General features: G+C 43.1%; 2 protein-coding genes across 4 annotated transcripts in view; one reads left to right on the top strand and one right to left on the bottom strand.

Moving 5' to 3' along the window:
- Window positions 1-6,196, top strand: part of TRRAP (transformation/transcription domain associated protein) — a 147,276-nt gene extending 141,080 nt beyond the window's left edge. For all 3 annotated transcript variants that reach the window (XM_021706379.1, XM_021706378.1, XM_008072896.2), the window contains 3 exons: window positions 765-968; window positions 1,053-1,247; window positions 5,056-6,196. In XM_021706379.1, coding sequence (XP_021562054.1) covers window positions 765-968; window positions 1,053-1,247; window positions 5,056-5,340 — 684 coding nt within the window. In that variant the 3' untranslated portion in view covers window positions 5,341-6,196. The remainder of the gene's footprint in view (window positions 1-764; window positions 969-1,052; window positions 1,248-5,055) is intronic.
- A 14,300-nt stretch (window positions 6,197-20,496) lies between these two features.
- SMURF1 (SMAD specific E3 ubiquitin protein ligase 1) lies at window positions 20,497-49,782 on the bottom strand. Its single transcript, XM_008072893.2, has 19 exons — window positions 49,665-49,782; window positions 44,307-44,345; window positions 42,781-42,889; window positions 41,631-41,764; window positions 41,417-41,482; window positions 39,972-40,047; window positions 38,010-38,251; window positions 37,455-37,539; window positions 37,025-37,102; window positions 35,983-36,129; window positions 34,782-34,980; window positions 33,160-33,263; window positions 29,537-29,651; window positions 27,812-27,990; window positions 26,544-26,681; window positions 25,955-26,075; window positions 25,025-25,226; window positions 22,727-22,811; window positions 20,497-20,847 (listed from the first exon to the last, which is right to left on the bottom strand). The coding sequence occupies exons 1-19, from the start codon at window positions 49,780-49,782 to the stop codon at window positions 20,748-20,750; spliced, it is 2,337 nt and encodes a 778-aa protein (XP_008071084.2). The 3' UTR covers window positions 20,497-20,747.
- Window positions 49,783-72,089: the final 22,307 nt, after the last annotated feature.

Raw genomic sequence — 72,089 nt, 5'->3', positions numbered from 1 at the left:
TGGGCTGGAGAGCAGTGGCACACTCATAGCCACCCCAGAGTCAACCTGCTGGGCTCTGGCGATCCTTCCACCTCAGTCTTCCAAGTAGCTGAAACTGTAGGCATGCACTACCTTGCCCAGCTAATTTTTGATTTATTGTAGAGACAAGGTCTCGCCAAGTTGCCTGGGCTGGTCTTGAACCCGCAGGATCAAGCAATTCACTCACCTCGTCCCTCCAAGGTGCTGGAATTACAGGCTGAGCCACCAAGCCCAGCCGTGGCGTGATATTTTAAATAGTCTCTTAAGTGTTCTAGGTCAGAACTCAGTGTAAAGTATTGTGTAGTATCTGCTCTGTTATTAGACTAGCTCCTTCAGTTTATGAAACTTTCACCTTTAATAGTCCTTGATTTAAAGTAGTGGTGTTGGTACTCAGCTGTTTTGTTCTTTTTGTTAATTAGCCTAATATATTCTGTAGTTAGCACAGGTGGAAGTAGTGTTCAGATGTTTACCTACATTCTTTTAGACAGATTTACACATCATGTATGTAAAGGCTTTTACTTAGACCAGGACCTTTGGTGCTTTGGAGCATATGACATCAAGCCCTGGAGGGAAATTAAACAGTTTTATGCATCCTTGTGTTCAGGCTAATAGCATGGCATATATATTTGTCAACAAAATCAACCCTACTCGTGCTAAGTAAATAAGTCATTCCAGTTCAGAAGTTTTTCTTTTGCAGAAGAAAGCTAAGTGAATGAGAGAGAGAGTCATGGGGTGATGTGTTTCAGGTCCTTCGAGACATTCTCAAGGAAGTTCAGAGTAACATGGTGCCACGCAGCATGCTGAAAGAGTGGGCTCTGCACACGTTCCCCAACGCCACAGACTACTGGACGTTCCGGAAGATGTTCACCATCCAGCTGGCACTGATTGGCTTTGCAGAATTTGTCTTGCATCTAAATAGACTTAACCCTGAGATGCTACAGATCGCTCAGGTAACTTGGTGTGAACAGCCAGATTCTCCTTTAGACCTCACCATTCTGCTGATGATTCCTGAAATGTTTCTTTCTTAAATTCAGGACACTGGCAAACTGAATGTTGCCTACTTTCGATTTGACATCAATGATGCGACTGGAGACCTGGATGCCAACCGTCCTGTTCCTTTTCGCCTCACACCCAACATTTCTGAATTTCTGACCACCATTGGCGTCTCTGGCCCATTGACCGCCTCCATGATTGCAGTTGCCCGGTGCTTTGCGCAGCCAAACTTTAAGGTGGGTCTTGCAGCATCGCTCGAAAAGCGCAGGCCAGGGTTACTTGGAAGCATGTCACGGCCTTTTGGGAGCTGCTGATCCTCTAACAAGGGGATGGAAGGTTGAGTTAGAAGAGCTGGTTGTTGCTGTGCAATTAGCTGGGTGAGGGGTTTGAAAATGCTTCCTTTCCAGGAATCTTTAAGGTATCGAGGAACACAGTTTACAAAAAGGAGTTTCGAGTGGATCGTTCCCTCACCGTTACTGCTGTGTGTCGCTGCGTCTAGCAGCTTCTGTTTTCCGTTTTGCACATCTTCCTGGTATAAAAGGCGCAAGATGCTCTGGGACAATACCCACCTTACCAGGGCCATAGCAAGGCCTAAGCAAGGTGAGGCGTGCGGACGGCGCCAGCACAGTGAGTGCCCAGTGGTGTGAGATGCAGCAAGATGCCCGTGGCACCCGGGTGTGCATGAGGCCGTGCGAGGATGCCTGAGGCTCTGCCCACAGTGATGGGACGGCAGCTAGATCTGCCGCTTCTGGCACCTGCCCCATGCCTGGCACTGCACTGACTGCTAAGTGGATTCTCATTGAATTCTCCCAACACTTGTACAGATGGGGACACTAAGGCCAGGGAAGGCAAGTGACATCAAAGATTATGGAGCTGGGGCAGGAGCGCAGACTGGGGTTCACATTCAGCTCTTTCTGACTCCAGCCTGGCTTCTCACCCCCAGAATTCTCTCTTCACTGATGGGGGCTGAGCATAGTCTTGCTTCATTTTTCTTGTAACTTATGAGAACAGTTGCACCTTTCTCTTCTTTTTCCCCCCTTAGGCAGTTTGCAGCTAGAGAAGGCTTTAGAAGCCAGTTGCTTTCCACAAACATTAACCCAGAACAGTTTTTAAATGGTTGCATGAACCCTTAGCCGTGAACAAGGACTGCACGTGATGTACATGTCTTGCTCTTCTGTATCTGATAGCACAGTCCATCAGCATGGAGCTGTTGTAGGTTATAGGGAATATCGTGTGTGCACACGACTAAAAATAACGGGCTTTTCTATTTGTTCTTGACTTATGGAGTCTGTGTTCTAATGCCACCAGTAGCCGTTTATTCTTAGCACCTTTGGCTTAAGGCTTGAAATAGGGAATTGTCATTTAGATGGAAATGTTACACTTCTGGAAACACCTGCGGGGAATCCTTGGAAGGGCATTTCACTTGAAACTCTAAAAAGACGGAAGACTGTAATTTAAAGGCCTGTGACAACTTGGAGTGACACCGTGCCACAGGCTGTAGTGGTGTTGATGACAAGAAATTGGCTCTTCTCCAAGCTCTGGGCCGAGATTTCTTAACAGACTAAATCTAGTGAATACCTTTAAGTCAGGCTAAAATGTAGACCAGTCTGTGTGGGGATCACTTCTAAGAACACGTTCTGGTTTCACCAAGTAAAGAGGAATAAAAACCACATTGCTCTGAAGTGACCTTTAAACAGTTCTGGTGCCTAAACTGACACCCTTCCATGTCTTTTGAATGTGACGACGGACTGTATTAGACGTCTCATCCCATGCTGAGTTGCACTGTGCTGGCCTCTCCTGCCCTTCCTGATGATCTGGTGGCAACAATCGCCCTTGGCTCCCAGCGCCTCCTCCAGTCCCTGTGCCCAACACTCACACTCATAACGGTTCACCTCCACCTCTGCCATCCCGACGTCAAGCGCCCCCCCAGCACCCACCCCCGTCCCTCTAAGACACAGTTCCAGAGGCCCCTTGACCCCACAGGAGCTACCACTGCTGGCCCTCCCTCATGCCCTTCTGTCCACCCTTTCTCCAGCTCAGATTCCACAGGCAGGATCATGCCCGCTTTGTATTGGCCTGTCACGAGGCCAGCATTTGGCAAAATCCAACTCCCCAGGGACTGTTCCCGGCTCCTGGGACAGGGGCACAAGTATGGAGGAACAGCCAGTACTGGCCGATGGCACTGGAAGCTCATGACCATTAACCTTCAGTGGCTCATTTGTGACCTGGTGACCCCGCCACAGGTAGCCTTCAAGTCTGGAAAGCGTATTGTTTTAGCATCGTTTGTGATGTGTCACCAGAGCACCCATGTCACAGACGTGTCTGTGTTTCCAGACTTGGCAGCGCCCCATGTCTCTGTCCTACGCCCTAACTGGCCAAGAGCAGGATTGGGCGCCCCTCGCCAGTCCTCCAGTCTTCATCCCTCCCTGGGGACCCAGAAGACGTCTCCTCCCTGCCCTCTCTGCCTCTGCCTGCTCATGCCCCCCGCTCGGGCCCAGCGCTGCAGCCGCCAGCCCCTCTCTGGACCCTTGAGGCACAAACCACTGTCTCCACCGTTGGCCTCCGGTGGCGCGGCCGTGGCTGCCCTCAGAGCCAGCCCTGACCTGCCGAGCACATCTCTGCTGCTCCGCGCTTCCTCACTGGGTGCTCGGCCCTGTGTTCGGAGCTGCCCCAGCCCTGTGGGCCCTCTTTCTGTCCTGCAGCGGGGCCCGTCCCAGCTTCGCCATCGTCGCCCTCTTGTTCTCTTCCCAGTTGCCCATCTCCACCGCCCGTTTGGAGTCTTCTGTCACGCATGCGTTTGGTTTTGCAGATTTAAACCTTGCGCTCTGACCTCGCCTCTCCTGAGCGGATTGTGGGTCCCCCGCTGCCTTGTGGTCGGGTCAGGTGCATCAGTCACGCCCGCCAGTGGCCTCCGTGTTACCCTTGACCTCCTCTCTCCCTCACACCTCCACCCTCTCCTGGGACGGCAGACCTGCCCCGCGTTCGCTGCCTCATGAGCTCGCGGGTCCAGTCTTGTCACTCTCGTGGGGATGAAGCTCCGCCCAGGCCTGTGGCCTCTGCTCTGTTCTCTGTCCCAAGGGCGGCATCATCCTTTGAGATAAAGGCCCTGTCTTGTCACGCTCTGTTCCACACCCTCCCTGACTTCCATGGCTTCCAGCTACTTGGAGTCAAAACCAGAGCCCTGACGACAGCTGCTGATGGTGCAGTGACCAACAGGAGCTGCCCAGACACTGGGCTTTGCATTCAAGTCCTTTAACCGCCATGTTGTTAGGGGAGAGGCTCTGTTACTGTGCCCTGCTTACAAATGGGGAAACCAAGGCACAGAGATTCAGAAACCTTACCAAGGGGGGACCCAGGTGGGAAGTGGTGGTGCTGAGACATGAACCCGAGTCTGCCATGACTTCATGGGAGGCCTGGGCGGCACCACATCCTCTTGTGTGACTGAGCCTGTGCCTGTTACCCAGGCCTTTGCATGGCTGTTCCCTCTCCTACAGTGCTCATGGTTGGCATCCTCACTTACTTCCAGCTCCTGCCCGAGTGTGACCTCACCTGTGACCTTGTCACCAGGCTCCTCAGAAAACTAGCCTCTAAGCCATCCTCCCCAGCTTTTGCATTCCCCGCAGTGGCCAGCACCCCTGACATGAAGCATGCTTGTTTGCTGTGAGGACTAGGTGGTTATCTCCATTTGGTTTGCTCTTGGCTGTGCTGCCTGGAACACTGCCTGACACTGGACAGGCCTTGAAGGCATTGAGTGGACAGATCAGGCTCCGGGAGTGGTGGGTCCCATGCAGATCCATGCTGCCCTGGTCATTGAAGACCAGATGAAAGTGGTGTCTTCACACCAGGGCCTCCTGGCCGCTGCTCCTAAGGAGAGCAAGCAGTTTGTCCCCAGGTGCTTCCCCGGCACGTCTGCAGGGTGCTCCGCTGGCTTTGGCGCTGAGGCGAGGATGACCCAAGACAGCCTCTGGCCTCACTGCCCCATCAGAATGCTGCCTTCCGACTGCTCTTGTGAAACACGGGTCAGCTCATTGTCTCCCTCCACAGGTGGATGGCATTCTGAAAACTGTGCTGCGTGACGAGATCATCGCTTGGCATAAAAAGACGCAGGAGGACACTTCCTCTCCGCTTTCAGCTGCTGGGCAGCCTGAGAACATGGACAGCCAGCAGCTGGTCTCTCTGGTTCAGAAGGCTGTCACTGCCATCATGACACGCCTGCACAACCTCGCCCAGTTCGAAGGCGGGGAGAGCAAGGTGAACACCCTGGTGGCTGCGGCGAATAGCCTGGACAACCTGTGCCGCATGGACCCTGCCTGGCACCCCTGGCTGTGACCCAGCCGTTCCTGCCTTCTGGAACGTGAAGGGCACCTTAAGCTCCAAGCCCTTGGCTTTAGTGACTCCCCTCTGCCTTGTTAACTTTATTTACAGAGTCCTGCTGCCGTCCTGGGTTATGGTGACCTTCCGCGGTTTGTGTGAAGGAGGGGGACTTTAGGTGTAGACGGAGCTGGACTGTTAGGACGTGGCAAGGTGGTTGGAAGTGGCAAAGCTTTTAAAATACTCTTTTAAGAAATCAGGATTCTCTGGTCTGGGATTCCTCTGTGAATTCTTTTTTATGGTGTTCCCCCTCCGTGAATGTACAGACTGAACCATGGGACATGGCTTCTGCCACCCATTTTAACGCCTCTGAAGACCCCGCACGGTGGCCTCATGCTTTTGTACGGAACTTTGTTGTACGTGTACAGAAAACCCACTTCATGAGATAAACAGGATGTGAACAAATTGTGCTGGCTTTTCTCTGAGCATAAACTTCGATGCCGTGTGCAAGTGGCTTGGAATCCTGTTGGTGCCTGGCGTGGAGGACAAGGCGGTGTTACCCTGCAGGAGGTGCCCTCCTCACCCATTTCGGGTTTGGACTCGACTGGGTGAAAACAGAACTCTGAGCGTCTGCAGGTGAATCTTGCGCTTTTTATTGCCAGCTCTTTGGATATCTTCTAGACATTTGCCATCACTGTACCTGATAAAAAAAAAATCACTTGTTTCTTCCTAATTTAAAAAGAAAAATAGCAATGAGAGTTTGTTTACTTTTGCCTTTCTGTTATGCTCACATTTTTATAAATCAGAACATCGAGAATGTTCTATCTAAATTTGTACAGTGTGTTTTTTGTAGAATAAATATTTTATAAAAGGGTTTGTTGTCTCTTATTTGTGTTAAAATGCTTGCTTCTGGGAAGCGTTTCCTCCTCCTCGACGTCCCTCAGCCCCGTGGGGACCAGAGGCCCTGGGGACAGTGTGGGCGGTTCCTCACTGTGGCTTCCTGGTGCTGGCATGTGCAGCCCAGGCGACACAGCAGGCCCGAGGTCACGGGGAGATCATGACCTGGGGGTCAGAAGCGAACTTTGTTATGGTGACAAGGAACGCCGGTCCCGGCCTCAGCAGCGTGTTTCGTGCCAGACTCTGTCCCCTCTGCTGTGTGTACGTATTTCAGGGCTGCCTCCATGTAACCCACATGTGTGGAATGTGCCTGTAGGCCGAGCTTGTAGCTCCCTGGATGTGCCAGGCCCCACCTCCTCGTCCCTTCACCCAGTCTGTCCATGGGCCAGACCTGCCACTCCAGGAGGCAGCATGAACAAGCAGAAGAGCCCCTGTCCTCACACGGGTGGGGGAGCAGCCCCCAAACATGCGCTACAGCGTCAGAAACAGCAGGGTGGGGGCAGGCACGCCTCTTGGGCTCTAAACTTGTAGTTTCTGAGTTGGACGAGCTTGCCCGTCGGGAAGCACTCAGTTTCTTCAGGGAAGGTGGCTGTGTCCATGGCTCATGGGGACCGGGCAGCACGGCCCCCTCTCTGGCCATGTCCTGTGGCCCAGAACCCTCCTTGGTCCCTTGACCCTCCCTCTTCCTGGTGTCCCCTGTCGTCTGGGCTGGCACGTGTGACAACTGCAACTGGGTTTATTGCAGTCTCGCTGCTCAGTCATGTCTTGGGCTGACACAGTGTCCCTTGAAGCTGTACCTGCATTGCCAGGTGGTGGCTGGATGCAAGCCCGTCTGCAGTGAGCGGTACCGACAGCTACCGAAGTCCCTTATGTGGGTCTGCAGCCCCGGGAGACGGGGGCCCGCAACCCAGGAGGGGCAGCTCCCCACTTCACAGAGGATTTGCAGCTCAGGGTGAGAAGCTTGTCCAAGGCCTGGAGCCAGCTGTGGAGAAACGGATCGAACCCACCCAGCCTGGCTCCATGCCCCACACCGCGGGTCACAGGGTAAGTAAGGTACCGGGGCCAGGCTGTGCACGTGTGACTGGACCCTGTCATTGGCTCTTTGCAGCTTTTTGTAACTTACCTTCCAAGTCCTTGGAGGGAGCTGTCTTTGTAAGAAAACGTCTTGGATTCTGGAATGGCAGGAGCCATGCAACCAAACGACCAGCTGTTCAGCTCCGCGTGAATCCGGCAGCTAATGGGTGACATGTGGCGTCATGCCTGAGCGGGGAAGGTGTGTGTGACAGGCATGAGCGCTGCAGTTTGGGGTAGAGGACATTTGTTTCTTACCCTGGCAATTTGGAATCGAGTTGGTACCACTGATGAGAAAGAGGCTGAAGTCCCTGCCAGGCTGGCGCACACGCTGCCCTTGGTCGTTGGGAAAACCAGCCGTTGGGGCAGGACGCAGTCTCTCCAGTGAAGACCCGGCACCTTCCGAGTTCCACGTGTGAGCAGAAAGATCAAGGACCTGAAGTCGGGACCCTGAGCCGGCACCTCAGTGACCACAAGCCTCAGGTCCTCACCCCAGTGTGATGCTGCAGCCCCGGACGCCCGGGAGTGAGGACAGTCCAGGACAGGCTCCTTCATGAGGCCACACACGACATGTGCCCCGATTCTCCAAACCTCTTTCAAGGTAAGAACTATGATCATAGACATTTTTTTTTTTTGGTGGTAAAATGTATGTATAACATAGAATTTGCCATTTTAATCCATTTTAAGTGTACAGGGGCATGAAGCATATTCACGTTGGTGTGCAAACATCACGACCCACCATCTCCAGAACTTTTTCTTCTTCCCAAACGAAAACTCTGTTCCCATTAAACAGCTCCCCGTGCCCCTCCCCCAGGCCTGGCACCCACAACTCTATCTGTCACTGTGAATTTGGTACTCTAGGGCGGTAGTCCCCAATCTTTTTGGCATCGGGGACCAGTTTTGTGGAAGACAAGTCTTCCACGATGGGAGGAAGGAGTGAGAGGGGATTATCAGGCATTAGATCCTCACGCGGAGTGTGCAACCTAGATCTGTCGCATGCACAGTGCACAGTGGGGCTTGGGCTCCTATGAGAATCTGATGCCACCGCTGATCTGACAGAAGGCAGAGCTCTGCTTGCCTGCCACTCACCTGCTGTGTGGCCCAGTTCCTGACAGGCTACATACCAGTACTGGTCCACGGTCCACGGGTTGGAGACCTCTGTTCTAGGGACCTTGTATAAGCGCGATCATGCAGGATTTGTCCTTTTGTGACTGGCTTATTTCACTGAGCATTATGTCCTCAAAGTTCATCCAGGTTATAGCATGTGTCAGAATTTCCTTCTTAAGGCTGAATAATATTTCATTATATGTATAGACCACATTCTGTTCATTCATCTGTTGGTGGACACTTGGGTTGCTTCTTTTGTCCACTGTGAATAATGCTGCTGTGAACGCAGATGTTCAGATATTTGTTCAAGTTCCTGCTTCCAGTTCTTCTGGTTATCCCTAGAATAGAATTGCTGGATCATATAGTAATTCTATTTTTAACTTTTTGAGGAACTGCTATACTGTTTTCAACAGCGACTACACCGATTTATGTTCCCACTGGCACCATAGGAAGTTTTTGATTTCTTCACATTCTTGCCAACATTTGCTACTTACTGTCCTTTGTTTTTCATGACAGCCATCCTGATGGGTATGAGGTGGTATCTCATCATGGTATTCATTTGCATTTCCTTGATTTGTAACATGAGCAGCTTCTCGTATCCTTATTAGTTAGCTGTATATACTGTCTATTCTAGCCCTTTGCCAATTTTTCTTTTTCTTTTCTTTTTGAGTTGGAGTCTTACTCTGTCACCCAGGCCTAAGTTCAGTGGCACGCTCACAGCTTCCGCAGTCTCAACTTGCTGGGCTCAGGCGATCCTTCCACCTCAGCCTTCCAGTAACTGGAACTACAGGCATGTGCCACAATGCCCAGCTAATTTTTTGGTTTATTGTAGAGACATGGTCTTGCCAGATTGCCCAGGCTGGTCTCGAACCTGTGAGCCCAGGCAATCCTCTCACCTCAGCCTTCCGGAGTGCTGGAATTACAGGCTTGAGCCACCATGCAAGGCTGCCCATTTTTCAACTGGGTTGTTCTTGTTGAGTTCTAGCTCTTTATAAAGTCTGGATATTCATAAATATTCTTATGATTTATGAACAATTTCTCATATTGTGTCGGTTGCCCTTTCACTCTGATAGTGTCCTTTGATACACAAAGTTTTAAATGGTGATGTAGTCTGGTTTATCTGTTTTGGCTTTTGTTGCCTGTGTTTTTAATGTAAAATCAAAAAAATCACTGCCAAATTCAGTGTCATGAAGCTTTTTTCTCTTCTAAGAGTTTTTAGTTGTAGCACTTATGTTTAGGCCTTTGATCCATTTTGAGTTAATTGATGTATATAAGCTAAGGGCCCAATTTAATTCTTCTGCATGTGGACATCCAGTTTTCCTGACACCTTTTGTTGAAGACTGCCCTGTTAAGAGGGCCTTGGCGTGCCTGACCATCTACAGTAAGTGGGAGTTTATTTTTGGGCCCTCTCTTCTGTTGGTCTGAATGTCGGTCTTTATGCCAGTAACAGTGTTTTGCTTACTGTAGCTTTTAGTAAGTTTTGAAATCAGGAAGTATGAGTCCTCCAAGCTTCTACTTTTTTTTTTTTTAGTTGGAGTCTCACTCTGTCACCCAAGCTGGAGGGCAGTAGCACGCTCATGGCCATCGCATGGGCGGGGCTTAGGCGAGCCTTCCGCCTCAGCCTTCCAAGTGGTCACACGCATGTGCCACCAAGCACAGCTGAGTTTTTGATTTATTGTAGAGACGAAGTCTCGCCATGTTGCTTAGTCTGGTTTCGAACTCCTGAGCTCAGGCAATCCTCTTGCCTCCGCCTCCCAAGGTGCTAGGATGACAGGCGTGAGCCAGCGCGTTTGTCTTACTCTTCTTTTTCAAGATTGTTTTGGCTATTTGGGGCTCCCTTGAAATTCCATGTGAATTTGAGGATGTATTTTTTGTTTCTGCAACAGTGTTGGGATTCTGATAGTGACTGTACTGAGTGTGTAGATTTTAGGTAGAGATGACATCTTAACAATATTAAGTCTTCCATAAGAATGGGATATCTTTCTATTTATCTGTGTCTTAATTTATTCAAGCAATGATTTATAATTTTCAGTGTGCAAGTCTTTTGCTTTGTTCGTTTATTCCTAAGTATTTTTTTCTTTCTAATGCTTCTGTAAATGAAATTTGCTTAATTTCACTAATAAGTAGATCATTCACTGTTAGTGTACAGAAACACAACTGATTTTTGTGTATTGATTTTGTATCTTACAACTTTGCTGAATTTGTTTCTATTTAGAATTTTCTATGTAAAGTCATCTACAGATCATTTTACTTCTTCCTTTCCAGTTTGGATGCCTTTTTTCCCACCCCTGCCTAATTGTTCTGGCTAAAACCTCCACTGCTATGTTGAGTAGAAGTGGCGAAAATGAACATGTCTTATTCCTTATCTTAGAGGAAACCCTATCAGTCTTTCACCATTGAGTCTATGGGTCTTATATGATGGACTTTATTATGGTGAGATAATTTCCTTCTATCCCTAGTTTGTTTTTATCTGAATGGGTGATACATTTAGTCAAATGCCTTTTCTGCTTTCTTGTGGGGGTTTTTCCCTTCATTGTCTTAATGTGGTGTATTACATTCATTTTCATTTATTGAACCATCCTTGTGCAGCCCAGGAATAAAATTCCAATTTGTCATGGTATATAATCCTTATAATATGCTGTTTACTTTGGTTTGCTAGTGTTTTGTGGAAAATCTTTGCATCTTTCTCACTCTCATACATACACACACACACACACACACACCCATCCCCATATATATACTGTCACCCAGGCTGGAGTATAGTGGCACAATTAGGGCTCACTGCAGCCTCAACTTTCTGGGCTCAGGCAATCCTTCCACCTCAGCCTTCCAAGTAGCTGGGATTACAGGCACATCCCACCACGCCTAGCTAATCTGTAAATTTTTTTGTAGGGATTAAGTCTCACCAAGTTGCCCAGGCTGGTCTCAAACTCCTGGGCTCAAGCAATCCTCCTGCCTTGACCTCCCAAAGTACTGGGATTACAGGTGTGAGCCACCATGCCGGGTTGCACCAATATGTATAAGGGATATTAATCTGCAGTTTTCTTTTGGCACCTTTGTCAGTCTGGTATCATGGCAATGTCCAAGGTCAGGTTACAAAGCCAGAGCTTGACACAGGTACTAGCTCTGTTTTCAACAATGTTCTGACCTCTTTGGGCTACCCAAGGAGCTGGATTTTATGTCACCTGACTCAGAGGTTAAACAGGAAAAGTGGCATTGTTCCAATCTCAGGCTGGCAAAAGCCATGGAAGGCAGTGGCAGGCACCAGAACACGTAAAAGCTGCAGGGGTATTGCAGACCGGAGGATATCTGGGACAAGAGATTATGGGCAGAAGATATGATGGGACATCTGAACTTTAAGAAGAAACTGGGGGAAGATCCTTGGAGAAATAAGGACTTTTGAAATCAGCCATGTGAAGGAAACACACACACACACACACACACACACGCACACGCACACACACGCACACACACAGGCCCACAGCAGGACACATGCCCAGGAAAGATGACCTTAGGCTGTCACCTTGAGCTGATACCAAGTATCAGAACACACCCTGTTAATTAGTGAAGGTTGTCCTCATTATTCTTCGGAGACGGAAAGGGATGACTGTTTTTTCAAATGCCCAGTTCTCAACAAAAGATCACAAGAAAGAAGTACAAAGAAACAGGAAAACATGACCCATGCAAAGGAGCAAAATGTATTTTTAGAGACGATCCCTGAAGCGACAAGGGCATCAGACTTAGTAGATGTTAAAACAACTGTCTCAAAGATGTTCAGAGAGTTACAGGGCACACACAGACAAAAAGCTAAAGGAAATCAGGATAATGATGAACAAAATGAGAATGCCAACAACAATGTAAAAACTATTTAAAGAAAAACAAATTCTGGAGCTGGAAAAATACAGTAACTGAATGGAAGCATTCAATACAGCGATTCAACAGTGGACTCGAAACAGGCAAAAGAAGGAACCAGAGAACTTGAAGACAGGTCATCTGAAATCAAAGAATTGATGGAGAAAGAAGAAGGGTGGGCAACCCCCTCGGGTCCCCTCCCGCTGTGGGAGCTTTTCTGTCCTCTCAATAAATCCTGCTTTCTTAAAAAAAAAAGAAAAGAAAAGAAAAGTGAAGATAGCCCAAGGGACTTATGGGATACCACCAAACGGCTCTATTTAGGCATTATAGATGTTCTAGAAGAATAAGAGAGACAGAAAGGGGGCTTATTTGAAGAAATGATGGACAGAAACTTCCCAAACTGAAAGAAGGAAATGGACATACAAATGTAAGAAATTCAATGAATTCCAACTAGGATAAACCCAAGGAAATCCATAGCAAACACTAACAAAACTGAAGGGTGAAATAGACAGTTCAGTGGAGACTTCAAAAATGGTTAGAACTAGACAGATGATCAATAAGGAAATACAAGACACGAACAACAACACAGAACTAGAGCTGACAGACATACACAGAACACTCCACCCAACAACAGCAGAACATGAATTTTTCTCAAGTCTACATGGAACATTCTGCAGAAAAGACTGTCTCCAGAATAGGGCACAAAACAAGTCTCGGTAAGACTGGAGTTGTACCAAGTATTTTATCTGACCACAACGAAATGAAGCTAGAAATCAGTAACTGATTTCTAGAGGGAAACAGAGAGATTCCCAAATAATGTGGAAATGAAGCAAGATGCTCCTAACCAACCAACGAATCCGAAGAAATTGGAAAATATCTTTTTTTTTTTTTTTTTTGAGTTGGAGTCTCACTCTGTCGCCCAGACTGGAGTGCAGCGGCCTCCGCAGCCTCGACCTGCTGGGCTCCGGCGATCCTTCTGCCTTAGCCTTCCAAGTAGCTGGAATTACAGGCTTGCGCTACCACACCCGGCTGGAAAATATCTTGAGACAAATGAAAATGAAAACACAGCATATCAAAACTACAGATGCAGCAAAAGCAGAGCCAAGGAGGACATTTTAGCAGTGCTAGAGGATTATTCACCATGACCAAAGGAATTTATAGCCACAAATGTTGATATTAAAAAGGTCTCAAATCAACAACCTACTTTATGCCTTAACGAACTTGAAAAAAAACAACAAACTAAATCCAAAGCTAGCAGAAGTAAGACAATAAGTATCACAGCAGAGAAAACAGAAACAAAAGAAAATCAATGAAAACAAGAGTTGGTTCTTTGAAAAGATTAACAATATTGATAAAACTTCAGCTGGATGATTAAGAAAAAAAGAGTCAACTAAAATCAGAAGAGAAAGAGGGGACATTATTAACAGTTTTACAGAAACAGGCTTGTAAGAATGCTATGAACAACTGTACGCCACCAGATTGAGTCACCTGGATGAAATGGACAGACTCCTAGAAACATGCAACCTACCAAGACTGAATCATGAAGAAACAGAAAATTCAAATAGATCTACAACTAGTAATGAGATTGGATGAAAAATAAAAAAATCTCCCAACCAAACAAAGCTTAGGACCAGATGACTTCACTGGTAAATTCTATGAAACAACGAAAGAATTAATAGCAATCTTTCTCAAACGCTTCTAAATAGTTGAAGAGGAAGACGTGCTCCCTAACTCATTCTATGAGGCCAGCATTACTCTGATACCAAAGCCAAAGACACTACAAACTGTAGACCAATATCCCTTATGAATATAGATGCAAAAATCTTCATCTCAACTGATGCAGAAAAGGCATTTGACTGTAAGTGTTTCCCCTAAGAATTCACACTTTCTGACTTCAAAATTTACTGGGAACAAGGCAAAGACGCTCGCTTTCACCACTGCTGTTCAACATTTGTGGTGGAAAGCTTAAGTCAGAATATGATTTAAAAAGAAAGAAAGAAACTGCATCGAAATTGGAATGGACTGGTAAAGCTATTTCTGTTCACTGATGACATGATCCTACAGATAGAAAGTTGCAGAGTCTATAAGAAAGCTTCTGGAGCTAGAAAATAAAGTTAGCAAAGTTGCATGGTACAAGATCAACACACAAATGCAGTTGTGTTTCTGTACAGCAGCAATGAATGATCCAGTAAAGAACTTAAGCACTTATATTTATAATAGCATCTAGAAGAAATACCTGGGAATAAACCTAACCAAGGATGTGAAAGATGGCTATTTGTATGCTGAACAACAAAACACTGTGTAAAGAAATTAAACATAACCTAAGTGGAAAAACAACCCACGTTCATGGGTTGGAAGACTTAACTTTGTTAAGATGTCAGTAATGATCTAGAGTCAATGCCATTCCTATCAAAATTCCAACAGGCTTTTTCACAGAAATGGAAAAGCCAGTCCTCAAATTCATGTGGAATTGCATGGGGCCCCCAAAAGCCAATACAAACTTGAAAAAGAGGGAAATTGAGGAATCCACACTTCCTGACTTCAAAATTTACCTTAAATCTACAGTAATTAAAATAGTATGGTACTGGCATAAGGACACACATATGGACCGATGTAATAGAGTGGAGGAGCCAGAAATAAACCCTTGCACATATGGTCAATTATCTTCAACAAGGGTGTGATGATCATTCAGCGGGGAAAGAAGTCTTTCCAACATATTGTGCAGGAAAAACTAGGTATCTACATGCAAAACAATGATGCTGAACCTTTACCTTACATCATACATAAAAATTAACTACAAATGGATCAAAGACCTAAACTTAAGAGCTGCCTGTAAGACTCTTAGAAGTGGTCGGGAGTGGTGTCTCATGCCTGCATGCCAGAACTTTGGGAGGCCAAGGCAGCAGGATCACTTGAAACCAGGAGTTCAAAACCAGCCTGGTTGACACAGTGAGACCCTGTCTCTAATAAGAAAAAAGTACAAAAATTTAAAAAAAAAAACCCTTAGAATAAAACATTGAGGCAAATCTTCACAACACTGGACTTAGCAATGATTTCTTGGCTATGACATGAAAATCACAGGCAGACAAAATAAAAAATACATAAGTTAGCTAAAAGCATTTATTCTTAGCATCAAAGGACACTATGGGAAAAGTCAACCTATGGAATGGGAAAAAAATATTTGCAAATCACCTAACACTGGATCAATATCCAGAATATATTTTAAAAACTCCTACAACTCAACAAAAAACACCCCAAATCGAAAAAAAAAAAAAGGGCAAAGAACTTGAATAGACATTTCTCCAAAGAAGATACACAAGGGCCCAATAAACACATGAAAAGATACCCAATGGTGTTAGAGAATTGCAAATCAAAACTACAATGAGATGCCACTTCGCATCTGCTAGAATGGCTAGTATTAAAAAAAAAAGAAAAGAAGTGATGATGAGATGTGGAGAAATTGGAACCCTTGTGCACTGCTGGTAGGCATGTAAAATGGTGTTCTTCAAAAATTTAAACTACCTTATGACCCAGCAATTTCATCTAGGTAGATAGCCAAAAGAACTGACAGAAGGGACCCAAACAGATATTTGTGGACTTGTATAGCAGCTTTGTTCACAGTAGCCATAAGGTGAAACCAATGAAAGTATATTAGTCATCATTCTCCAGAGAAAGAACCAATAGGATGTGTGTGCACGTGTGTGTGTATACACAGAATTTTTTTTTTTTGAGTCAGAGTCCTACCCTGCCACACAGGATGGAGTGCAGTGGCACACTCATGGCCACTGCAGCCTCAATCTGCTGGGCTCGGGTAATCCTTCCACCTTAGTCTTCCAAATAGCTGGAACTACAGGCATGTGCCACCATGCCTGGCTCATTTTTGATTTGTTGTAGAGATGAGGTCTCGCCAAGTTGCCCTGGCGGGTCTCGAACCCGTGGGCTCAGGCAATCCCCTCACTTTGACCAACCAAAGTGCTAGGATTATAGGCATGAGCCACAGCGCCTGGCCTCAGAGAAATATCTATTGCAAGGAACTGGCCGATGCAGTTGTAGGGCTGCCATGTCCAGATTGCAGGGCAGGCTGAAGACCCAGGGAAGACTTGATGCTCAAAGCAAGCTAGAGGCAGAATTTCTCCTTCCTGAGGAGAATCTGCTTCATTCAGTCTACTGATTGAAAACTTAATCGTGTCAACATCTAGGCTGGCTTTTGACCAAACACTTGGTACCATGGCCAGGTCAAGTTGACACCAAGTGTCCACCAACAGGTGGATGGATAAACCAAATGTGGTTTGTTCCTACCATGGAATAGTATTCAGGAATGAAATTCTGATGTATGCCCCAATGTGGATGGACCTCGAAAACATGATGCTAAGTGAAACAAGCCAGACATAGGACAAATACTGTACGACTCCACTTGTATGAGGTTAGAATAGATGACTTCATAGAGACTTTAAGTAGAATGGAGGCTATCAAAGGCTTTGGGGCAATGGGGAACTGTGGGTTCATGGGTACAGAATTTGTTGGCTATGATGAAAAGGCTTTGGTGATGGTTACATAGCACTGAATGTATTTACTGAACTGTATGCTTACCAGTGGTTAAATTCACAATATTGCATTTACAGTTATCGTTTGGTATCCATTCCAGATGGTTCTAGGACCTCCCATGGATACCAAAATCCAGAGGCGATCAAGTCCCTTAAATAAAATGGACTAGTATTTGCAACCTATGTACCCTCCCATATGCTTTAAGTCACCTCTATTTTACATGTAATACCTAATACAATGTAATGCGATGTAAATAGTTGTTACAGTATTGTTTAGGGAATAATGAGAAGGGAAAAATACATGTTTGGTACAGATGCAGCCTTTTTTTCCCCCCCCTAATATTTTTCATCCTTGGCTAGTTGAATCCGTGAACGTGGAACCCATAGATAGGGAGGGCCAACTGTATTTTTACTATAATAAAAAACGTAAAAGGAAAAAAAAGCCTCAAGCCAACAAATATGACCAGAATGAAAAGTCAACAACTTCTAAACTTTCTTTAATCCCACAAATTTTTGCTTGACAGAGCACTTTCAACTGACTACCATATTTTCATTAGTTTCTCTTACAGTAATTCTACCCTAACTTTGTCCTTTTGCCTCAGAAGGCTCTCGCCAGCATTTCTGACCATTGACTTCCTTTCCTGCGGGTTTACAGAGACACTGGAATCTCGCTTCCACACTAAAATAACAGACGCCCAAAAATGTAAAGTCGTGGGTTTATTGCATATGTAACAAAATGAACCTGACCTCCGGGGTCCAGCCTGCTGTACAATCACGGTTTGTTTTGTGTTTCCAGCTGGTTCCATAACCACATTAAATAGAACTAGTATTTCTTTAAATACTTTTGATTTTGACATAAAACAGAACATTAGTGTACAACTTTCACAAAATAAATCAGCAATAAAAACAGTGGGAAGAATAACAAGGATAGCAGCAATACTTAAAAACAAGACATTACAAAATAAATTAAAAAATACATTATAAAGTGGTTGAGAAACAAAAACGAACAAATTTAAAAATCCACACCAGGTTTCGGGAAGGCTGCCTTGCTCGCGCCTGGCTGCAGGCGGGGGCGGCGTTTCGCAGAAGGCCTCTCCGGACACCTTGGGCTGGCGACCACCTAGCCCGAACCTGGCCCGTACGGGGGACAGGCGTAGGGCTCACATCGATCTAGTGGCAGACTCTCCCTTCAGAACTCCGCTGAGCTCTGCTGACCGCCACCCCAGCCTCCGCTCTTCCTACGGAAAGCACTGGCAGCGTGGTGTCCGCTGCATCCCTGAGTGTCGGCTGACGACCGCTGGTGAGGGCAAGCCTGAAAGGTCAGCCCCTGAAGCGTCTAGGCGAGGGGGCGAGGGGCAGGGGTGGCTTGTCTGGGACCCCCGTGAGGGGCGACAGGTGAGAGCACGTGAACGGGCTTCACGCGGACCCAAAGTGGAGCAGTCGGGAGCTTTTGCCACTCGCTTGCCACATGGTGTTCTTTGGGGTGGGTCAAAAGGACCGAACCACTGTGGACAGCGGAGGTTCTAGAAGTGCGATGCCACCGACAGAGAGGCCTGCTTGGAGGGCGAATCGGAGCTCTGGAAAGGTCTGCGACACTCACACAGCTGGCGACGGTGCCCAAGAAGGGGCAGCAAACCCACGCGCAAGTGCAAGTAGAGAAGCAGAGACAGAGGCCTGGGGAGATCGGGAACGCGTGGGGCCGCTGGGGCAGCCCGTGGAGGACCCGGGACGAAATCTCCTGGGTCTTGGCCGAAGCGACACCCAACACACGAGAGGCAGGGCAGCACCGACTGGCATGAGCCGGTGGGTGCAGCTTCTAAGGCTCACCCCTCACTCCTCCCAACAGCAAGAAGGTAGTTTTAAAGGCGTCAAAAGCAACATTCCTGCTTGAAAGTCACTAAACCATGAGACCCTGGTTTCCTTCCTAATTACTGCAGATTTTGGAGACCACCACCCAGAAAATCAGGCGGTGCTTCCGACCTCCTTCTGGAGGTCGCATCAGTTCCTGATGGATGTCTTTTCCGCCTCCCCTGGTTTAGGCTCCTGTCAGAGCAGACTCCCTGGGGAAGGCCTGTAGTTTCCACTTCCTCACCTTCAAGAGGAAGCAGCAAGGGAAGACTGGAAGTTACCGGGGAACCGGTTTCTATAACACCCTCAGAAAGCATCACGGTGATGAGGCATGGGAGAAGCCCAGGGGGGCGAGGCAGAGCTTTTGCAAGAGAAGAAGCCCACAGTCTGGCCTGGACCTTTTGAATGGGTTAAACTTTCTACCTACAGCAAGTCCCACCTAGCGTCCTGTACCCTAGACCCTCAGCAGCCCAGAAGTGTGGCTGTCTGGCAGCTCGTGGGAGCAGCGGACACCACACCAGGCAGACCTCTTGCTTGGCGAGCCTACAACCTAAAATGTCCGCGTGCTCCCCACGTCAGACCGCACACTGCTTCCGGAGAAGCAGAGGAGCCACAGCAGGATGCAGGAGGGTGCATTTTCCTCCAAATCCACCTTGGTCTGAAGAGGATAAGAACAGAGAAACAGGCGTCCGGAGGGTCCTTCTAGGCCATCTCAGACGCACAGCTGGGTCCCAGCGCTTCGCTTAGAGACTCTGACAGCAGTGAAATGTCTTGCGGATGGATTACCCTGTTCTTGCCCTCACCCTCGAACAAAAACAACAAAGAAACCATACGGGAAAACTTGTTGCTGCTGCTGTTTTTTGCCCATGTTTAGCTATCTGAAACCAAGCCACTTTGTTCAAATAAAATAGTCTGAACTTTTGTGCAAATAGGAAACGGGACTGGAAACTTCGAGTCGAGGCTGGCTCTGGCCTTGCTCATCACACGAAGGCCTGTGAGCACGTGAGCTGAGTAGCGATCCGCAGTGTGGCCAGCTGCCACGGGGACGGAGGCCCGTGGGGCTGTGTGGAGCCGCCCCCGGCAGGCGCAGGTTTGCATCCACGCCTTCGAGGTTATCCGTCCCCCCCGCTTGTAAGCTAGTTCACACAGAGCCAGCAGCTATGATAACAGAATTTTGTTTTGTTAGTTTAGCTCTTAGCAATTACTGCATCATAGTTTGTTAATATTTTAAGTGACACAGTCAGTGCTCTTCTGCAGACAATGGTGACAAAGAAGTCACAGCTTTGGGACTGACTGGTTGGCTCTGGGGCCGGTTTCGGTCTGCTCTTTTATAAGCTCCATTATGTGGGGTTTTCACTGAAAAAATTTCAGACTGGACAGATAATGCAGCAAAAGGGACCCTTAAAAGGAACGATCATATTTCTTGTGCAAAACAAATTTTTCAGCCAGGATACCCTGAAAAGAAATACCCTGGGCCTCCAGCGAAAGCTGCTCCAATTCCTTCTCCTTTCAAAGGGGAAACACATTTTGACTCCAGCTTCCTGCTGTGGCAGAATTCCAATAAGCATATATTATAGTTATTTTTCAGTTAGAAATTAATCTGCTACCCAGAACAGGCTGCTAGGATGTGAAATGAGGAATTTGAGCTCTGGTAAGATATCCAACAGCTGCTGAACCTGGAAAGACTGTTTTGAGGTGGACTAGCTGGGAGAGCTACCAGTTCCCGACTCCCAGGAAGCCAAGCTCAGTCCCCTAACTGTGGGCGGTGCTCCCGTAAAGAGCACAGGGCCACGAGCCTTCTCACCATGTGGGCTGCAACCACAGCAGAACATCCCGTGTGACTGACGCCAAGGGCTAAACCTGGCTGCAATTTATTGGATGGGTGATGGAAGGGGGTGAGAATACCATAATAAAGGAGGGATATATGGGTGGGAGCCACCAACGAAAGTCCCCCGTCCGCCTCCCCCCACGGAAAGGAGAGAGGCAGCCCTTCTCCCTCAGGTGATCTGTGGTTCCAGGGCTCAGCCGCTTTGCAGGAGGCGCCCAGAAGCGATATGCTTTTGGTCTGGTGGTCATGAGCTAGACTGTTGCCTTTGGTTGCCCTTTTCACTCCACAGCAAACCCGCAGGTCTCCTCCACCGCCGTCAGCAGCTTCTCGTAGAGCTTCTCATAGGACTCATAAGGTGGAATGTCGATCCGGTTAAAGCTAGAAAGGGACAGAGGGACAAAAGGGCCAGAGTCACTGCTGGGGGCGGTCCAGCCCCAGGACTGATTCAAGGTCAAGGACAGGCAGCTAGCAGTGAGGGGATAAAGAAAGGGGGAGGCGTCAAAGCATCTTATCTCCTGGTTGGGGGACGGGGTGGGTAGCACCAAGTTCTCCGCTTCTCCCTACCGGCTTTCAGCTTCTAAATGCAGAGTTTTTCAGTCAACACACAGCAAAATAAAACTTAAGACCTTTGAAATATCACCACGTTACTATTTACTGCTTATATTAGGACAAAGCTCTAAACTTGTTTTTTGTTTGTCTTTGGGAGAAATTCTTTCCCTGTACCAGGATCGTCCCCTTGGCAGCCCCCGTAACCCAGACAGGCCATCAGTCAAGCCACCACTGACGATGTCCTACATGTCTGTCTGTTCCTCTGGGACTTGATCTGAAACCAAAATGGGGCTGTCTGGAAAAGTCCCTGCAAAAACAAACCAGATCTCAAAACCAATAAAATGTCAAATCCCTGAAAGATGAAATGAATATTAAACTTCTGACTCAATATTTCCATGGGGAAATTCATTTCCAGTATTTGTGCAAAGAAAAAGACATCCTTTAAGAAGCTATTACCTTATAACACATCAAAAGCTACAAAATTGGGGCCCAGAGGACATAGAGTGGCCTCCTGAGTTACCAGGGGCCAAGCAATTAAGGGTGGCTTTTGTCAAGAAAGAGCCCGTTCCAGGCTTTTCTCTGCAGCTTTAGCATCAGAGAGTATTCTTCATGTCTGTCTTACTCCAAGCACCAAGGCGTATGCCAACAAGGCACATTCTCATAAGGCATGCCACAGCCACGCTTGGGCAAGGCCTTGGCACCCACCACAGTCCTGGAACAGCCATACCAGCCTGTGTCACAGATGTGGAAAACCAGTTACACTATGAAGTAACTTGTTGCAAATTCCATCACGGCCAGCATTTGAACCCGCATCCTTGGGTTCTAAGTCAGGAAACTTTCATCCCCTCATTTTGTATCTTGGCAGCATCTGGAGCTGGTTCTCCAGAAAGAGATGGGCTGCCCTTCTCAATGGAAGGTTCAGAGACAAAGTGTGTGCAAGTGATTAGACTTGAAAACCATAAAGGAAGTTAAAATTGAGGGAAAAACATTTTTCAGTAGACAAGATGCTATATCTATCGTATGCAAAGTTCCAGCCAGGTGTGGTGGCTCAGCACTTTGGGAGGCTGAGGTGAAAGAACTGCTTGAGCCCAGGAGTTCGAGACCAGCTTGGGCAACATAGGGAGACTCGGTCTCTGCAACAAATAAAAAAATTAGTTTAGCATGGTGGTGTGCACCTGTAGTCCCAGCTACTCGGGAAGCTGAGTCCAGGAGGTCGAGGGTGTAGTGCCACTGCACTCCAGCCTGGGCGACAGAATGAGACCCCAACTCAGAAAAAATAAAAAATATCATAAGCAAAGTTCTGAGAGGGAAAAATGGGGACCTAGAAATGTCAGCTAAAGTGAAGACCAATAAAGCCACACTAAAAACATAGTTCTTCCTACTGATGGGTATACGTGCACAACATATGCATCCAGACCCAGCTAAGATGAAGACTTGAACCTGCTGGAGCAACAGATTGTTGCCAAAACACCAACATTAATTAATTGCATGGCTCACAACAAAATTAGTGTCATAAGAGACACTGATAACACTCTTACGTGGGTTGGTGCAAAATACTTGTCCCATTTGCCAGTCATTGCCTGAGACTTTGCACAGAGGAAATGCAAAGTCCTACAAACGAGAAAACAGCCTTAAAAAGTAACGTGAACAAGCGCATCGTCCAGAGACACGCTCCCAGGATGCAGTGACCCCACACAGCAGGTCTTACCAGGTATGGGCCTTTGGAAGGTTGTCCGTGTTCGCATCTATCAGGTGGATGGTGAACAGCCGGGGCCCTGCCGCGCCTGTAGAGCCTTACAGGACAACATTCTAGTTAATGCACTTCAGAGCCAAAGCCGTGGCACTTCCCAGCCACGCAGCCCCCAGGAGCCGGGGCCCCTTCTGACCACTTCCTCGGCCCTGACGCCCCAGCCGGCTGTCTTGCCAGCGGGCCATGGAGTTCACCTGCCCCGTTCTAGGGTATGTCTAGAGTGGTCATCAAGTGACAGAATGCAGATCCTTCAGAACATCACAGGGGGCAGAGCAAAGACTGCCGAGAACTCCCCTAAGTGCACTGCAGCCCCGGGCCTGTCCCAGTGGGGGGATCTGAGGGTCACACCTATCTGTGCCTAAACCATGGAACAGAGGACCAGCCAACCAATACGGTGGGGGAGGCAGCAGGCTTTACTGGGCCCTCTCACGCTCGGGTCTTTCCAGAGTCAGCCCCTGATGGGCGCCAAGCTGTCCAGTAGCTGCCATTGGTGCTGCAAAGACATGGGCCAGCCTAGGGATGTCCTGCCTGCTGACCAATGAGGCTATGGCGGCCACTGGCCTTTGTCTTGCTGATATTCTCTTCTACGTGGTTAAGGATATTCCTTTCAGCCTGGGCCGAGGCCAGCAGTGGGCCTGGAGGCCGAGAGAGATCATGGCAGAGACACCATCTTTCTGGAGGGCAGAGGGTCTGTATGGCCACTGGGAGGTGAGTGCAGCTCCTGGGGCTGCAGGGGTGTGGAGCAGTAGGTAGGAAGGAAGCTGGTTCCTCCCTGGCAGGCCAACCCTTCAAGCCCCATCTCCCAGGGAGTCAGGACAGACTGTGCCAGGCATGCCCCGGGTGTTCGGTGCCCAGCCTGTGACCCTCTGGCTAGATTCCTTAGAATGAAAGAATCAGCCTCCAGTCTTGCCCAGCGGCCTTCAGACCCCTTCCGACAGCACCAGTCCCTCTCTGTGCCGTGGCTGTGTTCACACCCATCAGGCACAGGGTGAACAGCCAGGGCCCTGCCACACCTGTAGAACTCACAGAACCCTGTCACATCTGACCCCCACCCGGACTGACTGCCTGCTAGATAGTATGAGGGCACTTATTATGGAGGATATTGCTAAGATCCTGACAACAACATGATGGTTTCTAACCAAGAGTGTCCAGTGAGTGGGCCTGCCACGGGGAAGATGACAGATGTCTCAGGAAAAGCCAGACTCAGAGCCACAGAACCTGGACTCCTGCCCCTGCTGACCGCTCCCCACTCACTGTCTTTTTCCTTGGGGGCAAGTACATCCCATGACCCCACAGCACCTCCGTTTCTTCATTCGTGTCACGGGGATCTCTCTGGGCAGCTAGGAGAATTGAGCGAGAAAGGAAACTACCAAGCTCCAACAAGCACTAGAGGAGCTGTAGTTATGAGGCTGCTCAGGCAGAGGGAGGCTCCCATATTGAGGGGGGCTCAGCTTAGAACCCGTTTTTATTTATGCTGAGCCCCTGCAGCAGTTCTATAGGCAGAATCACTGTGGAAAAGACACAAATACCCTCATGACCACAGCCGAGGGGCAAGGATTAACCTCCTTTTACTCAACAAGGATCTCCAAAGTCAGAGAGAATATTCTGTATCTGCAATATAGCTGCATGTCTATTTAAAGTTCAATTCGCTAGATTCCAATGCAGTTACGCCCCGCACATTACTCCTTCCAGCTGTCAGCAACATCCCCTCCAAGCCCTAAGTGTAAGGGGCCGCATCAAGCCGCCTCTGCCTACAGGCTGCCTGGCATCTTTCCCATGGAATCCTATCCCACGTACAGTGACACTAGCGGCTTAAAGAGGGTAAGCATGGGCTCTTCTTCCTTTCAGTGTGGCTTGTGGCTAAACAGGGGTTCATCTGGAGCCACCAGGACAGGGCAGGGCGGCTCCCCGCGACTCTCCACCTGGGGTCCTGGGCAGGCCGGCCTGGCAGCGGTGGAAAGTGAGGGGCCTGGCCCGACTCCCTCAAGGCCCGCTGGCCAAACCTTCTGGGCTCTTGGGAGCAGTGAGGGGGGGACCCACACGCCTGGAGTGGCTCAGCAGGTCACGGACGGCACCTGCTGGGCAAGCCCCTCCGCACTCCCGAGCGCTTGTTAGTAGAGAACATCCATCACGTCATTTCTAGTCGATGGCTCAGAACAGCAGCCCGACCACCCTCTAGTTCCGCCCGCCACGGTCCGACCCAGAACACGCCGGCGCAGACGTGCAGCCAAATAGCCCTGCCTCCACGTCAGTCACCTTGCAAAGCCTTGAAACCTTGGAGCGGGACGCGAGTGGACCCGGTCACGAACTGCAGGAGCCTGGCCCGCCTTTCTTCATCGAAGGTCTCCACTGCTTGCCAGAACCACCTGACGATGTTGCTGTCGGCCACGCAGTGCTTCAGCCGCGTGTTCGACTTCCAGTCATTCAAGTCTATTTTGTCCAGGCCACCTATTATCAACTGAGAAGGTGTTTGAAGGCGAGTTACTTCCAGAAGGTATGAGCCCATGTCAGGACATGCCTCCTAGGTTCCCAAAACTTGGAGCCCAAGCGAAGAAGCAGCTGTGTACCAAGAATTATGTGGGTCTGAGGTAGATGGAGTATTTTCCCAGCTTGTTTAAGAAGTTGACCCTAGAACTACAGCTCCTCCCAAGGGAGCTGCTCTTGGCATCTCACTGAAGCAGAAAGCCTAGAAAAACAATCTGGAGGCCTTCAGCTATTTTGCACCCAACAGAGATGGATGGGGGTGAATGAATCACTATGTTCAAGCACATGAAGTATTAGAGAAGACAATACCACTCTGTTCTTGGTCTAATGATAGAACATAAAGCCATATGACATTGTGGGAGAACCTGGCTATATACAAGAAAACGTCCCCAGTCAGAGATGATGGCTACGCAATCTCCCACTCTGCTAGACGTCCTGAAGATAGGAGAAGCCACAAACACCGTGAAGAAATTCCTGAGATTTATGCAGATTTACTGCCACCAAGTGGACACCTTGCCTCTTACAAACTGGCACTCAACTCCCCTTCTCACTTTAGTCCTGTCTTCTGGGAACCCCGACAAGCTCCTGGGCTTACCAGAAAAGAGTGCAAGCCTTACTCTACAGTAAGGATTTAACACAGGCAAATGCCACCACATGAGACCCCTGAATGCCCTGAGTTGATGCCGCACGCCAAGCACATACCTCTAGTTCCTTCTGGTCAAAAGGCTTCAGCAGGTGTTGAGGGATGAGTTCATTGAACCCTTTCTGAAGAGCTAAGAACTGTGCTTCGATTCCTCTCATAAACCTCCAGTTTACATACAACCTGGAAGAAAAACTCATGAGTTGAAAGCAAAACCAAACGGATTTTCTTCCATGAGCAAGTTCTGATATCACAACCCAACAAACCTTGAACACAATGCGGGCACGCCCACTGAGCACAATGCCTAGCCCTTTCCAGCCCTCATCACTAAGACAGGCAAAAACCACCCCAGCAGTTAGTAATGAGCCTTGGTATCATGCTAAAAATGAATCAGCACGTGCACTTATGCGTTTTGATTATTTACTCAAAACAGGAGTAAAAACAGCAGGATTTAGGCTGACCTGTTACAGCAACTGCTTAATTTAAAAGTACATTTGAGGCCGGGTGCTGTGGCTCACATCTGCAATGCCAGTGCTTTGAGATCTGGTCATGAGTGCTATCATGGCCAGGTAGGCCTTACACAACAAAGGAGCTACAACCCAGTACCCAGCTATTCCCACAGGCAAACACCGAGGCAACCCTGGACAGTACCGGACATATTCTTTTTTGTTCTCCTCTGTGACGGGCACATTTCTGCCATTGGGCTTCAGTTCGTGCTGAAGAATTCGCCCAAAGGCATTGTGTTCCACGCAGAAGGTGTGGTCCAGTACGGGGGTGATGTCGTTCTCCCTGTCAAAGCAGGACAGAAGGTAATGTCACTTACACCTCTAATCCCATGTGGCATCAGACAGAACATGAGGTGGGGCAGTCGGGTAGAAACAGACAGTGCTTACTGATGGCCAGACCCAGCGCTATGAGGAGGGTGGACAGTCAAGGGCGGACACAGATCTGTGCATGGGTCAGAGCACATCTGGAAGGAACCAGGAGACCACAGCTCTGGTGCTAGGTGTCCCTGACTCCTGGCTCTCTCATTCATAGAAGGAAGGTGATGGTCACTCTACTGTTCTGTGATTTTATGAGATATGCAACTTAATTTATTTGTAAGCTGAGTCTGGGAGTAGAGGAGGGACTCTGGAACAGTTTGTGGCTGAAGAGAAACCATTCTAGAGGAAGCCACACCAAGAAAATATGGTCTCCCCTTTTCAGATGCTCTCGTTCAAAACAAAAGCACGTGAAAAGTTGAAACTGACTCTTTAATCCGCCATCTTTCTTGTAACACAGGCAGAGTGAAAAGTTGTCTACATGATGAAGGCCCTGACTCCCCAGAGTCCCCACTGCAAGCTGGTACATGTGACACCTGGGACACACCGGGAGGCCCCAGCGCCTGCTCCCCATGTCCGCCTTCCCCCTTTCCAGAGACGGAGCTTCCAGCCCTGTGACGTCGGCTCCTTCAAAGGCCCCACGACACCGACGGTTCATCTGGTCACATGCCCATGCTCTTAAGAGCATTCAGGACAATTCTAAGGCAAAGGGAACGTTAATTTTGTTTCGATACTTTCTTGGCCTGTCTATAGAACACCTGGAGACACTTTGGAGTGACACACATACCCTATACTTGGCCTGGGGATTGGTCTGTCAATTTTCAAGGAAGATCTTAATAAGTCAAGGAAACAACAAAAAAAACTCGTCCATGAAGAACAACTGGCCAAACACCATGAGAAAGATAAGGCAATTAAGTATTTTGTGTTAAATCTGCTTTCTGGTTTCTGGTTATGATACAAGGTTTCTTTATTTCTCTTCTCTAAGCTCGCACCAATCCCCAAAGTACATACATGCATGTACACGCACACAACACACACAGTGGTGCGTCCATGACTGCATGTGTATCTGCAGACGACTGAGCAGGAGTCTATACTTACAGGATCCACACCAAGCTCTTATGCAGCTCCGGGTCCACCGACTCCAGATCTGAGAGCTGGATGGGCTTCCCCAGCAGCTGCTTGTAGAAGGGCACCGTGAAGCCCCCATTGATATAGTGTCCGTGGAACACAGCCAGCCCCATGATCCGCCCAACAAAGTGGAAGTAAGACAAGTGGTCCTGTAGGGGCACCAGAGAACATGGATCTGTCAGAGAGAGGTCCACCAGTGTGGGCATCTCGTGCTTTCTCTAAGCTTCTTTCAAAAACTGTCCCAGAGGCAACCAAACACTGACTCGGTTACTCACAGGCTAGCTCATGGCCAGATGAAAAATGGCTGCCTGGGCAGCTGAAATGTAGAACACATCTTTTATTTAGATCAGCTGGACAACATGCTGTATGCCTGTAGGTCCAACACCTTCTCTCAGAAACTGCCATGTAACTCGCAGGGCCCAGTGCAAAATGAAAACGCAGAGGCCCCTTTTCCGAAGTGAACGAGCATTTCAGTCTGACGACAGCAGAGACCAAGCCAAGCACGAGGCCTTCGCGGTGTGGGCATCAGGCCCCATGGAGGCTGCACGCCCAGGAAGCTGGTCTCGCTTTTCCTTCCCATTGAGCGCAAAGAGAAGGGCGATTCCCCTTCCTCTTCTGCTGCTCCACCCCCATGCCACAAGAAAGAAAAAGAAGAAATCCCAAGAAGGGGAAAAAAAGGAACACAGGAAAATACGTATGAATATGCCAAGTAAAAGAACATTCTAGAACCAGGGCCATTCTGGTTTTTAACTCATAAATCTGTTTCTACTTTGAATTCTGAATGCTCGTCACCTCAGAAAATTAGCCAAAACTTCACTTTCTTTTTTTTTTTGAGTTGGAGTCTCACTCTGTCACCCAGACTGGAGTGCAGTGGCCGCTCCCAGCCACCGCAGCCTCGACCTGCTGGGCTCCGGCGATCCTTCCGCCTCAGCCTTCCAAGTAGCCGGAATTACAGGCATGTACCACCACGCCCGGCTGATTTTTTGATTTATTGTAGAGATGAGGTCTCACTGCCCAGGCGGGTCTCGAACCCGCGGGCTCAGGCCATCCACTCACCTCGGCCTCCCAAAGGCGCGGGATTGCAGGCTGAGCCACCGAGCCCGGCTTAAAACTTCACTTGCTTGTTGGCAAAATGTTCTTTCACATGTGAACTCAAGTGGCGCTGCCCTCGGGCCCGCCTCAGTGGCTTGCGCATGGCACGGCACTGCAGGGGACGTGATTCCACAGGAAGGCCCCCTCTGGCCTGCCATCTGCCCTTGGGCTGGGTGCACAAACGCTGCATTTATTCCTCATCTCTGACAAAAGCGTGCCAAAAGGCATCAGCATTCATGGTTTACAAAAACAAGTATGGAAATATTCCACTTCTGGAAGGAGGCTGGACTGTGTAACCACTTCTCAGAATGACACCCGTAACAAGCACGGCCTCAAATGGCAACAGTGCTGTGAGTGTTATGGGCAGCTCAATTTCACCCTCATTCTCCTTCAGCACAACATACCCAACGATCCCAATCTCGAAAAATACAGGCTTGAAATCATTCGTTTTCATTTAGTTCTCACTCTACCTTTCAGTCTTTTACTTACTACTGTTTTTGATTACGTCTACAATGAATAGACCACGAATTGACACTGAACCTGAAAATTCATCTTAAAAATTCTCCAACTAAATTTCCTACCTCTTTATTCATTAATACTTACAGGGTTGATTGAAGAATCTGGATTGATTTGCAACATGTAAATATTGTCTGTGGAATACTGGAAGAGTCCGTAATACGGATTCAACATTTCATGGCACAACAAATAAAGCCACTCCCTAGGAATAACAAAAAAACTGTTTTATCTGTGCTAAAATTTCTGGCTTTAGATCTTTATGAAAAGATTGACTGACTCTGTCCCAAAAGGCCAAAACAGTGTCAAGTAAGAGGAGCAACGGGTCAGGGTGCCGGCTCTGAGTGGATGCAATGGTCCAGGCTGGGCGAAGCAGCCTAAAGAAATCACAGTATCCCAAGGAGCCCCCGAAGCAACCCAGAGTCCTCAATTACTGTTCCTCACCACCACATGACCAAAACTTCAACAACAAATCTGCAGCTGAGAAAGAAGCATAGTTGACTAGAGTTATTAGTATCACTGGAAAAGTGCGATAATCTCAGAAGTTTGTCCACTTTCTTGTACCTCAGCTAAGGTTTTCTCTGCTACTTTGCAAAAATCAAGATCTTAGCTGGTGATATTAATGATGTGGTATTAACTGACAAAAGCACAATAAAAAGCAATCTGATCCCGTTAACTTTAACTTCAGGATCCTGGGTCACTTTTGTTTATTTTTATTTTATTTTGTTTTTTTTAAATGTTTCAAATAAGAAGAAAACATTTCAACGCTCAAAGTCCAGGGAGACAGAGAAAGACTGTTTAAGAATGACTTTTGCCCTTCACAATTTTCTGTTGAATTATTTTTTTTACCATAAACACTTACCATTTATGTAACTTTAAAAACTAGTTTAAAACTGTAAAGTATGAGTTATATAATTTTCTGAATTCCTTTAATGTTCGAATCATCTTATCATTAAAAAACTACAAAATTAAAAAGTTCAAACAAAAAACACACTTTAAATAGAAACAGTATGATTCAGTTGCTACTGTCAGGTTGTGATAAGCCCAGGTACAGGGAGACCCTTACCCTTACATGAATATCTGTGGCAGTTCTAAAAATAGCCTTTTTTCTTTCTACTCAAAACTCCTTTCAAATGGATAAATCTCATTAAGAGAGCAGCTGTAAATTTTAAATTTCTTACTCATTCAAACAGAAAAGATACAGAAGTGAGACAGAATAGGAAAAGATAAGTATAAATGCAAAGAATCTGTCCAAGAAAATTGTGAGACGACACAAAAACAACCAGACCAAAACAGTTATGTATTGCACTCAAAAGAACAGAAAGGAACTGCCAGAGAGATGAGACTCCAAACCTTATAGGGCCTCTCCACTACAAAGACAAAATTGCTCAACTTTGATTCATCCCAAATTTTGGAGTTTGGATTTGGGAAGAACTTTTTTGGAAAAAGCCAAGGACCTGCAATTGTCTAGACAGGAAGTGATTAAGATACAAGCAAACATTCTGCCCAAGCTGTGGACAAGGAAAAGATACAATTGGGTCTGCTCTGGACATGGTAAGGGAAGAGCCAACTTACACAGGCAGGAGAGAGAGGCTACAGCAATGACTCTGGACCAAACATGGGGAAATCAGTGTAGCTTGAGTCTCCTGGACCAGATAATGAACACATACATGCACACATGTATATCACTGAAATCTCTACAGTTCTCCAAGACAGGTGTGATCTCATTTAGATACGAGGAAGACCCTGAGGGGTGAGATAAACCATGCAAAACCAAACTGGAACCAGCCAAGAGGGATTCAAGGCTCTTTCCACAACAGCATTATGTCTACCTAGGGCGCTCCACGGAGACTGGCCTCCACATGGAAGACTGGATAACTACGGAAAACGCATAAGGGCTGTAACTCTTACCAAACCAGGAAATTCGATAGCTGAGTAACAGGCATTTCGGAAAGATCAAAGTAAGGAAATGGGAGAGAGGAAATTATCAAAAAGTTAAATTCATTCATTCAGTGCAGATGTATAGGACGCATACTGTCTATGTGTTAGGTGTTGTTCTAGGAACTGGGGATTCAAGTTGTGAACAAGACAAAGTTCCCACACGTGTGTTGAGTCTTTTAGGAGATGGAGACAAGAAAGGGAAACCTCCCACCACACAACTTGTCAGGTGGTGACAAGAACTCAAGGGAGTAAGCCAAAGCAGAGGACGCCACAGGATCCCCAAGACAGTGGACCTGACCTAGGAAGGCAGAGACATCTCATGACAGCCACTGTGCAGAAGAGCCAAAGAATCGTCATCACACCGGAGAGAGGACTCCAAGAAGAACATGGAGGTACGTCAAGAGATGTCATGTGTCCCTGGGGGGACTGAAGTTTAAAGGGGCAATATAATAAAGCTTAGTTTTTGTTTGTTTTTTTTTTAAAGGAAGAAATTCTTGGAAAAATTAAAATTTGTTCAAAAAATAAATCAACTCTAGGATACTATTTAACCCCTTAGTGAACAATCTTCACGTTCATCATAATATAAACAGTGTACTGATGTTCAATGCTTACAATAATAGTAGAAAAGCACAGGAGACTGACTTAATTTTGGTTATAGAACAGAATGTAAATCTTCAGCCTTGACAATATAAAAGTAACATTGCAGATGGAAGAATTTAAGAGGTAGAAGGAAGAAGGGATGCTGAAGGGAAAGTTACAGTACTGATATCCTTTTCTTAGGAAGATGAGGTCGAGGTAATAATCTCTAGTTGACAAATCAAAAAATAAAGGTGAAAGCACATGACAAAAGCTAAAAATAATAGAACTGAAAGACTGGTATTACTAAACTGGAATGAAAGAGCATCAGCTGGATTCTCTTGTATCTCTCTTGTGTTTACAACCATAAATCAGTAAATCAGAAGATAATCATTTGAATCGAGTGATATAAAGACATCTGTTAGGAGAAACAGCTACAAGAGTTAAGAAGCAGTTGTTTGGAAGATGAAATGAGGCAGGATAGGAAATTGCAGTTTTTCATTATTCTACTCTGTTTTTTATATCATTTGCTTGAATCGCTTTGACCGAAATTTCACATTTTTATTTATTTACTTTTTGAGTTGGGGGTCTCCTTCTGTGGCTCAGGCTGGAGGGCAGTGGCATGATCACAGCTCATCACAGCCTTGAACTCCTGGGCTCAAGCAATCCTCCTCAGCCTCCCCAAGTGCTAGGATTACAGGCATGAGCCACCAAGCCCAGGCTACATTTTAATTTCATAAAATTCCTTTGATACAAAGTAAATTTACGTGTCGCCCTATGCCCCGCCCCGTTCCCCTGCCCTTTTCCTGCAGAAAATCCCTAACAAGAAGACCAAGCCCACCTCCTGTACTAATTTCATAAGTCCCACATGTTTCCACTTCAGATGTGCCACGTGAAGAAAGGGGTAAGTGAAGGTTTAATTCTCGCTTTACAAGAAGTCAACTAGTGGGACGATCATGTACCTTCCGATAGGTTATGGTGAGAGGCAAGCCTGAGCACACTCTCAGGAATTCTTCCTCTCAGAAAGCTGGCTAAAGCCAGACTAGGGCCCTGACTGCTCCAAGGAGATACCAGCACGGCCCAGTGTGCTCAGTGACAGACACGAAAGACGAGCAGGGCGAACGACTTCTCTCAGAAAAGTCTATAAGCTATGCTGAAATCCACCCCGCAGAGCCAGGAATAAGCAAGCATCTCACCTCGCCACGCCACCGTAATCCAAACCTTCTTCCCCTCGGAATTTCACCATGAGTCGTTTTTTCAAGTCTTTCGGTCGCATCTTCATTATCTGGCGGTAAGACTCCTGCACATCAAAATTCTATTTTCAGAGAGAAGAACGTATCTTTTTCTTAAAGTTGCAGGAAGATTAAAGGCTATTGATAATGGAGCCTGATTAAAAATAAGCATTTGTTCAAATGCAAGATTTATCTGATTGCTATTCAGAGGTTTATGTGGCATCTAGTACAGGGCTGCTACATCTGGTACATTCCATCTTTTCTCTCAGGTTTCTTCCTCCGAGACAACACAACAAACACAATGCCAAGTAACACTAACCTTAAAGGAAACACAAATCTCTGTTTTCAATTTGAACACTAAGCTTCAGAACAAATGTCCTCACTAGAGTTAGTTTTCTCTTCATAAATGAATTCCAATGCATTCCATAAGCAATTAATGTATTTCAATCAAAATAAAGACAGCATTAGAGAGTCTAAGTGTTAAAGAATTCTGAGTCTGCTTTTATATATAAAGTGAAAAGTCACACAATTTCTTCCGAGTCACAAAGCAAAAAAGATTTTTAAGACACCAAGTAGCTTACCCAAAGCACAGAAAACATGTGGTCAGCCTATTTCTTCAGATTCAGCATTTTAAGTAAAAGTAGCTAAAGTTTTGTAGGCATTTTCAGTGACAAGGCACTTAAGAGCTTTTCACGCTTTAAATATTCAAGTCAAACTTGAGCATCCTGAGAAATGATCTGGCAGCAGAACATCAGCACTCCAGTTCTCTTCTATCCTTGGCACCATAAAGCCTGCTCAGTGGGCAAAGCTGGGTCCCACAAAGCAGCCACTGGCCCACACTCGGGCCCAGCCCTCACTGTGAGGAGAGTACTGAGTTCCCTGCATCTTGCCACTGGGGGTCCCCAGCCGCCAGTGACCTGTGGGAAACTATGCTCACGTCTTGTCCCATCTCATCTGATCGTTCCTACCATTGTCTCCTCCACAAAGGAGGGCAGGATATGGCTAGACACAATGATTTTCCTTACGATCATCTTTCTTGAGAAAAGGGCATGGTCTTGGCTTAGGGACCTCCCTAAGGGACAGGACACTTGTGAGGGGCCACCTGCTTCTCCCCTATTTCCACAGGAGAAGCCAGCACCACCGAGCCACTCTGAAGAGTGCCATCAGATGACATCCCATGCCAGGAGACAGAGGAGGGTGACTGGCTGGTTCTGAGGAAACTGTGCAGACTGCAAGAACACAGAGCCTGCATAATGCACTGTTATTTAGTGCTGGTTTCTGTACATACCTCCAGGTTCACCTCAGAAATGATCTCGTTCTTAAACTTTCACCCCAGGAGGAACTACACTTCCCTCCCTCTGCATGGTCCTGATGACCCCTGCGTTTCACTCAGTAGTCAAATCAATACCTGAACTGCCAAACAGAAAGAAAGTTCACTGGGATGCAGAAGTCACCACAGAGCGGTTCACTGAAAGCGGTCCCTTTGACACAAACGAGCTGGTGATTCCTCTGGCTGAACTGCCTCATTGGTTTCTTAACAGGGCTGAGCAGTCTATGCCTGACTGTCAGGGCACTGAACTCTATACCTCGAATATTTCTTCTCTGGATACTTCAATGCGGCAATGACCAGCTTGGGGCTGCTGAAGTGACAGTTCATGTCTGAGGACTTTTAGTTTCTGGACCAAATCTCTTTCGTATCTCTGGGCAGGAAGCTCCTCGTCCTCCACAGAGCCTTCGGTGGGCAGTGGCAGCGGCTGGCTGGGCTCCTTGAGTTGGCACTGGTGACTTGAGAAGAAGAGAGGCAGAAAGTCACTCTAAAGCCCAGGCCAAGGAAACTCCACGCATGCCTGCACACAGCGGGACTGAGGAGAGAGTCATGCACACAGCTTCAGGGAGAATGAGTTTCCCCGATGACATAACCAAGTACCTGGCTGTGTAAAAACTGCTGATAGCTGCCATGAACCTAGATGTAGCTCCAGGGAACAATACCGGAGATACTTCAATTCCAGGCCACCATTTATCTCATACATTATTAATATAAATAAAAACGGAAATTGCTGTCATTTATCATGCACCTATTATGTACCTGTGAGACTGACCAACATGACATTAGATGCACCTCGGCAGTTAAAATGAAACAGAGTTGAGGGGAAAATGCAGACAGGAGAAAGCAGTGGAGGGGGCAGGATGCACAAGGCAGGCAGCTCGAGGGAGATCTGCTGATAACTGGTCTTCAGTTTATTGCCAAGATTTCTAAGCCCGCTCATTATGAGCAAAGTGAAATACAAGGACTAGGAATAGTAGGGTGAGCTATGCAGGATGTTTTGCTCAGAGAACACAACAAACCTGGAACACCGAATATGGGATCCGAGATAATTCCCACGGCCAAGTTATCTAGGAATGGGCACAGGGGAAGGCTTGGCCCTCTGGAGTGCACGTCGCAGGCTCTAAGAAGAAATCTCACTTCTCTGTCTCTCAACCTAATGGCCACGCGTGTCTCTAGAGTGCTGTGTGCAGAACCTTCCTTAAGAAGCTGCCTAACACCCTCACCTCAGTGAACTTTATTGAGGATGTAAGTAAGAAAAGGGTGGCAGCAACATGTGGCCTCAGTACTCTTTACAGCTAATTTAAGAGTTTAAAATATGCAATTATTTACCAACAATTTATCATTATATTGCTTATGCTTATTCAACAAATAATGCAGTAGATGAATTAAGAAAAATATCAGTTTAAAAAACATTAAATTCCAAATGAAAGAGGTCAACAAAAGTTTTTTTCAAGTCTTACTTCATGATGTGGTGTAACCTTGGGTCTGTAAACTGGGTTGTTCGGTTATTATGATCTACAAAATATATTCTCCCAGAAACTGTACTTCTGACTTCCCAACCTGGTGGCAGTGGTCCAAGTTCATCGCAGTTCACACTGTTAAGGTCTCTACCAAAACGGAAAATATAGAGAAGTTTGTCCAACTGAGTAGGAGGAATAAGACCAAAACTTCAGCGGCAGGAGCCACAGAGGTTCCTTATCAAGGTGTCTGTGTCCCATTCTGGCAAGACAGACAGTCATGGTGCTACTTACGCCAAACCCCCACTCAGTCCAGACCTCTTTGCTGCAAATAGCAGCAACATCCGACAGATAATAACAGAATTTCAGAGCTTATGACCATAATAAGGAACAAGGTCTACCTAGGGAATATCATTTCCTACACGAAAGACGGCCCAAATAATAGGAAGTATCTGAGTGCTGTCGGAAAACTATCTGAATACACAAGTTAAATTAAATGCTCAAGGTCTTCATTGAAAAACTCCCAGACAGCACCCAGTTTTTCAAGGTCGAGGGGGCTATATTAACATGCACTTGAAAACTCACAATTCTAAACAGTTGCACCAGGACAAGGCATTCTCATTTTCAAGCTGGCTTTTTTGCTAAGCAAGTATTTTCAATTCTAAGCTCTTGATTAATTCTTTCAGTACAATCCACAGTCAAGTGGGAGCACAGCATTACTGACCAAGATGTCTTTCTAATTAACACAAAAGCCTGTCATTTCTCACAGTGGGTACTAAAGAGACACTTCATTCATTTGCAGGTAAGATTTTCATTCTAATTATAGAGACTGAATCATAAATTCAACATAGTCTTGGAAAATCAAAGATAGGAAGCTTATTCTCAGATGAAACAAATTACAAATAAAAAGGAAATGAGCATTACTAAAAATCTTATTAGGTAGTAATGCTATTCTAAAAGAAAAAAGAGAAAAAAGCAAAGCAAAGCAAAAAAGAAACTTAACTCTGTTACGGGGTGGGTGGGGTGGGGTAGGGGTCTCTCTGACCTGGGCTCAGATGTATGGCCTTGTAGAAGGAATTCGTATAGAAAAGCTTCATCTCCCCCAGGAATGGTCCCCAAGGGACTGAGGCAATAGGGACAGTAAAGTAGAAGAGAGAAAGGGTAATAGAGTCTTTATATTTCCTTTTTAACTTTTTATTATGGAAAATTTTAAGCATATAAAAACTAAAGAGAGACGATAACGAATTGCTACATGACCAGCTTCAACAATTACCAACTCATGGTCAACCCTGCTTCAAGTAGACCCCTATTCACTTCCCCCACCCCAATTTATCGAAAACAAATCCCAGACATCATATCATTCTGTTCATCACTATTTTTAGTTCAAAATGAGAACAACACATCTTGAAGGGTCTGTGGCTTTTCAAGTCAACTGCTGGAAAAACATCTTCGATGGTGCATTTTAGAAAACGTACCTTGGTATCCTGGGGTCGTGCCACGTGCTAACTCCAGTCTGTGTGTGCAAAAAGTAAACTTGCCCCTGGACTGTTGTTCTTTGTTCTGCAGAAGAAATTAGGGATAAAATTAGATCAATTCAATTCTGAGGGGAGTTTTCAAACATCCTCCATGCTCTCACTTCAGGTACTGACCGCCACATCTAGATAACACTACCCCGTGCATGCATTCTTCTCTCTCAGGTCGCCCTTTCTTCTCACTTGTACCCCCATGCTGTCCTTTCCAGAGCACTACAGAGATCCTCATCCGGCCTACAGGTCACCTTCATTCTCTTTGGTATTAATTTGCCTAAAATTTCCACATGATTTCTAAACTAGGACATGAGCAACTGCTGAAAATTCATGCTAAGCGAGATTTATCACCACCTCTTCCAGGTGTCTATACCACCACAAGCTTCTAATGGCACAGCAGTGCAAACATCAGCATTTATGGCATGTACAACCTACTAAGGGTTAAAAACAACAACCCCCTGAAACAGTGCAGATAACTGGCCACGGAAGGGTGAACGCTCTCACCGTAGCCTTCGGGCAGTTCTGGCGACTGGTGGCCATGCGGTCGGTTCTGAGGCGTCTGCAGTGAACCTCGCACATCAGGATTTCGAAGCCGCTGCACCTGAAGTCTTTGACCTTGACTTGGAGACTCCACAAACCTGCAGTTCCCTCCACCAGCAGCAGCACCGGTACCGTCTGTATAAGGGGCTGGTTCCTCCATGAAGCAGCTGAGTGGCCTACCGGGCCCTGAGTCTTCACACACCGTTCTGAAAGCGACAGGAGTAAGCAGGCATGGCTACAAGAGTCACAGCAAAAGTGCCTAGACTCCCTGGGGGCACCGTCACACGACCTTCATTTTGCTTTCCTTGAAAAACTTAGTGTTCCAAGGGGCTTCGTTTTGTATCCCATTTAAACAAAAAGACATACAGACTCTATTCTAAGAGGAACAGGCGGCCAGCATGATATCAAGGCCACCTGTACAATTTCACTCTAGAGTAGAAAGAACGACTGAAAAAACCAACCTCGCACTCTCAGGAACTTGTGAAATGAGATTTCACCTTTCTTGATTTCCAAACATGCATTTTCCTTGTGACTTTATGATGGAACTCCCGGTTACATAAAATACCACAATGCCTTTAAGTACTTTCCAAACATCAATCTTTACCCCCTGAACAATTCTGAAGACATTTACCTTAATAGGTTATTTTCTCTTTAAGCAAATATTTTTTTTAAAAAAAACCTCTCAGGTTGAAAAATTTCAAATATATACAAACAATTGAGACTAGCACAGTGAACCCCGGTACCCACCAACCAGCTACAATGACTATCCCGTGGCTACTCTTCCAATTCCTTCTACCACTAGGTTATTTCGAAACCAATCCCAACATTTTATCAAATTATCCTTCAATATTTCAGCATATACCTCTAATAGACAAGGACTTTTTCCATTATTACAACTAAAAAAAGTCCATTAATTTTTAAAAAATCAAATACCAATTGGTGTTCAAATTTTTTCTAATTGTCTCATCATAAGCCAGGATCCAAAGTCCTCACATTGCATTTAGTAGCTATGTCTCTTTTAATATTATTTTATAGGTTCTCCTTCCCTCCTTTTATATATTTCGTTTTCCTGTAATGTATTTGTTGAAGACACTGGGTTGTCTGTCCTATCGAGGACCCCACTCTGGACGTTCCTCACTGCATTCCCTTGGAGTCATGTGACACATTCCTCCTCCCCTGTATTTCCAAGAGGTCTGTGAATGTTGGATCATCTCTCTTTTGTTGGCCAGGTCCATTAATTGATGGGGCACTGCAAAACTGTGACAGTCACCAATGAATGAGAGTTTGATTTTCTTGGTTATTTTTATGTTTTAGGTATTTTTCTCCCTAATTGTCATTATGAACTCGTGGATTTTTAATATATTTGATGTATTTGAATTCACCGCAGTTATAATTCTGTCACCCAGGCTGTGTGCTGGTGTGCAGTAGCATGATCATGGCTCACTATAGCCGCAGATTCCTGGGTTCAAGCAATCCTCCTGCCTCAGCCTCCCAAGTAGCTGGGACTATAGTCATGTGCCACCACACTAATTCTTCTCTTCCTCTTTTGCAGTGACAGGTCTTGATATAATTCCCAAGCTGGTCTCGAACACCTAGCCTCAAGCAATCTTCCTGCCTAGGCATCCCAAAATGATGGGATTACAGGTGTGAGCTACCACACCCAACCAATTGCAGTTATAATTCTTACTGATGCTCAGACTGTCCCATCTTTGGACAGTGAGAGCTTCTTTAAGTTGGACTCTGAGTCTTCTGGGCACAACCCCAGCAGTTTTTACACCTTCCTTCATAAACAAACCAGACCACAGTTTTATCCCAAATGCATCTCCAGCTCTCAGCACAGTGACTTAAGATGGGAAGGACACTTTCATATAGGTCAAGAGGCTAAGGCAGAAGAGAACTGGCACACATTGCCATGGTTATACATACCCTTCATTTTCTAGCAGACCTCTGCAGTCCACCACCGAGCCGCCGGTGCCTATTCTGTCTCGTGTCTGTAAACTGACTAAAGCAGAAAAGAACAGCTTGTGTTAAATCCAGTGGTGTTTTATATAATTGTAAAACAGTGAGTCCCTGCAAATTTAGAATTTATGGACAATATCGTAAAAAATGAGGCATATGTATACACATACACACATATATTCTTTATGTTTTCAAATATGAAGCATTTTTCTCTAGTAGCTGCATACCACCACCTACCACTTGGAATATTCCTTGGTAACATGAAGCAGAAAAGGGTGCTATGTTTCTCATGATCTTCATAATAATAATAAGGCAATATTAAGTTACACTGTTTTTTTGGAAGACTTTTTTGGGGGGGGGGCATGGGGTCTCACTATAGTTCCAGGCTTCAAGCTCCTGGGCTCATGGGATCCTCCCACCTCAGCCTCCCAAGTAGCTGGGACTACAGGCATGTGCCACCGTGCCCAGCTTTTATTTTTTAAGATTTTGGCTTATGTTTAATAAGGACATAGAGTGTCCTTTCAGTATCTGTAAAATCTAAATGTTTATTCTTTATCTCTAAAATAAACACAAGACATTTATAAAGTTGTTTTCAGCTATTTGTTTTTTTCCCCTGGCACATCCCTCCACAAAGAAAGGAAGAGATCACGAGCAGGAAAGCATTAGATGAGAACATTTTCATTATGATGGTTTTCAGGATGTGAACCCACTGTTCATTTATCTTAGGTCAAGTCTATAGAAAACAAAACCTAAAAGATTTGGAGTCATGCCATTACTCCAGTGTGCTGCAGAGCTACTGTTTTCTTTGATTCCTTGCAATGTATACAAGTCAACATTCAAGCTATCCTAAAATACAAATACAAATGGGTAGATAAATGGATAAGCTATTTAACAGTTAACTCATTTCCAATGGATTGCCTCTAGTCAACACTTTGTAACATGAGCACATTTAATTTTTCATTCTAAATAATAATAGTCCTCTGACTCTAGAAATCATATTACATGGAATTCTTCATGAATCATCTTTGCTTTTCATATATGTGATGGGTCTTCCAGAAGAAACTATTTCCCAACTCTTGCATATGTGGCCACCATTCTTATCACCTACCCTTGAATAATACAAAGACAAATTAATTGTACATTAATGTGATGATTAAAATGACATTTAAAATTATAACTCTAAATCTTCCTGTACCTGAGTCAACTTTTAACTCAACTTTAAATGACAAGATGAAGGGAATTAGATAAAACAATAAAAACTATACAAAACAAAAGTTTCTGGTACTGACGAGGTGGCCCCCATGTGCAGTTTGTCCTTTGACGGATGTCAGCATTGTCAGTACCTATGTGTGTTTCCTCAGCGATGAAGTATCTATAAAAGTATCTCTTTATACAAATGAAAAAGTTCTTACCCACTATTTGGCCACGAACTGCATCAGTATCTGAGGGATTTAGTTTGCATAGATCCAAACGCTGGTCTGCAAACAAACAATTGAAAACTTAACCCAAGGAATGTTAGTTAACTAGGGAGGAAGTTAGGCGTTCTGTATACAGAAAAAATAAAAAATGACGCCTCCTGAGCCTTCTTCAGTTGGAGTACGAGGCAGAAAAGTGTTTGGTTCTTACATCCAGTATCTTTTAATCTGCTGATGGCATTGGAGAGCAGCCGCACACAGCCCAGGAAGCCAGCTCCCTGTTTCTTGTGAATTTTCTTATGGTTCCACACGCTGATGGTTATAGAATCTGTTTTCCCTACATATCTGGAAAGAACATGCAAACTCACTTTTAGTTGTATTCTGAATTAGGATATCTCATTGAGATTTTATATGATTGACTTAAGAAGTCTTATTAAAATAATGCTGGCTCTATATTCCACGTGTAACAGGCATTCAATAAATACACATCTACTAATTTCAATGGGCTGGGAAAAAGATCTACTTTGTTCCTTCTGCAAGGAGCAAATGTAGATAATCACATGATAATAATAATCTTACAACAGAGATTTACTCTATTTTAATAGTTCCATAGGATAGTGACATGATTCATAAATTCCTACCAATTAGGCTTAATATAGAATACTAGTTTGCAATAAGGGAATACTTATAACCCATAGATCCATTCAAAGTACACAAAAGGACACTAATTAAGACACTGATACCCCACTTACTCTTGGTGCAAGTGAACCATAGAGAAAGGAACGTTCATGACAAGAACTTTCCAAGCCACTCATAGAGCCTCAGTATAATTGAAACTGAGTCTTAGAATGTAACTACTAAAAATCCTTCCCAAATGCAGTTTCATTAACAACTTAAGTTAACAATAAGACAATAATCTTCCAGTATTACTTTGATGAAAACTTCTTAGCAGACATGAAAACTTGGTGCATATAAAATAGCGGTCTTCAAGGTGCAATCCATTTTTTCGAATAAATATAAGAAATTGTCTCACAGCTAATATACATTTAATCATGTCGAACTCTCTTACAGAAAAAATACTAGGTTTAGGGTTGTATAAAAAATCAGAAGCATGTAGGGGCCAGGAGATTGAAGAGTTTGAGGTTCACAGAACTAAACCATAAAAATCTATGAAAATGCCAAATGTAAGGACATTCAAGTACATGAATTCTAAACTGAGGCAACGTGTATTAATTTGGCCAGCCACTTTTCTCATCGATAAAAAGTTAGCAATCCTTTTTCTCCTCTTAAATGCTTCTCTTGAAAGCTGGACACCTACTTTCCTGCCACTGCCCAAATAGTTTACAGAATGTTCAACTCACAGATCATAGTGCTGGTTCCACTTTGGGTCCAATGTGTTTTTCACAGTGTCAGTTGAGTGGCACTGCCCGGACCCATCCACGACAATCTTTGCAAAGGGGTCAGGGAGTCCTATGGGAGAGAGAACAGTTACACCTAGATGAGACTTGACATTTATCAATATGAAAACGCACAGTCTCAGGCTAAAGGGAGCTTCATCTAATTTGGTATAGAAGATTACCCTTGTACAATTTATTCCCTAATTTTGAGGATAATTTTGATTGGCAAAATAAGTTGTTTCTATTTAAGCTTTCTAAGAGAGACAACCCAGTGTGCTTCCACTCTCATATTTTTAGAGGATAGAAAATAAAACTACAAAAATGGACTTAAAATTCAAATTTCCATTTCTGATGATCATTAAAGTCGGGTTAATTGAAGGAAAGGGTGTCTGAAATTAATTGTACTTAAACTTTCTAAAAAATAACAATGCCCAGAAGTCATGTTTACTGATTTTTGCCTATCTTATCTATGGAAGTTTTAATTTGGTAAGTCCCTAGATGCTAGAGGATGAATCAGACAGGTGGTGAGGCACAAAGGTTCTCAAGATAGCGCTGGATGTGAGCCACCACCCTGAAGCTTCATCACTACTTAGAGAAAGCCTTTGAGCCTGTTTCTTCACCTTGAAAGTGTAAATGATACCACTCAAGAACTGAGCAACATTCTTGTGAGGATCAGAAAGTGTGTGAAAAGTTTAATGCTTCGGGCACCTATTTCATAGTAGGTGAATCTCTTAAGTTTAAGGAGTGATTCTTTTCTTTATAAAAGGATTCTGTGTTTATTTCTGCAATTCTTTTAATTATTGAGCTTTTAAAATGTGATTTAATTTATAAAATTTGATTGACAATTTTACTCAAACTCAGCTATTTGACAGAAGAAAATCCCATTTGTATTTGAGCTGAGAACACTTCATCCAGCAGGAAGTAATATCCTAATGGGTGGGGAGGCAGAGAAATAAGGTGTGGCTGCAACAGGGAATGAGAGAAACAAGTTTTCTGTTATGATTTAAAAATTCTGTGCCTTTGAGCTAAGGAGCCCCTTTGGGATAGTCAACTGGGAAATAAAAGTGTGTCAAACCATGAATCAGTAAAGGATGAGCCTTTCACGAGAATACACCGTGTTTGTTTTTGGTTTTGTGTTGGAGTCGCACTCTGTTGCCAGCTGGAGCTCAGTGACATGACCGTGACTCACAACAGCCTTGACCTCCTGGGCTCAGAGATCCTTCTGTCTCAGCCTCTGGAGTAGCTGGAACTGTGGGCATGCGCCACTACTCTCGGATAATTTTTTGGTAGAGACAAAGTCTCGCTATGTTGCCCAGGCTGGTTTCGAACTCCTGGGCTTAAGCAATCCTCCCACCTTGGCCTCCCACAGTGTTAGGATTACAGGCGTGAGCCACCATGCCCAGCCTCCAGTGTTTTTTAAAAAGTTTAAAATTCCAGAAATATATGAATAACATTGTTATTATAAGAAAACAAAATGAGTGTTTACTTACTGAAGAAGTCTTTCTTTGCAAGGTTCTTGGCACATAATACTAAAAACAAATTAAAATTACTAAGGTTAGCATTTGTGGACAAGATTACCACCATTGCTAGTCTATATTTACATTAGAAAAAATAGTTTCTAAAAATTATCTTTGCCAGTGATTTGTCTTTCAAATTTACCATTACTTTAAACAAAAGCCAACAACTATATAAAAAGTGTTTGCTCCTCGAACTGGAGATCAATTATAGCAAACACAAAGTGCTTTAAATTTAAAATATTAAACAGATGCAGATGGAATTATCAATATACTCTTACACTGCATAGCTATACGTAAAAACCAATTCAAATAAACACCTGAAGTAGTTACCCTTCTAGCTACTGCTACCAACAACAACTACTAAAGGAGCCATGCATATTTTCTATTCTCATAAACAATACAATTTGCAAATGTAAACTCTGGTATACTGGAAAACAGAAAGCAAGGGGAGACTGGTAGAAAACACAGGGCCATCATCAGGGTGCTGTGAACAAGTAACAAAATGCACGGTAATAACACAGTGTTGGTCTACAGAAAGAACGTGACTAGTGTTTTTGGTGCTATTCTCTCATTACAGGTCATATCAAATTATCGTTCAGTTTTGTCACCAGGCCTGCTGGCTGTGCAATGGAAGATACTGTGTCAAGGAAGAACATACTGATGTACTTTCATCCTTTGCACTGCTTCACAAATTTGCTAATATATAAGAATACAATGTTTTATTAAGAACTTTTAACAACAGTAGATACGCTTGCTGTTGTCCTGCCTCTTGTATCCTTTACAGTGTATCTTTCCTTTAATAAATCTACCTCTTCCAGTTTGTAACTGTCTTTAAAAAGAAAAAAGAACTTTGAGTTATATTATTATTTTATAAAAATATGCTCACATAATAATATTGCTCTGCAAACTTTCACTTAGTATTTTTCTATAACAGCTTTATTGAAATATAAATAATATACCATACAATTCACCTATTTAAAATGTTTAACTCTGTGGTTTTTAATATAGTCATGGGGTTGGACAACTGTCATCACAATCAATTTTAGAACGTTTTTATCATTCCGAAAAGAAATACCACACCATTAGCAGTCACTCTTCATTTAACCTCAGGTTTCCCAGTCCTAGGCAACCACCAATCTACTTTCTTTCTAAGGATTTGCCTATTCTGGACATTTCATATGAATAGAATCACGTAACATGTGGTCTTTTATGACTGGCTTCTTTCACTTAGCACTTTCAAGGTTCATCCATGTTGTAGCAGGAGTCAGTACTTCATTCCCTTGTATAACTGCGTAATATTCAATTGTATGGATATACCACATTTTCTATTCATCAGTTGATGGACATTTGGATTGCTCTGCTTATGGGCTATTATGAATAATCCTGTACAAGTTGTTATGTAGACACATGTATTTATTTTTGTTATAAAGCTATGAGTGAAACCTCTGGGTTATAAAGTAACTATTGTTTAAGATTTTGAGGAGCTGCCAAACTGTTTTCCATAGAATCTGCACCATTTTATATTCCTTCCAGCAGTGTACATGGGTTCCAATTTCTCTTTATTCTCATAACATACACTTGTTACTGTCTGTTGCTGGATTTGTATATCTCTGTGGCTTCAATTTGCATTTCTCTGATGACTAATGACTTTGAGCATCTTTCCATGTGTTAATTAGCTATTAGTATATCTTCTTTGAAGAAATTTATTTTCCAATCTTTTTTCCATTTTTAAGTTGGGTTGTCTTTTTATGACTGAGTTGTGGAAATTCTTATATATTAAGAATGATCTTAATTAAGGGTATTCTTAGCTAAATACCCTTATCAGAAAAATGATTTGCAAATATTTTCTTTCATTCCATGGGTTATCTTTTTACTTTTTTTTTTTTTTTTTTTTTTTTGAGTTGGAGTCTTACTCTGTCGCCCAGACTGGAGTGCAGTGGCTGCTTGCAGCCACTGCAGCCTCGATCTGCTGGGCTCCAGTGATCCTTCCACCTCAGCCTTCCAAGTAGCTGGAACTACAGGCATGCGCTACCATACCCAGCTAATTTTTTTGATTTATTGTAGAGATGAGGTCTCACCAACTTGCCCAGGCGGGTATGGAACCCGTGGGCTCAGGCAATCCACTCACCTCAGCCTCCCAAGGTGCGGGATTACAGGCTGTGCCACCGAGCCCGGCTATCTTTTTACTTTTTTGATGGTGTCCTTTGAAGCACCAAGATTTTCCATTTTAATTAAGTCCACTTTATCTTTTTTTTTTTTTTTTTTTTGGTTGTATGTCCTTTTGGTGTCATATCTAAGAAGTCTTTGCCTACACCAAGGTCTTAAAGATTTACTCCTGTATTTTCTTCTAAGAATTTTACACTTTTAGCTCTTAAATATACATTTTGGTCTATGATCCATTTCATATGTTGTGAAGAGGTTCAACTTCATTCCTTTGCAGGTGGCTATCCAGTTGTGCCATCATCATTTGCTGAAAAGTCTATTCTTTCACATTGCCTTGTCTTGGTACCTTGTTGGAAATCAATTTACTATAAATATGAGAGTTTGTTTGTGGTCTCTCAATTCTATCCCATTGATCCATATGTCTCTCCTTGTGCCATGGCCTCACTGTCTTGATTACTATGATTTTGTAGTAAGTTTTGAAATTGGGAAGCATTAGTCTTCCAACCTTGTTCAAGGCCTTTTTGGACTGTCTGGATCTCCTGAATTTCCATATGACTGTTAGGATCAGCTTGTAATTTCTGCAGCAAAAGCCAGTCTGGATTTGATAGGGACTACACTGAATCCATAGGTAAATTCTGGGAGCACTGCCATCTTAACAATATTAAGTTGTCCAACCCACAAACATGAATGTTCTTCTTTAGGTCTTCTTTAAATTCTTTCAACTTCGTTTTGTAATTTTCAGAGTACAGATTTGTGTCTCTGTGTCTGTCTGTCTCTCTCTCTAGGCTGGAGTACAGTAGGCCCAATCACAACTCAAGTGATCCTCCCACCTCAGACTCCACAGTACTGAGACTAGAGGTATGCACCACCACGCACAGCTAATTTTTAAAATTTTTTGTAGATAGGGTCTCACTGTGCTGCCCAGGATAACCTTGAACTCCTAGCCTCAAGTGATCCTCCTGCCTCAGCCTTCTAAGTGCTGGGGTTACAGTTATGCTCAGTCTGCACTTCCTTCTATTAAACGTCTTCCTATTTTTCCATTTCATTTCAATTAGCTTTGTTAGTGTCTTTCTAGAAATTTATTGATTTCAATAAATTTGTCCGCATATATGTGTTCATAGTATCCCCAATAATCCTTTTTATTTTCGTATAGTAATATTTCTTCTTCAGTGTAATGTAATCTGTATACCTTTCTTTCCACCTCAGTGTTTTTAGTGGATAGAACATAATTTATTACAGCTCCTGCTGGTACTTCCTCTAATTACTAAAGTAATACAAACTCAAAAATACAGAAATGTATAAATAAAAACTACACACCTCTAAAATCTCATCATTACTTTCTGTTCAGCATTTGCCTAACCATTCTTAAGTGCTTATTTTTCCCATTAAACTTTCAAGTAATTTTGAGCAAGTTTTTAAATAAGGTTTTAAAGTATTTTATAGAAGTCCTGCATATTCCTATTTGGGTTTTCTCAAATAATTTGTTTTTTGTTTCTATTGTTAATGGGATAATTATTTTAACTACATCTTTTTATTTATTTTATTTTTTTAATTTTGTTTTTATTTTTAGGAACAGGGTCTTAATCTGTCACCTCGGCTGGAGTGTAATAGCACTATCATAGCTCACTGCAGCTCAAGCAATCATCCCACCTCAGTTTTCTGAGTAGCTGGGACTACAGGCATGCCAAGTCCGGCTACTTTAAAAGAATTTTTTTTGTAAAGACGGGGTCTCACTATGTTGCTCAGGCTGGTCTTGAACTCCTGGTCTCAAAAGATCTTCCCACCTTGGCTCCCAAAGCACTGAGATTTTTCACTGCATTTTCGAATTGTTATTTGGCTATAGAGGAGCTATTAATTTTCTTACATTAATTTTAAATCAACCATCTATTTGAACTCTCTTCACATGGACCTATAATGTTTTACTTCCTTCAACTTCCCTTTTCTTTCCCAAAGCTTTGAATATCTTAACAGCTCTCATATAAAACTCAGTCTCCAAAACTGAAGCTGAGGTCTTCCCACTCTGACTAAAAACCTGGTTCTCTCCTAGGATTTGTTATTTCAGCAGGAGCATCAAAATGGCCTATAGACTGCACAAGCAGAAACCTACATGTCTTTCTGTCTCTTAAGCACTCTCAAATGTGTCAACTGTTCAGCATCTCTACCCTTGTCCTGTTCCCAGAACTGCTATGATGAAGTGATCTTTTCAAGACTTAAATCTCCTCATGTTTCTCACTCTTTTAATTTTTAAAATTCTCCAGTGGCTTCTCATTACAGAACTCCAGTCCTGTGAGACTCTGATCCCTACCTCTTCCCTTCTCCTCCCCGGCCTCAAATATTATCCCCGAGTCTGGGCCCTAGTTTGCTGTGGTGTGGTGCTAGGTTGCTTCTGAATGGAATTCTGATCACATGTCTCAAAAATATTAATCTGTTCATATTGACAAGGCTAGCATGTTTTAAGACGCCAGTGGAATTTGCTTACATCATAAAGTAGAAAAGGTCTTAGTAGTGTTAGCACAAATAAAGTTTTGCCTCAGTTTTATGTAAGGATCACTTAGGGTCATTCTGAGTCTAGTTCAGATGATGGCATATGATTTATTCTACTAAAATAATTTTGTGATCTCGAGATGGAATTAAAAGGTAATTTACTTCTCATCATAATTCCCACTCTACTTGGATATTTACCGCTCATTTTGTTTGTTTGCTTGTTTTTTTGAGTTGAAGTCTCACTCTGTCACCCAGACTGGAGCACAGTGGCTGCTCCTGGTCACCGCAGCCTCGACCTGCTGGGCTCCGGCAATCCTTCCGCCTCAGCCTTCCGAGTAGCCGGAATTACAGGCGCGCGCTACCACGCCCAGCTAATTTTTTGATTTATTGTAGAGATGAGATCTCGCCTGTCCAGGTGGGTCTCGAACCCGCGGACTCAAGCAATCCACTCACTTCAGCCTCCCAAAGGCACGGGATTACAGGCTGAGCCACCGAGCCCGGCCCGTTCATTTTTAAAAAATACATTTATATACCAATTATAAGTGAGATTCTTGGGGTACACTGAACAAAAGAGACAAGTACTCTTACAGAAAACCGAGTTTATTTTTCAGTGTAGACCACTGCATGGTTGCTTCGATTCCAATTCGGAAGTACCCCCCACCTAAGCCACATCATGTCTCTTACATCCCATAATTTCCCAATCACATACCACAGTTTTCCTGATGTTGGGGATATGGTCAAAGTGAACCACATAATTCTCACTAAGCATGTGAAACATGGAAGGGAGATGCTTTACGAACATGAGGCGCTTTCAATTAGTAAGACAAGCTTCTTCACCTGGTCCCTGGCAAAAGACAGGGTCACAGAAACAGAGTAGGTTTCACCTACTCCCAGGAGGAGCTACAACAACACACATTTAGTACTGCATTCTACCTTGAGAAATTTTCTAACCTGTGTCAATACTTCAACTATCTTTCTATCCCAAGGCTAGAAACTTTCGTGCAATGTTTTTACTCCTCTCTTCCTCTTCTAGTTATGTGTGTCACCAAGTCCTATCATTTATATCTTCCAAACCCTTGAATTGGTCTCTTCCCCTGTTTTTATACCCTCTCTCCCATTCTTGGCTTCACCTACACACAACAGCACCCTCCCTGACTGAAGACTCCCCATCCACAAGATACTCAGCCACCAGACCAATCTTTTGAGAGCCATTTTTATGTTCTTGGGCTCAAAAAACTCAAATGGCTCTGTATTATATTGCACCACAAATCTAAATTTTCTCCCTGGGTTTTGGGATTTCCCATTCCCTAACAGCCCGGTTCATTATCCCTCCTCCCTGCCCCAACTCTAACTCCCTCCAAGAGTTTATTCTTGCTACTCAACCCATTTCACAATGCCTCTCTCTTTGTTGGGCTCTATCTTGAGGGTCCAGGCCAAGTACTCTTTTAGGAAGGCCTCATTCAGGCCAGTGTTTCCCAAATGTCACCCTGTGATGATATTTTCACTAGTGCCAACATGAAAAAAATAAGGACAATGTAGTGAGGTTTTCATAAAACGGAACCAATTACTTTTAAATGGCTGTTCTTTGCTCTGATATTTTGTCTTTCCCTTTTGTTAACATTTTCTTTCTTTAATGAAAGGAGGTAACAATAAATGATGATAAAAATGGTGATAGCTTTAGTAGTGACTTGGAAACATAAAAAGTGGCAAGATTATGCTGATGTCCACATTTATATAAATGTTTTAACTGATCTGGGTAGTACTGCTCTAACCATCAAGGATCTAGTACCTTTTCTCAATCCTGTTTACTTAAGAATCATTCAGTACTCAATTACTGTCATACAAGTGGCTTTGTCCCCTAGCTAAGTTAAATCCTCTGAAAGTGGAACTCCATCTTCTATCCTTTTAGACACTGGTTAAATATGATACTGGCTACACAACAGGCAGGCAACATGGACCTTGTGGTGAACAAGTCACAAAAAGTAAGCCAAACAGAACAACAGCGATAAAGACATAGGACAAGAAGCTATCGTTTCAATGGTCTAAAATATCTAAGTAAAATTTTCTTTCTTTTTTTCTTTTGAGTCAGTGTCACTCTGTGGCCCAGTCTGGAGTGCAGTGGCACAATCACAGCTCGCCACAGCCTCAAACCTGGGCTCAAGTGATCCTCCAGCCTCAGCCCCCCAAGTAGCTACACAGGTGTGCACCACCATACCTAGCAAGTTTTTTTTATTTTTTTGTAGAGATGAGATTGTGCTATGTTGCCCAGGCTGGTCTTGAACTCCCAGGCTGAAGCAATCTTCTTGCCGTGTCCTCCCAAAGTACTGGGATTACAGGTATGAGTCACCACACCCAGCCTAAAAATTTCACTTATTAGAAAATATAACAACACCTAGGATAACTGTCAACACATGTGTTAGCTGTCTACTTCATCTAACTTTTAGGTCTAAAACATACTTTAAAAAATTTTCCTTGGGAAAAATCCTTTAAGCTACTAAAAGGGGTAAAAACAGAATCTCTGCTAAAGGCAATGAGTAAGGTTTCCTGATGAGTGTGTTTTGCTACCATGCCATTCTCAAGGTCACTGAACTAGAGCCACTCATCTGGTAATTCTGATACAAATTTAGGAAATCCTCAAATTTGCACTTAGAGAAAAAAATCACATTTTGGTTACATCAACAGACTCAAAATGCCAAAAATGTTAAGCCCACACAACAGAACTGAACTAATAATTGCATTGTTTGCTTACTAAAACAAATACTTTTCCACTCCTTCTCAGTCAATTTACATATACACTATACATATATACACAGGGCTCCACTATCCAGACGTCATTAGATGATAACATCACTTCTTCTTTGCAGGGAAAATTGCCTAAGTTAACAAAACACATTTTAGCAACCACCAGTCACTCCTACTGGCTTTGGAGAGGGGTGAATTCAAGTAAACTGGTCCTCCTGACACAGGTTTCCAAAACATCCCCTTGCTTAAAATAAGGAAATATGGATGTTCATCTTCTCTAAATGCCCTACATTAGAAACAAATGACAAAATCATGTGAATTAGTTGAAATTGGAAGTTGATGGAGTTCAGATCATACCTGTAAACCTTGTAAGGCAGGGCTGCTGTAGCAGAAACAGCCTCCCCCATGAGGCAAAGCTCAGCTCTAAAGATGAGGTGACACTGGTCTGCTCCTCAGCCTGTCCCCATAGGTCCCAAACACTGACAGCACTTGTGTGACCCTTTCCAGTCTAAAAAGTTCTTTTGCAAACATGAAAGCTTTTTACATACTCTTCTTAGGCTCATAGGCGAGTAAACACGTGAGGCAGAAGTCCTTTTTACCACTTTCTAGAAAGCAAGAAGACTCAGAAGGCTTCCACAGGCATCTCTACTTCACCCCAGGCTTATCGCACAGGGCAGCAGCATCATAGCTCTAGAAGAGTCTGAAATTAAATCTTTGATTTATTTGTCTACTACTTAATGTCTAGCTCCACTGGAATAAGACCTGTGTCTTTTCTTATTCACTACTGTATCCCCAGAGCTTGAGACAGTGCCTGGCACACAGATATTCCTTTAAAAATATTTGCTGAATAAATGAATTAGGTAATAGCTTTATTTATTTATTTATTATTATTATTACCCTCTAACTAACTCACTAGAAAATAAGCACCAAGAATCATTACGTTCCTAGCATAGAGCACAGGACTTGGCATAAGTTAGTGCTCAATAAATGTCTGTTGAAATAAATCACTGCTTGCTTGAATGAATGAATGAATGAATGCAAAAGTTCTGCAAGAGCCTCCATTGTACTGTAGCTGACTCAAACCCCGCAGACCACAAGGAACCCAGAGCCGGGCAGCTTTGCACACACTGCCTGACAGATCTTGCTCTTCAGACCAAGTTTATGCTGTTTCTTAAAGTTTTATTAGTGCACTTGGCTGGCACTCAGGAAAAAAAACGTTCCATAGTTTCAAACCAGAAGTAAAATTACACTGAGGGAGAAATAAGGTAATGTCAAAAACAAAAACAACAACATAACATCATAAAGTCCAGAAGGCATTTGGAACTTTTTTATTTGCACAAAGCTCTTATTAAGGAACTGTCATTTTTATATATTAGGGGGATGATCTCCAAGGATCTGTTACACCATCACATTCCAAGAAAACCTATAACTGAGGAATATATTTAACTTTTAAATTTTAACTTTAAAATATTTTTCCTACCATGCTGGATCTGCCCACAGAAACTGCAGTACTGAAAATGGGATGACCTCTTCCTGGGTGAAGAAAGAAGATAGGCCTCACAAGAAGCAATTTCCAAAGCTACTGCTTTCTTTTGTTTGGTTTCTTCCCAAGTATTACAGGTGAGACACCTTTGCTTTGGGAGATAAGAAAAGTGTCTCATTTAAAGTCTGTCTCTATAGGACAATTTCTATCTCCAGATCATGTTTCTACTTCAAATAAACCCAAATGGAATGTGTTTGAGAAGAACAAGGGCATGGAGGGTCAGTGTAATTTTACAGGCGGAAACACATTTCCTTGCCTTTGACCATAGCACATTCAGGATTTCATTGGAGAGAGTTTTGTCTAAATACCTGAAGTAATCAGTTAATTATTTAATGCTGTCTCTTTAAACACGTTTATTTTTCCTTTCAAATGTCCCTTACTCAAATGCCATATGCAATGACAATGTTTATTAATTGCAAACTTCAGCCCTCAGTGTCTAGTATCTCATCTCCTGAAAGGCTCAGGATAATTTTACAAGCAGAAAGTAATGAGCAGTTTGCAACACGAGCTTCCGACACTATCCTAGAAAGCAGTCTGTCTCCCAGGCAACCATCTGACCGACACATCTGCCAAAAACACTGGAAGAAACCTATCAACGAATCTCAGTGGATGGCTTAGAAACTTTCTCTTCATTTTGTGAAAATTTTTTAAAAAATCAAATTCCCTTTAGTACAACTAATAACAGTAGCCAAAATTTATTTAGCTTGTAATGTGACTAGACATTATACCACGTATCTGACATACATGATTGTGTTTATTCAACATCACAATTCCAGGAGATAGTTGTTATTATATTCATTTTACTGATGAGAAAACTGAGTTTAAAAGATTAAATAATCTGACTAACCAAAGTCACAGAAGAAGCTCCTGCTTCTCAGAAGTGAATCTATTTATCCACTTAACCAACATTTACTGACCACACACCACATGTGCCAAGCACTGCTCCAAGGTCTGAGGACGAACTAAACAAATGGGTGTCTTCAGAGTACTTCCAAGCCCAAGGAAAGCACTTTTAGGGAAAGTAAACTAAGACTATCTTTTTTTTTTTTTTTTTTTACAATTACAATTGACTTAAGCTTCGTGTATCTTCCTAAGGTTATACAGTATAAAACTAAACCTTTCAGGAAGATGAATTTCAACCCTGAAAGCCTGTCACCAGGTAAATTGGATGTGATTGTCACCTTAGAAGGTAAACTGAATTAACTCCATCCAGGGTTAAGGGGGAAAAGAACCCACATAAATCTAAACATCCTTGCCTGACTTTTGACGACCTATCGATATGAATGAAACTGCTTTCTTTTGATGAGGCCATTTTAGACAAGGTGGTAAATTTGTGCTGGGCATGAGGAAAGGTTGAGGGATTACATGAGATGAAAGCTAGAATCACACAAACTAGTCTACAAGCTGATAACCAGACCAGACCTAAAGCGAATAAGCAAGGAAAAAGTAATCATAAATAATAGCAAGAGAAGCATGCCAGCATTTCCTCTCTCAGCCACTATGCCGCCAAATGAAGCAGTATTCGTTAGCTGCATGGATATCTCAACAGAAAATCCAAAGATGAGAACACAGTTGAGCAAGATAATACACTGCACTATCCCACTCATGGTTATGAACCACCCAGGAAATACACAACCTTCTAAAACAAAGACTCTTATGATTTCTTTCCTATTTATCACTTTATAGTGCTACGTTCTATAACATTGAAGCATTTAATGGTATCATTTTGCAGGGTTTTATCATAAAAGCTTTTATAATTATTTGGCTAATCATTATTCACATCACAGTATAAGTCAGAGTAAAATCATTATGCTCAATTTTAGTGGAGAAAACCAGAAGCTCAGGGAAATTAAGCAACTGCTCAAGGTGACCTGGCAAAGTCAGTGGTGGGGATAAGAAATGATCCATCTCATGAGTGAAAACCACATAGTTCACTAAATTATGCTACTTCATCAAGAAAATTGAACATTAAGAATGAAACAGTTTGTTACAACATTACAATTTTCAAATCAGTGTAGCCAACAATGAATTAATAAGATCATTTAAAAACTTAAAAAAAAAACCAACCATGACCCAGCAATTTTACCCTTAAGTACGCAACAGAAATGCACATACACGTGTTTCACCATGTAGTAGAAGTGCCATAACAGCACAGTTCATGACAGCCAAAACTTGAGACCTATTGAGTTGTTTGTCAACAGTGCAACAAATAAAGAAGTTGTGGTAGTCACAAGATGGAATACTATACAGCAATGAGAATGGCAAATTATACACACTATTTATGAATGAATCTCAAAAATGTGATATTTAATGAAAGACACATACACATTGTATGATACCATTTACATAAAGTACAAAAACAAGCAGAACCATGCTGCTAAACTCAAGCTAGTGATTATCCTCTAGCAGGATAATGACTAGAAGGAATCATGAAGAAGGCATCTGGGGAACTTGCTGTGTTCTATTTCTTAGCCTGGGTGCTAATTATACATTTGTGTTCAGTTTGTGAGAATTTGTTGAGCTGTACACACTCAAATATTTACAAATCAATCATGAACATCACTGAAACAGAATGGAAAGTCCAAATATAGACACATAGGTCAATCAACTGATGTTCTTCAAAAGTGTCAAGATAATTCAATGAGGAAAAAAAAAGATAGTATTTTCCAGACTGGAAAATAGAATATCCAGCTAGAATGCATGGAAATATCCTTATGAAAAGAAATAATAATATGTCTCTAGCTGGGTGCGGTGGCTCACACCTGTAATCCCACACTTTGGGAGGCTGAGGCAAGAGAATTGCCTGAGCTCATGGGTTCAAGACCAGCCTGGGCAACATGACAAGACCTCGTCTCTATAATAAATCAAAAAACTAGCCAGGGGTGATGGCGCATGCCTGTAGTTCCAGCCACTTGGAAGGTTGAGGCAGAAGGATCCCCTGAGCCCAGCAGGTCGAGACTGGGGTGGGTGTGAGCGTGCCACTGCACTCCAGCCTGGGCGACAGAGTGAGACTCCAACTCAAAAAATAAAAATAAACTTCAACCCTTACCTCACATCATACACAAAAACTGACTTGAAATGGAGCACAGACTTCACCATAAAAATCAAATACTATAATGTAACAACTAGATACCATCAGGAAAATAAAAAGGCAAGAGACAGACTGGGAGAAAATATTCACAATATAAGTGACTGACAAAAGGCTTATATCTAAAATAAAGAAAACTATGATTCAATAATCCAAAGAAAAACAACCCAACTTAAAAATGGACACTTTGGCCAAGTACAGTGTCTCATGCCTATAATCCCAGCACTTTGGGAGGCCAAGGCAGGAGGATCACTTGAGCCTAGAAGTTTGAGACCAGCCTGGGAAATATAGTGAGACTTCGTCTTTACCAAAAAAAAAATACAAAAATTAGCTAGACGTGGTGGCCTGCACCTGCAGCCCCAACTACTTAGGAGGCTGAGATGGGAAGATCACTTGAGCCCAGGCAGTTGAGGCTGTGGTGAAACCATGATCATGCCACTGCACTCTACATTATAGCCTGGGCAACAGAGTGAGACCCTGTCTCAAAAAAAAATTTTTTAAAGGTGACACTTTACCAAAGAAGACATCACATAGCCATAAACACATGAAAAACATGTTCAATATCACTTATTAGTATGTTGCAAATGAAGATCAAAATAAGTACCACTACACACCCACTGGAGTCGCTAAAGTTAAAAAGACGGACAATACTAAGTGTTGGCAAGGATGTGGAGGTCCTACAACTCATAAGAACTGGTTAGAAGAAATCTACCCTTTGACCTAGGAATTCTACTCCTAGGTTTTTACCCAAAGAAATAAAAACACATGTCCCCAAAAATACTAGTACATGAGAGTTCACAGCAGCTTTATTATCAACAGCCAAAAACTGTAATACAATGGACTGGATAAGCAAAGGTTGTGGGATATTGTATATTTGTTTTTTGTCCCCAGTCACTGGCACATTGTTCCTAAAACTCTTAGAATCTCCACAGTGTTAACAGTGTGTGTCTGGGACTGGCACGGTGGCTCAAGCCTGTAATCCCAGCACTTTGGGAGGCCGAGGTGAGAGGGTTGCCTGAGCCCAGGGATTCGAGACCAACCTGGGCAACTTGGCGAGACCTCATCTCTACAATAAATTAAAAAATTCGCTGGACATGGTAATGTGCGCCTATAGTCCAGCTACCTGGAAGTAGGTAGAAGGATCACTTGAGCCCAGCAGGTCAAGGCTGTGGTGGCCAGGAGTGTGCCACTGCCCTCCAGCCTAGGAGTGAGACTGGAGTGAGACTCCAACTCAAAAAAAAAAAAGTGTGTGTTTGTTATATGTTACTGGGATGACTGGTGGCTGGGCACCCTAGATAGCTTCAGGGTGGAGGCTGGTCACCAGAAAGACGAAGATATCATTAGAAGGCTGGACCTTTCAGCCATAGGCTCTGACCTCCAGGGAGGGACTTGAAGTTGAGCTTAATCAACAATGGCCAATGATTTAATCAATCAACTTAAAGTGAAATCCCCATTAAAAACTCCTAAACGCTGGGGTTCGAAGAACGTTCGTGTTGGTGAACCTATCGAGGCCCTCGGAGGGTGGTGTGCCCAGAGAGGACGTGGAAGCTCTGTACCCCTTCCCTCATGCCTTGCCCATTGCATCTCTTCCATTTCTCTGTCCCTGAGTTGTTTCTTTTATAATAAACCATTAGTAGTAAGTAGTGTTTTCCTGAGTCCTGTGAGCCATTCTAGCAAGTACTGAACCTGCAAAGGGAACACCTGATTAATTTATTAGTCAGAAGTATAGGTGACAATCTTTAACTTGTAACTGACCTGTAAAACAGGGATAGTCTTGTGGGACTGAGCCCTTAACCTATTGGTCTCAGAATTAAATTGAGTTGAATTGTAGGATACCCAGTTAGTATCAGAACTGGTGTTGGTATGAAAAAAAGGTCACACATTTGTTATCATAATTGTTATGAGTAAGAACAGTTCAGAGTGGTATATTCAGGCAACAAATAACACAGAAGTAAAAAAGATTTAGCTATTGACAACATGGATAAATTTCAGAAACAGTAAGAAACACTTAAAAGAACACACCATATGACTGTATGTGAAACTTTAGAACCAGCAAAGCTAATCAATAGTGATAAAAAGCAAATCACTGGCTGAAGGGTTCAGGGATGGTGTGGACAGATTGACTGCAAAAGGACATACGGGACTTTCTGGAGTGATGGAACGTTGTATACCTTGACTTGGGTGGTGGCTACATGAATGTCATACATTTATCAAAACATATTGGACTATATGCTTAAAATGAGTACGTTTTATCACAGGCAAATTATACGTCAATAAAGTTGATTTTTAAAGTAAAAAGGGCCGAATTCGGTGGCTTGTGCCTATAATCCCAGCACTTTGGGAGGCCAAGGTGAGAGGATTGCCTGAGCTCATGGGTTCAAGACCAGCCTGGGCAACTTGGTGAGACCCCATCTCTACAATAAATCCAAAAATTAGCCGGGTGTGGTGGTGCATGCCTGTAGTTCCAGCTACTTGAAAGGCTGAGGCAGAAGGATCGCCTGAGCCCAGCAGGCCGTGAGTGTGCCACTGCACTCCAGCCTGGGCAACAGAGTGAGATTCCGACTCAAAAAATAAATAAATAAATATAAATAAATAAATAAAGTTTAAAAAAAAAAACAAACCCAATAGTCCTAAAAAAGGAATATATAATGACATGGGACAATAATCATATATTCAGTTTTTTAAAGGTTACATTTTCTAATTCTCTGTTAAAAGGAAAAAAGGTTCTAAGGAGAAATGGCCGATTCTAGGGCTGGGACAGGTGACATTGCTAGGGGTAAGTCAAAGGGCCACAGGAGCCAAATGACAGAGCTTTCCATGCTGAAGCATTCTGAGCAGCAGGGAGAAGGGACTAATATAATGTGCAGAAGAACTCCAAGTAAGTGAAGCAGATGCTCTACTCTAAAGGAGGGGTGGTGTGACTCTCCCCTCCTGAAGTGTGGGTTGTGCACAGTGACTTCCTTCCAAAGAATCCATTCTAGAAAGAGGAATACAGGAGTAACTTTACAATGGAGAAATCTGACAAATACACCTCAGCCAGGTGATCAGGGTCACTATCCACAGTGACAAGTCATGTTGACAGAGTGTACTTCTGATAGGACGTGATGAGAATGGCACTTTACTTCTGTGCATATCCCCAGTCTAACAATGAGACAAACATTCGACAGATTCCAATGAAGGAACATTCTACAGACTACCTGAGCAGTACTTCTAAAACTGTCAAGGTTGTCAGAAACAAGGAAAGTCTAAGAAACTGGCCCAGGGAAGGGAACCTAAAGAGATATGACAACTGAATGTAATGTCATACCCCAGACGGAATCCTGAAACAGAAAGTCATTAGGAAAAAACTTAGACAATCTAAATATGGACTTTGGTTAATAATAATGTATTAATATGGGTTTATTAATTTTAACAAATGTACCACTAATGTTAGATGCTGATAATTGGGGAAATTGGGTGGGGGAGACATATGGAAATTCTCTATACTAACTTTGCAGTAATTTTGTAAATACAAAATTATTCTAAAAATAAAGTCTATTAATAAAAAAGGTAACAAAGCATTATGTAGAGTGTGACCTCTTTTTGGCAAAGTGTGTGTGTGTGTGTGTGTGTGTGTGTGTACAGAAAATGAATATTTAAGAGTTTGGAATGACATAAAGTAATATAGTATAATTTATCTTATTATTTTTGCCTGGCTGTAAACTTTAAATTTTCTGCAAAGAATACTTATATGAAAAACATTTATGAGGAAAAATAAAATTTCACTTTTTAAATTAAAGTACAGTGACTTTGTAAAAAAGATTGTCCTGACAGTAGCTGGGATTCTTTATCCACTTCTCAGCACAGTCACTGATGCTACATCTGCTTCCACTTTCTATTATTTGTTCTGACTATTAATATGTCATTGGTGACTTTCACCATTGGGCAACTCCAAAGGGCTGGATGTGGCATTTTTCCAGGCTGGTACATAAATATATTAGTGGAGACAGGAGTAAATAAAAAGGAAATGACACTAAAGTAGGTTAGCATAAAAACACAAAGCTTTGAAGACTGTCCTGAGGATAAATTTTTTTCAAAAATGAATTCACAAACAAAATAGCTTTCACAGAGCCCTGCAAGTGTTCATTCTATAACTCTGCTAATTGCTTTGCTATCTGAAATCTTGTGGCTTTTCATTTATTTTAAAAAAGAAAAACAGCTTTTGATAGCTTAATTTCACAATTTCAACTTGAGTAAAATTGACAGATGATTAGGTTTAGAGACCAACAGACTGAACACATGCTGCAGTCTACCCCTTCCTTGCCATACCAACAGGAGTGATTAAAGAGATACTTCATATAAATATATACATAGCTCTGCTCACAAAAGGAATCCCTAAAAGATGGAAAGCAAACAAGACGAGGGAAGCCATAGTTATTGACAGATGACAGAGCCAAACGCAGGTTGACTGTCACTGCAAGAGTAAAGGCCACCACTTGTGGCATTCCCAAGTGAAGAGTCAGGAAACTGAGGCCCAGGAGAGACCGGGAGAGTGATGACCCAGAGCCCATGAGCTGCTGTAACAGATGCAGCTTGGCCTTGTCCATCCCCCAGTGGGGGCAGTGACCTGGGGCCAGGCTCCAACTGCACGATTGGGTATGGAAGCCTGACTCCAGGACATAGGCCAGTGTTGTGATGACAGGTGACTGAAGAATACAGGGTGTCCAGGGCACAGAATAAGAGCCTCTCCTATGGCATGTCCCCATCTCCTCCCCGAACCTCCACTGAGAAGCAGGAAATCTCAGCTGCAAGAACGAACACAGAACTAAGAATCACCTAAAGTTTATAGGAAGTCATGTTATGAAACAAAAAAATAAACTCAATAAAGTGTTCTCCTCCTAAAACAGAGAAAATACATTCTTTTCAAATGCACATAAAGGTTAGAAAAGGTGACTACCTACTAAGCTACAAAAGAAACTTGAACTAATTTCCCAACTGATAAATTCTACATTCATGTATTTTACTATATTTACATTTTTAAAATCCACTCCAAATATGTATCCTAAATAAATCTACACATCTGAAAAATTTTAAACAGTTTTAAATAACTCTTGGATTAAAGAGAAAGTCAAAGTGGAAATGAGATGAGTGACTACTTAAAATCTAGTGAAAACAAAAAATACTCTACATTAAAATGAACAGACAAAGTCATTCACTAAAAACCTTATGTAAGAAGTATGAATTTAAAAAATAAATCCAAATAAAGCAGAAAGAAGGAATTGATAAATAGCACACATTAATGAAAAAGAAAACAGAAAAATTATCAATAAAGGGAGAAGTCAGTTGTTTTAAAATATTAATTTTTTTAAAAAAGAAGAACAAACCTTTGTAAATAAGCTCAAGAAAAAGAAAGAAGACACAAATACCTCACAGGAAGATGAAAGGAAGAAATAAAAACACAAGTAGAAATTTTACAAATCATAAGAATGCACTGCAGGTCCAACTTTAAACCAACGGCTAGAATGAAACATTTTCTGGAAACATATAAATGGCCCAGAATTGGCCCAAGAAGTGGAAAACCCTGACCAATAACCACAGAAGTTGAAATGGTCACTGAAAAATCCCCCCACAGAAACAAGGCACTAAACCCACATGGTTTTATAGGAATATTCTATCAAGATTTCAAAATACAGAGAATTCAGAAAAAAAAAAAAAAGAGTTGATGAGGCCAACAGTGAAAGTGGGAAACTATACTAAAGAAAGTAAAATTATATACTGTGGTAAAATTATATACTGTGGTAAAATTATATACTCTTAGTACTCCCAGTATCTTGTGTTCTCCTTTCCTACCAGGCAAATGAAAAATCTTGCAGTCAGCTGGAACCACGTGACTGCAGTGCTTTTAGAAGTACTGTGTGCCACTTTTGGGCCATAGTATAGAATAGCAGGCAAGAGCTCTCTATGCTTCGGTGAAGCCTGAAGCCACCACTTGAGATAACGGAATGGTAGAACCCCTATTAGCCTTGATATCTGTACGACTAGATGGAAAAGAGTCTGGTTGAACATGTGCAAAAATTAAGTAACAGTTACCTGGGGCAGGGACCTGGGAATGAAGTATGGCACAGAGGGAACACCAGGCCTGGAACTAGTGGACAAGGTCTTTTGCCTAACATTTTTGTCTTTCCACAAGAAGAATGCATGTATACGCTGCTTCTTAATTAAAAACAAATCTGAGCTGGGCTCGGTGGCTCAGCCTGTAATCCTGTGCCTTTGGGAGGCTGAGGTGAGTGGATTGCCTGAGCCCGCGGGTTCGAGACCTGCCTGAGCAACTTGGCGAGACCTCATCTCTACAATAAATCAAAACGAGCCAGGTGTGGTAGCGCGCGCCTGTAGTTCCAGCTACCCGTAAGACTGAGGCAGAAGGATCACCGGAGCCCAGCAGGTCGAGGCTGCGCTGGCCAGGAGCGGCCACTGCACACTCCAGTCTGGGTGACAGAGTGAGACTCTAACTCAAAAAAAAAAAAAATCTGTCCACCCAAAAAAGGAGAAAAGAAAAAGAGAACAAACAGCGAGGAGAGGGAAGAAAGTTAAGAAGGGGGCGGGGGAGGAAGAAATTCATTTAAAATTTAACATCTGGGCCAGGCATGGTGGCTCCCACCTACAATCCCAGCACTTTGGGAGGCCAAGGTGGGAGGATCACTTGAGGATCAAGACCAGCCTGGGCAACATAAGACTCTGTCTCTACAAAAAAAAAAAAAAAAAAAAATTTACTTAAGAGTTAGCTGGGCATGGTGGCATACACTTGTAGTTCCAGCTACTTGAGTGGCTGAGATGAGAAGATCACTTGAGCCCAAGATTTTGAGGCCACGAGTCAAGAACATACCACTGTGCTCCAGCCTAGCAATAGAGTGGAACCTTGACTTTAAAACAATAAAATAATTTAATATCTGGAGAAGAGTCTCACATTATTTGCAGAATCTTGGACTGGAAGAGCACTTGAAATGACTCTTTTAATAGATATGAGACTATCTAAACTATTTATTCGTGCTCCCCCGCCCCCTGGTTATCTTCTTTTTAACCAGGGAAAAGTCAAGCATGGTGGCTCATGCCTGTAATCCTAGCATTTTGGGAGGCCGAGGCAGCTGGATCGCTTGAGCCTAGGAGTTCAAGACCAGCCTAGGCAACATAGGGCGACCTCACCTCTACAAAAAATACACACACACACACACACACACACACACACACAAGCCAGGTGTAGTGGGGCATGCCTGTAGTCCCAGCTACTCTGGAGGCTGAGGCAGAAGGATCGCCTGAGCCCAGGAGTTTGAGGCTATGGCGAGCTGTGATCAGGCCCCTGCACTCCAGCCTGGACAACAGAGTGAGACCTCGATTCAAAAAAATAAAAATAAACTAGGGAAACAATAAACATGATAAATTTATTTTTCAAAGTGCTTCTAGGTTTGGTTTTTCAGGAAACACTGCCTCCAGTATGGAAAGATATGTATAGAGGTATTTAATTATTAACTATAAAACTAACAATAATTTTTATTGAGCTTACCATATGCCAAGAATTATTAATAGCATTTTACAGACCTTATCTTTTCTAATACAACAGATAAAGAAAGCAAGGTTGGTAAGATAAGTTACTTGCTCAAGACCCAGTAACTTCTGAGCAGAAAACCTTGAATCTGTCTGACTCCTGGGCCCAAGTGCTATACTGCACTTTATACATGTGTTTTTGAGAAGCTATAATTATGATGACAAGTTTACATACAACATAAGGAGGCTGGAATGCCCTAGACAAACATATTTTTTAAAAAGAAAGCAAGTAGCTGGGCTGGGTGGCTCAGCCTCTAATCCCGCGCCTTTGGGAGGCTGAGGTGAGTGGATTGCCTGAGCCCGCGGGTTCGAGACCCGCCTGGGCAGCGAGACCTCATCTCTACAATAAATCAAAAAATCAGCTGGGCGTGGTAGTGCATGCCTGTAGTTCCGGCTACTTGGAAGGCTGAGGCGAAAGGATCGCCGGAGCCCAGCAGGCGAGGCTGTGGGGGCCGGGAGCGGCCACTGCACTCCAGTCTGGGCGACAGAGTGAGACTCCAACTCAAAAAAAAAAAGAAAAAAAGTATGACTTTTTTAAAAGGTGGGGGAGGGGAGCTCCGCCAGGTCCTGCCTCTAACTAGCAAATAAAAAAATAGATTGTAAAGTAGTGGTATCTCATCAAATATACATTTTAAAATATAATAGTCTATTATATATTAAGATTATAATTCAGAAACCATAAAACCCATACTTTTAAAGTGTACACTTCAATGGTTTCCAGTGTATTCAGTTGTATAACCCTCACCACCATCTAATTTCACAACACTTTCATAATCCCCAAAAGAAGCCTCGACCTATTAGTAGCCACATCATTTTTCTCCCTCACCCAGCCCCTGGCAACCACTAATCTATTTTCTGTCTCTGTGTAATTGCTTACTTGACATTTCATATAAATGCAATCATACAATATGTGATCTTTTAGTGCTGGCTTCCTTCATTTAACATGTTTTCCAGGTTGATTCATGGTATATCATGTATCAGAGCTTCATTCCTTTGTGTTACCAAATAAAATTCCATTATATGAAGATGCCATATTTTGTTTACCCATTCATCAAAAGATGGACATTTGGACAGTTACCATGTTTTGGCTACCATGAGTGGTACTGGTATGAACATTCACATAACAAGGTTTTGTGTAGACATATGTTTAATTCTCTTGGGTATTCTACCTAGAGGTAGAATTGTTATGTCATATAGTAATTCCATGATCAACATTTTGAGGAACTGTCAAACTGCTTTCCAAAGTGGCTGCACAATTTTACATTCCCACCAGTAATACATTAAAGGTTCCAATTTCTCCACATTCTGGTCACCACTTATTACTATCTTTTTTGTTTTAGCCATCTGCATAGTATAAGTCGTATCCCATTGTGATTTTGATTTGCACGCCTCTGATGACTTTTATGTTGAACATCTTTTCATGTGCTTACTGGTCACTGGTACATCTTTTTTGAAGAAATGTCTATTCAGATCTTTTGCCCACACTTTAAATTATTTGTTTTTCATTGTGGCTGTAAGAGTTCTTTGTATATTCTAGATATAAGACCCGTATCAAACATAATTTGCCAATATTTCCCTCCATTCTTCAGGTTATCTTTTCATTTCCTTCAACAGTTCTTTGAAGCACAAAAACTTTTAATTTTTATGAAATCCAATTACTCTATTTTTTCTGTTGTTGCTTATGCTTTTTGCTGTTGTGTCAAAGATCCCATGCCTAGTCCAAAGTATTGAAGATTTACTCCTATATTTTTTTCTAAGAGTTGTATAGTTTTAACTCTTATATAGATCATATGTACAGCTATGATTCATTTTGAGTTAACTTTAGATATAGTTTGAGGTAGAGGCCCAATTTCATTCTTTTGCATATAGATATCCAGTTGTCCTAGTATCACTGGTTGAAAAGACTAGTCTCCAACTTGGTTCTTATTTTTTTCAGACTGTTTCGGCTATTCTAGACCCCCTGCATTTCCATATCAATCTTAATCAGTTTGCCAAATTCTGCAAAAACAAACAAACAAAAGCAAAAAATAAACAGACAAATGAACCTCCTGGGATTTTGACAGGTACTGTGCTACATCTGTATGTTAGTTTAGGGAGTACAGTCGTCTTAATATCAAGTCTTTCAAGCCATGAACACAGGCTGTCTTTCCATTTACTTAGGTCATCTTTAATTTTTTTCCACAATGTTATATAGTTTTTAGTGTACAAGTCTTACACATCTCTTTGTTCAATTGATTTCTATGTATTAAGTCTTTTTGATATGATTTTTAATGGATTTTTTTCATTTTCAATAGGTTAGGGGATCTGGGGGTAACAGCTAAGGGATGCCTGGTTTCTTTTGGGGGTGATGAAAATGCACTATAATTGATTGTGGCGATGGTCGCACAACTCTGAATATACTAAAAACCAACGAATGGTACATTTAAAGGAGTGAATTTTATAATACATGAATTAACTCTAAACATGTTACCAAACAAAAGAGAGACCCTTGCTGAGTAGGTATACTCTTAGTGTTTTGTACTCTTTCATCTACTTCAATAGGAGAGAAGTTCCACATCCTCAAGCCATTGTCAAAAAGACACTGTTTAGACACTGGTGATTTACTTGTAAACATTAACTCCTGCTAAATTAGTCTGAAACAAAGCTTGATATGACTGCCAAAATATTAAACTAGGGAAAAAAATAAATCCCTGCTGTTTACTTTATAAATTAGTAGATGGAATATTGGCCGAGTACATTTTGGATTGACAAATAATCTACCCATTAAATAAACCAACTAAAGTCTTGAGCAATGATTTCAAAATTACTGAAATAGTCTCTCAACTAAAATTCTTGCTTCCTATGTTGATTCAAACCCAAATTATTTCTTAATACATTATCAAAATCCTTCTTGATTTTTCAAGGATCTTCATTGCCCACAAACTGCTTTCTTTGGAGTTCAAAGCACAAAGCCCAATTTCTTTTGATCTACTTTACCGACTTTATCATCCAAATGTGGTTTGTTTAATGATTCACAGACCACCAAATAGCAATTTTTACCTTCCGGGCTTTCTTTCCATGTTGCACGATGTCCCCTTTCTATAACATCTAACCAATATTTCTTGAGCTAGAATGTGGACTCAACAATAGTACACAGCACACAGTAGGCACTCAATCAATATATGCTGAGGAACTCTATTTGGTATCTGATGATAGACTCTGTGCTAAGCACTTCACTTATATTATATCCAGTATTCCCTCCACAAACCCTATGAAGAAACTAAGGGTCTGAGAGGTCACTTGTCCAAGGCTGCACACGTTGAACCACTGTATGGTGACTGAAATCCTATTCACTCTTCAGATTACAGCTCAAATTCTATCTCCTCTCTGATCTCTAGGGTCAACAACAATTTCTCCTTTCTCTAAACTGCTAAATTACTTCCTGCTTTTGACACTTAAGTCTATACTACCTTTTTTTTTTTTAAGTAGACTTCTTCTTTTAGAGGTGTTTGAGGTTCACAACAAAACTGAGCAGAAGGTACAGTTTCCCAATGCTCCCTGCACCACATATGCATAACTTCCCCAACCGTGAACATCTTACACCAGAGTGCTACATTTGTTATCATCAGTGAACCTACATTGACACATCATTATCGTACAAAGTCCATAGTTCACACTAGGGTTCACTCTTGATGTAGTACATTCTTTGAGTTTTGACAGATATATAATGACATGTAGCCACCCTTATAGTATCATACAGAATACTTTCACTGCCCTAAAATCCTGTGTGCTCTGTTTATTCCCCTCTCCCTCTTCCCGAAAGTCTTGGCAACCACTGATCTTTTAACTCTATCTACAGTCTTGCATTTTCCCGAATGTCATATAGTTGAAATCATATAGTATGTAGCCTTTACAGATTGACTTCTTTAACTTAGAATTCTTACAAATTGACAATTAAGATGCCCCAATTAAAATACGGGCAAAGGATCTGAACAGACATTTTTCCAAAGAAGACACAGAAATGACCAATAAACTCATAAAAGGTGTTCAACATCACTAGCTATCAGGTAGATGGCTATCAGGTGATTCAAATCAAAACCGTTATCACTTTGCACCCAAGACAGTCAAAAGAAAAAAGAGGGACAATGCCATGGCAAGAATACAGAAAAACGGGAATACTCATACCCTGAGGGTGAGAACATAGAATGGTACGGCCACTTTGGAAAACAGTTTGACAGTCCTTCCAAATGTTGAACAGAGTTGCCATATGACCCAGCAATCCGACTCCTGTGTAGAATACCAAAGAGAACTGCAAGCGCCACACAAAATCTTATACATGAGCGTTCACAGCAGCACTATTCACCATAGCAAAAATATAGGAACAACTCAATGACCGTTATCTGAAGAATGGATACACAAAACGTGGCAAATCTATACAACGGAATATTATTTCGCCTTAAGAAGAAATGGAGCACTGATCCACACTACAACATGGATGCACTCAGAACACATCATGCTAAGAGAACAAAGCCTGATGCAAAGGACCGCACATTGCACAATTCCACTTACAGGAAATGTCCAGAACAGGCAAATCTACAGAGACAGAAAGGAGATTTGTGGATGCCAGGCCCTGAGAATAAGAAGAATAGGGAGTGACTACTAAAGTATGTGGGGTTTCTCTTTGGGATGATGAAAGTATTCTGAAGTTAGAGGGTGATCGCGTACAACTTTGTGAATATACTAAAAATACTAAGTTGTATATTTTAAAGGGTGAAATTTATGGTATGCGAATTTTAGCTTTAAAAAGTAAAGGCAATAGTGCTTTGAAGACTAATATAAGTGGTGCTATTTTTCCTTAAAAGTATTTGTTAGTCTTAGTGTTATCTTATTAGGGGTTTATAAGTCAGTGTTTAAAATTCCATGCTGTGTAGAATAACAAGTGTTAAATAAATTCTTTAGACAAGAATAAAAAGACAATGGGCACTTATTATAAAAGGAGTATAAAAAATATAGTGTCTGCCCATAAGAGTTTGCAGTTGAGCTAGATAGACAAAGCATCAACAAGAAAACCAAACAATAGTGCAAAGCAGATCACGTTTGCTAACCACATTCGATGACGCCTCAAATCCTATCAATTCATCTTTTGTCCCATCTTTTAAGTCTATTCTTTCCAGTCCAGCTGCTACTGCTCAGTTCCAGGCAACTCTTATCTCATGTCTGGATTATTACAATGGGCTCTGGCATCTCTGTTCTCTAATTCATTTTAATCATGAGATAATTATTTGTTGGATAAATGAATAAAACACTCTTCATTATGCAATTCCCCTACACATAAATCTCTGAGCTTAATACCATTTACAAAATGAAGTGTAAATTTCTAAATAATAATTTTTTAAAAGGCTACAAATTCCTAGCATCCAGCACTTAAAACTTTCAACTCTACTCCACTCCCTTTCTGGTCTTATCACCCATCACCCCCCTAAATCCCCTTCCCCCTAGTCAGACTAACTGACCTCACTGTCTCTCCCCTTTCCCCTCAGTATTTTTTAGGTGCTCCTTTGCTCAGGGCCCTCCCCACATGCTCCACCCCTCTCCCGCATGCCAGATCCCTGCTTCCAGGCCTAGTTCAAGTCTCTCTTCTGAGATCATCTGGCAGCTATCCCTCACTGTCCTGTAAAGTTACTTACCTTTTTTTAAATTAGTTACTTATACTTTCCAAACAGATTTTAAACTCATTGAAAGCAGGATCCATGATGGCGGTAAATCTAAGACAATAAACACTGATGTATGGAATCGAATTTCAAAATGAGTTGTACTGCGAGATTACAAGAAATCAGGGAAACAGAATATATTGTAGGAATGATTAGAAAGAGTTTTTTGTTGTTGTTTTTATGGAGGTGAGACAGGCAGGGTTTCAAAGGGCAGGTAGGTTTTGGATATATGGAAAGGACGTATTGTCAGAAACCAGATGGCCGGCAGCAGGTGAAGAGGGAAACAGCATATCCCAGGGATGGTGTGTAACTGTTTGTATGACTTAGCATGGATCTAGACACAGATACAAACTGAATCTTTAAAAGACAATGGGCTAGTTGTTTTGTCTTCAAAAGCCTTTCAAAATTGTACACTATTCATCAAAATAATGTTGGAAAATAGCCCAGCACTGATCTGCTTAACTCAAGGTTTGCACTAGCACAGCTGGAAGCCTAAGTTTTTTATCTGTTACTCATCTGTAAAAGGACCTTGGGTTAACTTTTCTGCAAACCACTCTGTGGGATCTATCATACTACTATTTCCTGCTCACTTAACTTAAACCGCCACATAGATGATGTAGGGGAGGGGAGAAGGAAGGGGCTCATTCTTCATATTAATAACAATTTCACAAATGCTTGAAGTATGTGTAGCCTTCATATAAAATTTTATTATTATTATTATTATTATTTTTTTTTTTTTGAGTTGGAGTCTCACTCTGTCGACCAGACTGGAGTGCAGTGGCCACTCCTGGCCACCACAGCCTCGACCTGCTGGGTGGGCTCCAGCGATCCTTCTGCCTCAGCCTTCCAAGTAGCTGGAACTACAGGTGCATGCAACCACGCCTGGCTAATTTTTGATTTATTGTAGAGATGAGGTCTCGCCAAGTTGTCCAGGCGGGTCTCGAACCCGCAGACTCAGGCAATCCACTCACCTCAGCCTCCCAAGGTGCGGGATTACAGGCTGAGCCACCGAGCCCGGCTTCTTATAAAATTTAAAGGAAAAGGGGCCAGGCACGATGGCTCACATCTGTTATCCCAGCACTCTGGGAGATTGCGGCAGGAGGATTGCTTGAGCCCAGGAGTTCGAGACCGGTCTAAGCAATGTAATGAGACCTCATCTCTATCAAAAAATAAAATTTTAAAACAAATTAGCCAGTGTAGTGGCATGTTCCTGTACCTAGCTACTCTGGAAACTGAGGCAGAGGCTCACCTGAGTCCAGGAGGTCAGGGCTGTGGTAAGCTACAGCATACCAGCCTGGGCAACAGAGAGCCTCCCCTCCCCCCAAAAAGGACTTCAGGGATGGAGGGGAATCATGAATTGATGAATACTGCCAACTATCAGAAACATTTTCATGGGCATGGATTAGGAAAAATCAGTTTGGAAAGGGATGGTGAGAAACAGGTGGATAATTATTTATGTTTCTCACGTACACTACTTTTCTCCAGTGAAGTTGTGCATGAATACTGCAACCAGTGTTTGTCCTTTGTGGCCTATAGCAGGTGGATGGAGATGCTGGGTGTAATCTAAGGTGTTTGGAAAAAGGGACTTTTAAAACAAAGCTCTTTTGAAATGGATCCTTGGAGGCCAGGCGTGGTGGTTCATGTTTGTAATCCTAGCGCTTTGGTTAGAGGGAGGTAAAAGACTGCTTGAGCCCAGGAGTTGGAGATCAACTTAGGCAACATAGCAAGACTTCATCTTACAAAAAGATAAAAAATTAGCCAGGAGTGGTGGTGTACACCTGAAGTCCCAACTACTCAGGAGGCTGTGGCAGAAAGATTGTCTGAGCCCAGGGTACATGAGCAGTGACTGTGCCACTGCACTCCAGCCTGAGCAACAAAGTGAGAACTTGATTAAAAAAAAAGAAGAAGAAATGGATCCTCTGCTAATTGACCATGATCAAACCACAGAGGTCATTCAAGTTGACCGTGGGTTGAGAGCTGTACCTCTGCCCCTTCCTTTTCCTATAGCTTCTAGCGACAGTAGGGTCAGAGGTGGTAGCCTCTTGCTGTCAGGACCTCCTTGTGTCTTCCTTTCACATACATCCATACCCCCTACAATCATCTTCCCTATCCCAGCAGAGGGACAGAGAGGAGGAAAGGAAGAGCAGGAGAAAGGGAGAGGGAAAAATGCAATAAATTTTGGGAGGAAAAAATAAAATTTCTGTTCCAAAATATTAAATACCCTCAAATGTATAAATGCTTGATTTCTAATAGAAAAAATAGTGCGAGTAAGCTATTGCAGTTTCTATATGTAATTTTTTTTTTTTTTTAAGTTGGAGTCTCACTCTGTCACCCAGACTGGAGTGCAGTGGCATGCTCATGGCCATGCCAGCATCAACCTGCTGGGCTCCAGTGATTCTTCTGCCTCAGCCTTCCAAGTAGCTGGAACTACAGGTTCATCCTACCATGCCTGGCTAATTTTTTGATTT

The sequence above is a fragment of the Carlito syrichta genome, unplaced genomic scaffold (assembly GCF_000164805.1).
Source record: "Carlito syrichta isolate Samal-C Ts95f unplaced genomic scaffold, Tarsius_syrichta-2.0.1 Scaffold315497, whole genome shotgun sequence".
Classification (NCBI taxonomy): domain Eukaryota; kingdom Metazoa; phylum Chordata; class Mammalia; order Primates; family Tarsiidae; genus Carlito; species Carlito syrichta.
Note: the sequence above shows the minus strand (reverse complement) of the source record. Positions and strands in the feature narration are given on the sequence as shown.

Coding starts and splice junctions, on each gene's coding strand:
- SMURF1 (XM_008072893.2), bottom strand. CDS start 49,782: ATGTTCGTAAAGCATCTCCCTTCCATGTTTCACATGCTTAGTGAGAAT. Junction 41,765..42,780: donor TGGAACCAGCACTATGATCT/GTGAGTTGAACA, acceptor TGTTCTTTCCAG/ATATGTAGGGAAAACAGATT. Junction 34,981..35,982: donor AGGTTACACCACATCATGAA/GTAAGACTTGAA, acceptor CTTCTTCTCAAG/TCACCAGTGCCAACTCAAGG.